This window comes from Anser brachyrhynchus (assembly GCF_964034855.1).
Source record: "Anser brachyrhynchus genome assembly, chromosome: Z".
Classification (NCBI taxonomy): domain Eukaryota; kingdom Metazoa; phylum Chordata; class Aves; order Anseriformes; family Anatidae; genus Anser; species Anser brachyrhynchus.
The window spans coordinates 29064698-29135504 of record NC_137697.1 but is presented as its reverse complement, the minus strand read 5'-3'; the positions used below and the strand labels follow the sequence as shown (position 1 = coordinate 29135504).

The window sequence follows — 70807 nt, the reverse complement described above, 5'->3', positions numbered from 1 at the left end:
CTTGAGTTTTTTTAAATTAAGATCCAGTAGCAAATCAGTTTTAAAAACTGAAACAAGCAGGTTTTCACTTGACTCAAAAAAAAAATAAATCTGGTTCGTCTAATTACTTTGTGGTCTCTTCATTTTTTGGTCCTCAGATAGGTAAAAATATATATATATATATATTTATATTTTTTTTGTGATTATGTCCAGGTAGTATTTGGGTCACCTATGAAAATACCATCTGTGTTCTTAGCTGAAAGTGCTATACTGGATATTTTAAGTGCCTGCTGTTAGATGTTCATATCCATTTTACCCATAGATATACAAATGAAAGGTTTTTAAGATGGAAGGCTTCAAAGTTGTCAGCACTTTTTCATGTCTTCTGGTATTCCAGCCTTTGGCAATTTGACTATACTTCATTAAGTGTAGCTCTCAATTATTTTTCAACAGTCCTGGGAATCTGGAGAGGTCCCAGGCAACTGGAAGCCGGCAAATGTTGTCCCAGTTTTCAAGAAAAGTAAGAAAAAAAGACACTAGTAATTACAGGCCTGTCAGTCTCATTTTAGTGCCTGGTAAAATTATGGAGATTATTCTGGGAGTGAATGAAAAACACTTGACAGACAATTCAGTCATTGGTCATAGCCAACATGGGTTCATGAGGGGAAAGTACTGCTTAATGAACTTAATTTCTTTTTCCAATAAGGTTACCCATCTAGTTGATCAAGGGAAAACAGTACATGCATTATTTTTTGATTTCAGCAATTTGGATTTTGTTACTCTTTCTCACAGTACCCTTCTGGACAAAATGTCCAGTATATAGCTAGACAAATACGTGATACGATGGGTGAACAGATGGCTGATGGGTCAGGCTCAATGGGTTATTGTAAATGTGGTTATATCAGGCTGGCAGCCAGCCACTGGTGGGGGTCCTCAGACTTCCATTTTAGGATGAGCTCTTTTCAATGTTTTTATAAATGTTTGGGATGCAGGACTCAAATGCATACTGAGCAAGTTTGCAGATGATACTGGACTAGGAGGAGCAGTCGACTACCTTAAGTGTGGAGAGGCCTTGCAGAGAGATCTTTACAAATTAGAGGGCTGGGCAATCATAACCATGTGAAATTTAATGAGAGGAAGTGCCATATTCTGAACAACCTGGAATGTGTCAGTCCTGGCTATATGTACAGACTATGGAATGAGAGGCTGGAGAGAAGCCCACAGAAAAGGATCTGGGGGTTTTGGTCAACAGAAGGCAGTGTGCCCTGGCAGCCAGGAGGGCCAACCACACCCTGGGGTGCATCAGACATGGCATTGCTAGTTGGTTGAGGGAAGGGGTTGTCCTGCTGTGCTCTGTGCTGGTGCAGCCTCACCTCAAGTACTGTGTGCAGCTTGGGCACCACAATGTATGAAAGACCCTGTAAGATTTTCCTGTTGTGCACTTTGCATGAGTATTTGGGCTGGGGCTCATTAAAAGTCTTTGCAGACTGTAACTTTGAAATACCTTCTCATTACAGGATTGCTGTAGCCACCACATCCAACACTTAAGAGTATTTACATGATTAAAAAAAGCAATGGGAGCAGCATCTCCAGTAAGGAAGAGATGAGTTATTCTCTAGTTGTTTTGCAAGAATCTTTGACTGAAACTGACATAGACATATATATTTCAGTTTGGCTTGAAAACAAATGTTTTTTTACTCTGTGAATGTGAATATGAAAATATGTCTGATGGAAGTAGAAAAGTGAGTGTTGCAGATCAGTTATATCAATATCAATACAATCCTAATGATTAAAGCAGCAAGCATTAACTGGCAAGTCCTATTTATGATAGGAATTACCAAGGAGAGCTGATAGCAAAGATTGCCTGATGGGATGAGCATTAACCTTTGTTACCATCACCAAGATCAGAAGATGGTTAGTCATGATAGTGTTCATTTTTTTTTGTCAAGCTTTTATATTAACTGCACACCAATGATTTCTCCAGATCTTGTACTTTATCCCAAGTGTAAAGTGCCTAGGAAGACCTAATAAGGTGCTATTCTTCTGATTTTTTCTTAATGAAAAAATGAATTGATCATTGTTTCAGATAAGTCATTTTTACTGACTTTGCAGGATACATACAAAAACAAGTAGCAGAGGAAAGTGTTTCTCTTAATGCTAAAATTCTCCTGGGGAATACAAGCAAATCCAAACAAAGCATCTGGATCAGAGAGTTCATTTTCAGTAGTTTAGGACTGAAATTAGACAAGTGACACATTTAATGTAGTACATTAGTGTTACTTCATGGTGATTTTAAATGCCGGATAAAAACAGCTACTTCTGCAGCTTCTCCTTTTTGCATATAACTGTATAGTTCAGTGCTTGAATTCCTATATCCTGAATAAATTCTTTAATGAGTGTGCATAGGCTCCACAACTTCTCTTGCAAGTCATGCTATAATGGAAAATAAGGTCCAGCAGCATTTCGGAAGAAAACTGCAGATTTCTGTCTGTATGAGAAATTGAGCATTTTAGGACCCAAGCAGACAAAACTCTGGTACTGTTCTGCCAGACCTCTCTGAGCTTTGTGGTGGTTAGAAACCCATCCCAAGGAGAGCATGCTCCACAGCACTGCATGGTGGGACTCCTGCATACTCAGTTATTTTTCGTTGGCATACAGGTGTGTGCCATAGATCTGACAACCTTCAAGTGCAGTCTTAGAAGGTTGGTTGGTTGGTTGGTTGGTTGGTTGGTTAGTTCGCTGGTTGGTTGGTTCGTTGGTTGGTTTTGTTGTTTCTGATGGTTGTTGGTGTTTTTTTTTGTTTTGGTTTGTGTTTTTTTTTTGGTGTTAGTTTTGTTTTAAGATCTAGCCTTGGGCATTTTGGCTGCAACTTAAGGATTATGCAGAGAACCTGCATTTGTTCCACCTTTATCTCTAGTTCTATCACATACTTACACTTTTGTAAGTAGCAATCTTCTCAAATTTCTTGTTAATATAGAGTCAGAACTTGTTCTAATCAAGTATGTAATAGCATCATCTGCATTAATTACTTCAGAAAAAAGTTTGTGGACACAGTCTCCTGTGGAGATTTTACAGAGGTGTTCACAAGGATGAATGACAGCAGTAATTGCCTTTGTGTTAAGTTTTGTACCTGACTAATAAAGCCTTTCCATTAAGTGTAAATCTCTCCTGTCCAGGATAGTGAATTGTTCCAGACAAGGTGGGAACCTCCTGGACTGAGCTGAACTTCCTGTTACAACTAAGTATATTTTTATTTCAATCTGTGCCTTATCTCCAAGTAACAACTTGGCCTTTGTTAGTGCTAAACTATAACTGACTATATCTGCCCTCTGAGAAAAGACTTTCTACTTTTCCTAGGTGCCAGAGCTGGAAATAAAAATAGAACTGGGCCTTTGTCTTTAAATGCAGATTTATTGAATATTTACATTTAGTAGAAATAACTCATTAGAAGTTTACTGGCTGTCATCACCTGCTGTCCTTTTGTTTCCAACAAAAAAATCAGAGTATTCACAGTTTTTGCCAGCAACCACATCGTTTCTGTCTGCACTTCATATCTCTTTTCCTCCGTTTCTTTTTACTTGGGGGGGTGGGGGAGGAGGCTTTGTAATGTGTAAGGGGAAGTTGTCAAAGGCTTTGTGTATGTTTCTGTTTGTGTGTGTGTGTATATGCACGTATGTATATATAATGTGTATATATATATACAAATACATAGGTATACACACATAAAGTTACATATATATATACATATAGCGTTAGGTTTGGGGAATAGTACTGTGCAAGTGTTAATTATTAGCCTGCAGATATATCATTTTTATTTTTTCTTCACATAGAAAAACACAGAACAGGTATTCTAACCATCTATGGTAGTTTTACCCAGCCGGGCAGCTGAGCTCCACCACAACCACTCTCTCACTCCCCCTCCTTAAAGATATAGGATGAGAAAATACGATGAAAAGCACTCAGTTTTCACTTTTAGGGAAGCGCAATCCTATCTGAAATTAAGAAAAGTTTGGGTCTGGGGATACTGATGCAGTATTTGTGGGAATAAGAGCACCCCATGATGTATGAAAACACCTCAGTCTTCCTCATTTATATATTTTTTTAATTTAATTTAATTTTTTATTTATTTATTTTTTTATTTAGGCCCATGTCAAAGATATGTTCATAAGAATGTTCCTTTTACATAAAGGAGCAGGGCTTATTTTTACTCAGCTGGTATTTTGAGCATTTATATATATGTATAGATATATATGTATACACCTATATATATTACTGGCAGCCATATTTGGGCTTAAACCTTAAATTTGTTGGCCAAACTAGCAAAGCTCTTTAAGCAAGCCCCAAAGTTGCAACTATTCTAAATTAGATTGGTTTTCTTCTCAGTGTCAAGTAGAAGATGAACCAAGAAAAATCCCAGGCAGCAAGGAGACAAAGGTATTTGCAGGCACCTGACGACCTGTTTGATTTTCTCTAGAGTGAATGCTGGCTTGAATTACCCTAGTAATTTTTTACTTCCATTTCAAAAGTGAACTGAAATTGGAGGGGAGAAATGCTCACCAATTTAAACATAAGCAGGTTTGGGGATAGCCACCAGCAATCAAGATAACACTGTCTGCCTCAGTGTTTCTACTTGGGCATTTCAAGACAGAAAGATGTTTATGCAGTCAGCTGCTGGTTTCGACTTAAGTACTTAGCTAGGGAACTTGGGTGTGCTGAAACTTTGTGAGACAAACTTCTGTTTGTCTTTTGTACCCAGCCTGCATCTACACCTTGAAATCTCGGTAGACGTGGAAAAGGGAATGATATTTGCTCATAGATGCTGAGATTTATGTAGCTGTATTTGTACACCTTAACCATTTTCTGTATTAGCCACTAGATAGCACTAGAGATTCAAGTCTCAAACTGTGTTGAATGCATAGCTTTAAACAAACTCAAGCAATCCAAAATTAACAGCCACTGGAGTCTGTGGTTTTCGTTCAGCTCTGATCGGCAGCCTAATGGGAGTTGTTCAAACAAGAGAAAGTTACTTTAACTTGTAGTGTATTTAAAGTGCCTACACTAATGCATTCCCAAGCAAAGAAACATACAAGTAATGATAGCAGTTACCCTACTCCAGCTCTCTTTTTAATATTATTAATCTTTGTTGAAGGCCATAAACTTCAAAAAATGTGCATTAAATTCATAAAATTTCATATTGGCCTTCACAAAATGAATGCTGTTATGCTGAAGTAAAAATACTCCTCCAAAAACATGCCCATGAGAATACAGAGCTGCAAAAAATTATACCTCCAAAAACATATCCTCAACAGAACTTATTTTCAGAGAGGGTAAAAAGTCATCTATGCCTGTCACTTTCTAAAAGTTTGCTCTAGCCTTTGCAAAATTATTTGGCATTTTTAGCTTTCCCATAAGAATTTAAGGTAGTGGAGAAATCACTATGGACTATCTCTGTGAGAAGCTAAGATCTGGTGTTCTTAATCTCTGCTGTGAAAACCAATAAAGATACAACTTCTGCTGGCTTATATGGTAGCCTTTCAGTAAGCCACAAATGAAGCTTTTTTCGACAAAAGAAGTCATGAAAAAAAGGCATGAGTTATTGTCTTCTTGTGCTATGCATTTTCCTAGGTTTTGCACTCCTCTTGTAAACTATATTTACATACACATAAGTACTTTTGGTCTGCACATCCATAAAAAGTTTTTCTGGCAGTCCTGAGGAATACCCGCAGGTAAGGAAGGTGCCATGAAAAGTAAGAAAATTCCATAAAGTCCTCTGGATTTCTGGCTTTAGTTTCAAAATGCTATGCTGAAGGTGATCACAGATTCTTCTGTTATTTATTAACAGGATCTGTGCACCCAAATCCACATCCTACTTTGATAACGTTTCAAGGGTTCGTGGATCTCAAGGATCTAAAATATGCAAGTTTGAAAGTGTTGACCTCTTGGACAGAGTAATATCTCCTAAATGCTTATCTTGGAGGACAAATCAGATTTATAATCAGCTCAAGGCATCTGGCTTTTGTGGCTTGGTGCTAAAGTTAAATTAAGCAGTCTGATTTCTAAATACGCAACTTATATTGGGGCTTATTTGCTGTAGGCTTGCTTCATCTTAGGTACACAGCCTTTAAGGACTGCAGTCTTGGCTGTTGCTGATTGAAACTCATAGATAGAACTCCCACCAGATTAAGCTGATGTATATATGAACTCTTTTGACCGGTAAGCTGTTCCTTGCAGAAATGACAGCCTGTTATCAAAAGATGAATGGGCTGTCTTTGAGGCTTGCTTACACACACACCACTTCCAGAATATCACTACGTATCAGCTTTCTATAGAAATTCAGATTTTCCCCATCAGTTTGTGAGAAGAGTGTATGTTTAAACATAATACAATGAACAGTGCTGAAGGCTGATCATATATTTTTCCACAATTTAAATGAAGATTCTGCAGTCCTTTTCCCTCCTATGCCAGTCCCCCGTCTGCAAGGGCAGGGGTAGGCAGGGGTTGTTCAGCTTGGAGGGATGAATTTTCTTGGTGATAAGAGGCAATTATGCCAACATGGAGCTGAGTAGGGTTTGTCAGTCACATGCATCCTGCTTCAGGCATTCATCACTAGTGGACAGCTATTCACAGCTGACAGGTTAGCAAAGCAGTTACCTACAAGACTGGAAGGAGGACTAGTGTTACAATACAACTAAAGCAAGAAGAGTGACTGACATTGTACCACAAATCCTTGAGCCTCTTTTTAGCCTTTTTTATTTATTGCACCTATAAAACCATACTAAGCATGCCCAGACCACTTCTATTCTTCATTTTCAAAAGCAGCTGAATTTACAGAGTTTGTTCAGTGATTCTGTTTTGCTCCAAGTGCCAGTGGCAGGGAAGCTGTTTTTGTAAGTACTTCGAAAACAAGTTTCAGCAAAACTGATCTTTATCAGATCCTGCTGAAAGGGCTGCACATACTGAATAGTGAAGCAGGCCAGTTAAATTTTAATCTGGGTTACATAAAAGATTGTTCTCAAAGTGGCATGTATTGACATTGTTCTCACACCCATTAACTTGCACCAGGAAAGTGGATAGAACAAGAAATATGTAAAACTTATGTGTATGTGTCTATGCATATGTATGCATAAACAACTTTTAGCTACATTCTGACAGAAACACAGAAACCTTTCTGTAACATCTTGGCTGTTCTGGTGGTTTGTTTTCTCGTGTGGTGGGATGGGGAGGGGAATAGTGCCTTGCAGAATGAGAGTAATTCAATAGCTTTTTATGGAGAGAGTTTTTGTTTTGGGGACCTACCATAAATGCTCCAAGGACCTTTTTTGTGTAGGTTTAGAGGAGTGATGGGGTTGTGCCCCAAAGTGTGGGCTTTGCCCATGCTGGGAAGATTCCTAAGTAAACACTAACAGATACCACACAAACACTCACGCAAAAGACAGCATGCATTTAGCTTATTGTTATGGGTGGTAAAATGTAGTTGAATTGCCCATTTATGATTCCAGCCAGATGTTTTTAAAAGCATGTGCTGTTGGATGGTATTCCTCGTAAAGTACCTGTAGTCACAGCAAGAAGAGAAGCAAGTAACAACACATGTGCTTGGACAAACCAGGCTACCTCCTACTAGCTACAGAATCACATCAGGGTAGCCCAGGAAGAATGAGAAGGCAGTGTGGTGCTTTGGTTCTTTCTGTGGCTTTACATGTAGTGACATCTGAAACAAGAATTTTTCCAAGTAAGTAAGCTTTCATCTTTGATATTAATTTAAAAATATTTATGAGTTTTCCCATCTAATTAACTTTGTTTGTTTGTTTTTAAAGAACACAGTATTGAAGGGAATTAAGTTTTTTTTTTTTTTTTTTTTTTTTTGTGTGTGTGTGTGTGTGTGTGTTTTGTAAAATTACACTTTAGGATATTTTAAGATCTAAAACCAAATAATTTCTATAGTGTGCCAAACTTAGAGATCATTTACATACCTGTGATGCCTATTAATCTACATCAGAGACCTTTCAAATTCACACCTGGGTAGCTGCAATGATAAAATGGCCTGAGGCTTGTGGTTCCCTCTTTGGTTTCAGATACTGTTGCATTAGCCTTGGGTCTGACTTTACTTACACACGGGACTGTTTCTTTAATCACCATGAGGAAAGTTTTCTTTGATTCACTTCTTGCCATGAGAATTAACTATCAATCAAAGTCCCAGGAACATTTCTGTAGCTTAAAGGTTAGGTAGGCTGCAATGGCCAGCTGCAGGGTGAATTGATAAGGCCAGGTGATAACGACACACATGCAAGAACCAAGAAGGAACAGAACACAAAATGGCCTTGAACTGCAGGGCCAAACTAATTTTCATTATCTCATTTGCTGTTGAATCTTTGGGAAGTCACACATCCTCATTGTTAATTGAATTCAGTCCCCAAAGACAGACAAGTCTGTCATCAAGACTGTGTCTTCAAAACATTGAATTCTCAAGATTATGGGTGATGTAACCTTCATCTGTTAAGGAAGGATCAGAGCAGGGAAGGAGGGTTGGAAACAAGGATATGGCTCTCCATTTTGATATAAATGTTGTTTCTTTTATTAAAGCTTAAGCTAGGCAGAAGACCTGGCCCAGAAAAGTTGACCACACAGCAAAATTGTAAGGTTTTGTTGGCCAAGAACAATTCTCAAACCCCCACTTCTCACACTTAAGCAGTCATGATTAAACCTGGCTTCCTCACCAGTGTGGATGTGGTCTTAAACATGCTCACACCAAAATTATGTGGGTAATCATTTGCTTGTGTACACTGTCCGGCATTATTTAATTAGAAGAAATATTTTGGCAGGGGAGAGATGGAAGCTGGAAAAGACAGAATCCTTGTCAACAAAATTTGGTGCCTCCCAAAAATACAGGGTGAAAGTGTGTGAAAGTGGTGGTGAAACACCACATAAGTTGTGGTGTGCAGGGTTTCTACTGAACCAAAAAGAAATTTCCTGCCTAGGTATATCTGCCAACAGCAGGTCATCTAGGGAAATCATGCCCTATCACTTAAGAATCAGTGAGGAGATCTGCTAAGTAATCTCCTTTCTGGTTTGCCTAAACAGCAAACTTACTTAGTCTTCCACACACACCAGAGTCAGATTTATGCATTTGGATCCCTAAAGTATGGTTAAAGTCAAGGAAGAACACCACCAAAATAGAACAAAAGGAGGTGTCTTTTGCAAAATGCAGCTACTCCCCAAGAAAAAACTGTCTCCAGGTATGCTTTGGCATTCATATGACGTGGGGCTAGATGAAAACAAGAAGTAGATAATCAGAAAGCTGGGTAATGTTTAAAGCCAAGCTCAGTTCTAGAGAGAAGTAGTGTTTGTAATTTATGCTTTACTGATAGGCTTCTAAACTAAATGATGTGGGAAAAGTAATCTGAATTTCAACTGGAAGAACTTCCTTCTCCATCTGTATAATTATTGTTTCCCTCCCTGTGTGTTTTTTTTTTTTTTCCAAAGAACTATAATTACTACTTTAGCAGATAAAACCTGTAACTAGAAGTAAGGAAGCTATAGTAAGCAGCTATCTTTGCATTAGTGATTAAATCAAGCAGGTTGGATCTGCTTTGTAAAGCACAAATTTAATTTTGTAGCCAAACCAACTAAAAACAACACACCCCTCACCATCTGCTCAATAAAAGCTTCTAGAAATCATGCTGCATGCATCCCCTGGAACTACTGTTGTGGACAAGTTATTGACAAACTGTCCAAATGCTTTAAGGAACTATCAGTCCAGTGGGTGGCATCACAGCTCCTTGGCCTTCAAGGGTCAAGAGCTAGTGCCCCTGTTGCATCCCGATATGCATTTTTAAGCCAAAGTTCTTAAGTCCAGCTACATGCTTCAACCCATTAAAAATATAAATTCATGAACTTTATAAAGAAACTAGTTTAGATATCCTGATAGAATAAAATAAATAAACAAAATTTTACTAAATACTTTTATGTATCTGGAAAAAATACGGTGTAAATTGTTATAAAAATTTTGGCATATGTTAAGGATTGCCTGTTTTTCAAGACACTGTGATGAAATTCAGGATTTTATTTCAGTTTTGACAGAAGTATCATCCTGAGAAAGTCAAACAATAGTGTACAGGTAAAGTTACCAGTTGTGATTATTTATAATGGCTTGACTTGGCTGAGATCTACCTGCCACAATGCTGTCAAGTTATGACTTGATTATTCCAGAAGAGCTGGTGAAGCACTGCAACCAGAGGTAAACTGGAGATTGCATTTACAAGTTGTATGTTTCCAAAGAACGAATTTATATTGTGGAACTGTCATTCCTGAAGACCAGATATTCATTTTATTTTTCCGTGTAGCTATTTCAGAATGATTGTCATCTGTCTCCTTTAGCTGAATGCCCTATAGTTGCTGAATTTCATTAATTATTTTAGTGTGACACAGCTTCAGGCTTATTCTCCTTCAAAAGTTGTTCAGTTTGTGTGATCCACTACATGAGATGAATTGGTATGGTTACCAAGAAGTTCACTTTAGGTTAACTCCTGATCCAAACTGAAGTGTTAATGCAGGGAAATTCAGACAAAAATATATATACTTGAAATGAAATTTTGACAATACCAGATTTTCGTTGTTAGCAATCAAAATTGTTGACTTTTTTTAGAAATTTTTAGTCATCAGATTTGTTAATATTATATCTCTGTCTTGATAAAAGGAAATGGCATTCAGTTGAGGAGCAAGTCTAACATATTTCATAGGAAGGACAATGAATGTGCTTGCATGTGGTGGGCTGCCTGCAAATAGTGAGGACCTGGGCTGTGGCTCAGGTAAAGCTTGTGCATTCTTTCCTATACAAAATCACACTCAATGGGTCAAGTATGTGCTTTAATCCTGTCCTCAGCATAGAGGCTTCCATGTTTTATAGCTGTAACAAAACGAATCCTTTTATCTTTGCACATGTTTTAGGAAGGAAATATTAAATGGCATTTAGGAAATGCCATTGAAACATATATCTCTTTATCATGTACAGTCTGGCTATTCAAGTCACTCCCTGGCTACTGCAGTTTCACAAATCAGTCCTCAGCTTAATGTATTAAGCCGTTATGATGAATCATAAATGGTATCTGGGAAATGGTATTCCTGGTTCTTTGCCAAAGATCAGTCACCCTCTCTTTGAATAGGACATAGGCCCGTGGTTAGTACCAGTTATACAGAGTCCATCAGCAATTCTAGCCTATTCAGGAGCTATACAGAGAATGATGTTCACACGAAAAATTAGACTGTGGAACTTATTCCCAGAAGGGGTATCTCCTTATCTTCCATGTTCAATAAAGCTGCAGTGCTGCAGGGAGGAGCAACTGGAAAGCCAGTAAAGCAAAGGTTTTAAGTTTTAACTAGAGCTCTGTGGTCTGAAATCAATACCTTCTGTTCTATTCCAGCAGATGAAGTGAGCAGCTGTGTGTTTTGCAGAGCATGCGAAGGTAGTGCAGAACTCAGTGCTACTAAAGCACAAAATGCTGCATGTTTCCTGGGGAAGGAAGGGCACTGGTCTGCTCTTGGGCAAGGGGATGCTCCTGGCATGGTGCTTGGATTTAACCCCACCACGTGCTGGGTTTCACTTCCCACCCAGACCATCAGTTCTGCACTCTGATGAGTGTCAGTATTTCATAGATGACAATGGCAGACATGCATGGTGATAGCTGGGGGGAGGGGCGGGGGGGGTAAGCAGTTATTCTCACTTCAGAATCACTTTTCTAATCAGAATGAGCTGGGAGATTTCAGGTAGCCAGTGTGTGCAATCAGGGATGTTTCTCAGGAGGTATTACATATTGCCAGCAGCCAGCCACTGCATTACGCTCTGCTAGCTCAATGCAAATGTTGGCTTTCTTATCCTTCCCTTCTCTCTTCTGCTTTTCAACAGCTTTTCAACAGCTGCTGAGCATGGCAGCAATCATTTTTCAAGGCTTCTTACCACTGTGTGTCACTTTGCCCTGATTAGCTGAGAAGGTATGACTGGGACACTGCTAACAACAGTCTGGGGAAGATCCAGTGAACAGGAAAAACCTTCACTAGGCTGTTGCCTTTGTGATCAGTAGTTTCTGATGTTGTATCTTTAGCTTCACTTATTTGATGGAGACATCACAGGAAGAGGAGATTTTCATTTTTATTCCTGTTGTTTCTCTGTGGTCACAAAACCATGGGTTACTCTTTGTTTTTTTACTTCAGTTACTTACCATGCTAAGAAATGTATCCTGAATTGGGTTTTTGTGTCAAAGGTGTATAACATATTAGTACCATTTTACTTGTATTACCCCTTATTTGATTGCTGTTGGAAGCAATATTTAGAAACGCAGAGCCATATAATGCAAATTACAAAGTCTCATTCATTTGAGCACAAAAAGGGTGAGTTTGTTAGCTCTCAAAATACTTTAAGATAAAATGGCCCTCACAAGTTCAGTTGTTATAAATCTCCAAATAATTTTTCTGGACTCCAAGCACCTTCAAAGTGTTTGCTTTCATGAGCTGTCCAAATAGTTCCCTTTTCACCAGCAAAAGCATATATTTCCATATTGTGAAAGCTATTCTGCATATCATCTTGTCCAAAATTATTTTCTCCACTGCATAAAAGCACTGCATTTTAACACATTGTGACAACATATATATATATATTATACATAATGATAGTTTATCACCTAGAATCTATATTATATGTACTTTTTCTTAAATAGGACAAGAAACAAAGGACAATAGCTTCTGCTTTGCAATTACAATGTCCAGGCCACCTGATTCTATTGCAACACAGACTGCAGCTCATCTTGGAGAAACAAGATTGAGCTGGACAATAAGCTGCATTTTGCTTGCCATCAGCCATCAACAGTGCTGTTTACCAGTGTCAACAGCGATCCTGTTGTGCTCTGCCCCATGTAGCGCAGTGGAACAAAGGTACGTCTAACACCAGCAGGTCTCTGGGCTACGTGGGACCAGAGCACATCCCACTGATTAGTATCAGAAACAGCAGAACCTCACCAAGAAGAAAACAAAACCTCTTCAGCTGAGAAAACTCCAAAGAAATAGGCAGTTGTGTGTGTTTTGTTCCCATATCTGCCCTGAAGGAGTATGTACAGACAGGTAAGCAGCAGTTGTCAGATAGGATGTATTTGCAATTTGCAGTTTTCATGTGATGGTGATTGGTTATGGTTGCTGAGGACAGTAACGATCTATTTAATGTAGTATCTGTGGTGGGTTAATAATTGAAACTCAAAGCTACTGTTCCAAGGACATGGTGTTCAACTCTTTATTCATATTCAGATCTTTGGCTGCTAACTGGATCTCAACCAGTGAGTTTGATTTACTGTGTCCTGGTATCTCTTCTGTTAAAGTGAGGTAATTATACATTCCAGGAAAAAGAGAAAAGACAAGCCAGTGGAACAGATTGGAATAGGCCCATGGTATTTTGTTTCAACTAAAGAACAAAAAGTAGCTCTTTTAAATTGGCTTCTGAAATAAAGATGCAGTTTGTTTTTTTCAGGATAGAGTTATGGTTATGTCTGTTACAGACAAATAGAGTAAACAGTGGGATTGTATAATGAATTTCTCTATTAGACTCTGCATGGAGGAATCTTAATTGGTGCTAAAACAATAGGTAATTTGTTTCCAGCATTGTGAAGATTATGATTTTTTGTTTTGTTTTGCTTTTGTTTTTCTATCCAAGAGGTTACTTTATGCAGAGGGAATCTTACAGACCAGGTATAAAAATATCTTGATCTTTGACCTTGTTTGTTAGAGGTTATATAACTTTTCTCAGATAATTATTTTGCTGCATTGATGAAAACCTATTGAGCTGTTATTTAATGCTTTACTAGTGCACTGTGCTCTTGAAGAAGAGGTCATAAAAGGATTTTCTCTGTCTGTACTGTCTGTATCTCACTCTCATAAAGTGGAGTACAAAATTCTGTCCTGAGTCTATTCTCCTTTTCTCAACTGAAGGTTTTAAGTTTTTCATTTGTTTATTTCTTTGCTTGTTTGGGGGGGGGGGGGGGGGGGGGGTAGGTGGTTAAGGCGGAGGGAGGATTTTAGCCTGAGCCCAAATTAAAGAAGCTACCTTCTTCTGAATAACAGAAAAATGCACTTATCTACAGAAAGTCAGTAAGCAAACAAAGCACAGGTGGAAATGAGCTGCTTAAACACAACTGTGTCATTTAAGGTGCTCTATCTGAGACATATCCAGTGGGATGGAAGAGAAAATTCAGCCTGAAAAAATTCATTTTCTCAGTTTGTTTTGTCCAAAAGAGCTTTGCTGTGCCTTCCACTTCAGAATCAGAAAGCCATGTGACAAGTAACCATTCACGCTTCCTACTCCAGTTGCTTTATAGGCAGAAGCGTTACTGAACGTTTCTTTGTGAATGTATCTGTTTCTAAATCTACTTCAGTGAAGCAGTCCTGTCATGGGAAGCAAATTGTCCTTTGATTCCACATGTTCTCCACTTATGCACTCAGTCTGATGGTTGCTGTGCAGAGGATTTTATTTTTTTATTTTTTATGCAAGTCTTCCTACCTAATACTAAAACAGCAGAGGAATCACTGGCCAAAGGGTAGCAGCTACCACCTAGGATCATACTGAATGCTGGGCCTGTTTTCTACATCACGACACCAGTTTTAGTTCATTGTCAATGCCTAGCCTGCTTTCTTTGCATTGATTTAGAGCTGGAATAATTTTTAGGGACTGATTTCCTGGTTACAGTTGTAATATAATACCTAAATAAACTCCCGAAGTTGTGCAGCTTTGTCTCTAATTTGTGGAAGCACTTAAACTTCACTGAAGTCTCTTTGCACATTCAAGTTTACACCATTATGACTTTTTGAGTTGGTTGCTCCTTAGCAGGTGGTTGTTTTTCTTCTTTCCTCTTATTTCAGTTTCTTGTGAGTTTTGTTACAGAGCAGAATGACAACAACAAAAAAGCCATGGAAAAGAAGATTGTAGCCATAAAGAAAAAAGGGTAAAGGAAAAGGGAAAGGGAAAAGGAGAAAGGGAAAGGGTAAGGGAAAGGGAAAGGAGGAAAAGAAGGAAAATGAGGAAAATGAAAAACAATTGGGAAACAGTAAGTTGAGAGGGCCAGATGAGTCATTAGAAAAAAAATACAGCCAGTCCTACATCTAATCATTTTGAGTGTCTAATCATTTTAAGATTCAAACTCTTTAAAACAGACTCCTCATTTGAATTTTTAATACCGTCTTGGTTGCCAGGTTAGGTAAATAAAAACATTGTACTATGCAAAAAAAAAACTTTTGCTTTTTTTGAGAAGCCTTCATTTTGCATTCCTGGAACCTTGAATTCAAGTTCCAGGATCATCCTTCTGTCTCAGTAAGAACATTGTGCAATGGGCTGTTTTCTACCACTGACTTCCCCTGAGCTGGTGAAGAAGATCCCAGATAGGATTTCTGCAAGCAAACATATGGATATGTGTTCACTAACACTCGCAAGAAAACAGTGTGCTCTGTTCTGGGGGTTGGTGCCTGCTCCTGGTGAAGTGCTCTTGCCCACAGTAACGCTTGCTGCTGAGACAGGACCCCTGATAACCAAAGACCCAGCTCTGACCCCACTCAGCTGCATAACTATGACCCAGAGGGGTGAGAGCACTGCAAAGCTGCAAAGTAGAGCAGAAAGAAAGTCCACAGAGAGGTGAGATGATAAAGTCAACCTCCCTGCAGATCACAAAGGCATAAACCCTGTTGATGGAGCTGACAGCAGAAGACAGCTTGGCAGCAGTGAGACCCCACCGGGGTAGACCCAGGCACTCCTCCCCACGTTCAGTGATGCTTGCCTCACCAGCAAAGCCTGTGAGTGACTTTTCAGAGTGGCAAGAAGACTGAAATCCAACCTCTCTTTTGAGAGTGTCGGCTGAGAAACAGCTGTTTTATATATTTCAGTTGTGTGGCTTGCCTCTACTGTCTTATCATATGGCTAAGGGAGCCCCAATAGACTGACCCCAAAGGGGGTTTTTTTGTTTTTTTCCTTTTTTTTTTTTTTGGAATGGCAAAGATCCAATGATACTGCTGATGTATAGCATATTGTTTTGAATTGAATGCACTGAGTGTCTGAGCTGAGTGACTCTGTTGAAAGCACATCACTTGGAATGAGCTGGCAATACATCACTCCGGGGTGGAAATGACAGCAGACATGTTGGGTCAGTGAAAATATGCTATGAATTATCCTTGTCTGTGCTAATTGGCAGAATTCTGTGGTGATTCAAATGGCAATAAGTGCCATTTTTGCTTAAAAATTTCTCCACGGAAATAGGCTTCCCCCTCCCCACCTCCGCTTCTTGATTATTTTATTCTTCAGATTATTCTCCTGCCTAGAACTTTAACAATTATTAAGCAAGCTTTCCTCAGCTTCAAGTACTTAAAACAGCTTGTGTGGCTTTAGCAGTCTTTCATATTTTTGAAACTTGATGATTTACAGCTCTAATTAATAACTTTTATTTTCTCTTCATTCTGCTTGATTTTTTGTTCCATCACTTAATTTGTAACAGTTGTCTAATGATGCATTTACGTCACCTGTGACAAACACCTCATGATAAAAACTAGCACATATTACATTCATACAGACTCAGGAGTTCAGACCATTACAATAAGAAAGGTTTCATGCTTGGATTTAATAGGTAGGAATTCTGTCACGGTGCTACTCTGACCTGTTCAGAGGCTTGACATGTTCATAATGCAGTATATCTAACCTTTTCTCTTTTGTTCTTACAGGCTGAAGAAGAATACAAGAGCTATTGGTATTGGGTTTAGATTTGGGAACTTAAATAGCAATTAAGTGATACAGCTTTTAATTTGAATCCTATCTGTACAGGTAAATGTTCAGCTTCAGATTTTTCAGTATTGAATGGCCTGACCATTCTTGACTCTGTCTGAAGCTGTTACCCACCACTGCATGAGCAAAACAAAATTGACTGGCATGGTACATTGCTTAGTGCCATTGCAATAACAGCAGTGACTCGGGTTGTATCATGTTCAGTGGCATTCTTAAAACATGGCTTCTGTAACTAATAGATGAAGGGTGGGAGTACTTTTCAGAAAGTTCCTGCCGGTGCACACTAGGCCCTCACTTATACCTAACTTTTATTTCCCAGGGAAGAGGGAATAATTTAGAGTTAATGCTGCAGCAGCTAAAATATCTGAAATTCTCAAAAAGGTTTTCTGATAGGTAATAATTTCAATGATGTAGATTTTCTTCAAGTCTTGCAGCATTGTCCTACGGTGTACTTTATTCAGTATTTGTTCGTGCCACTGTGCTAGGTTAATTGCTGTAATGGTTGTTCATTTCTGTGTGGGCTGCATACATTTTTCAAGCAATCAACATGGTTCTCCCTTTGTATGACTTTACTAGGCTTTCTACATAGCCTATTTTAAAGGTCTATTATATGAACTGCCTTTTTCCTTTCCTATCAGCAACACCGATCATTTCTAGAATCAATTGCAAATTCTTTCAATTCAAGGTTAAACTGCAGCTCAGCTCCACCAGAGATTTTTTGAGCAATGTAAAGCACAAAAAATATAGATTTATACCTGTTTCATGTGAATAAATACATACATGTATCTCTATCTATCTATCTATCTATCTGTATCTATATCTTTATGTATCTATCTGTATCATCTATATCTATATCATCTATACCTATATCTTTCTCTACACTAATTATTAATGTTCCATCTCATTCTTAAAACAACTGGTATCTGAGAGACATGAGATGCATCTTTGCTTATTTGTTTATTTGTTTTCCAGGAATAAAAGTGGTTGTTTTTTGTTTTTTTTTTTTTTTTTTTCCTTCGAATTTGCTGGAAACATATATCTATAAAAAAATTGCATTTTCCTTCTTTGACTCAGTCACATACCATAGGTCAGAGCTAGAAGAGAATTTCCTCTTTTCCCAAAAAAATGGGCCAACAAAACCACTGTTGGGATCTTCCAGTCTGTAGGTATTGAGAAGTTGATTGAAGTACATTTTCTGTGCGTTTCTGTCATATGGTTCAATGACCTGTGTAGCACTGATACCTGCATGTGAACATGCACACTCAATTAGTGTTCTTCTAGGAACTGAATTAATTTCCTGCAGATACTGCACTTGATGGATTTTGAATGGAAGATTTGTAAAGTGCAAAGACCAAGAAAGAAGACAAATCATGGTCTACATGAAACAAACACTATTTGAAGAATAGGGGATGTTACTGGTGGCTGTTGTATTTTAACTTAAGGCCATCACATAAATTATACTTGTTAAACTAGTTATACACACCTAATTACATCAGTTCTGTGAAATATTAATTTTAATATTGCTTCTGTTTAACTAGAGAGATTATTCTCTTTTTAAAGTTATTTTAGAGTCTTCCTTGTGTCAAGGCATACAAATAGAGTCACATTACCTTAGTTGGTAACCACTGAACCAAACATTCTTTATTTTGTTACTCCTCTCTTTAAAATAACAGTAAAGATCCCCATTGAGATCTTCAGCTAAACTTTCAAAAAATTCAGCAGATACTGATTTGTTATTCTACATCAGTTATCTTTCGTGCTGAGGTTACAGACAGAAAAACGTTGATTTACTTATCCAAAATGAAGATGCAGTGCATGATGTATTTCTATTCATTTGTTGTTTTATGTGTGTTTGTGATATTTGAAGCTAAACCCCTCTGCACTGACATGTCAGGTTTTTTATGTTTTGTTTTAATTTGCTAAAATATTAAAATATTAGTGATGTGACCATATTTTGCATTGAAATAGAATAACTAATTAGAAAAAAGAAAAAAGAAAAAAAGTGGTAGAATATATTACGGCATAGGCATAAATAAATCAATCTTCCTGAATATAAATTACAGTACGTGTATTGACGAGACAATCTGCCCCAGCATGTCCTAGGAATATTTCTTTTTTGTATGTACTTACGATCCTACAAAGAATGTTAAAAATCTGGAGTTGTAAATGTACTAATAAATCAGGAACAGCAATGATTTATTGCAAATCCATAACAGAAAGCTGTCACTGCAGATCACAGCCAGGATGGATTTGAGCTGTGTTACTTTCACTCTTTCTGTTTGCTGGACATCTATGCATGCTTCATGTTGCTTGTCAGGTGCAGCACTGTACCCCCATATTGGAGTAAGCCTCCACCTGCCTCACCCACACCGCCCCCACAGAGCAAAAAGATATCACAATGAATGTATAGAAAAAGTCTGAAGGAATATGTGACCCCAGTATGTGCCCTGGGCTGTGCAGTTGAGAAGACAACACTCAAGACTCTGGATTCAGAGTGATGTTTTTTACTTAATAGGTCAAACACAGCAGTGGCTTAGTGCAGTATACACAGTACTCTCTGGACTGAGGTTTTGTACTGTGGCAAAAAAGAATTATGCCAGCCAGAGCTGTTTGGAATATCTACTCTCAAGCTGCATTTGGAAGCAAAGTTTTGGGTCCCTGTGTGTTGCAGACAGCATTTAGGAACCAGACTCTAAGCTGAAAGCACAACAGGAATTTAGCTCAGACTGATTTCTTTACTGACCTTGGCTGCATCCGGTTGATGTGTGTTATTAATGCATGGACATTAAGTGATTTGAAACACAGATGATGACAGCTTGTTTGTTATTCTTATTCTTTTTTCACCGTGATGATTTAAGTAATTGTGATACCAGAATTCAGGAATTGCATGAGATCTTCTCAGGGGAGAAAGTGAGCTTGGTTTCTTCCTGATACTGAAGCAGACCATATCTTTTCTTTGCCCTTCCCTGCTGTTTGGCTTGCTGATAATCTTGAGCTTGAAGGATGTATTTATATTCCCCTCACTAGGCATGACCTTAGAGATGTCTTTTCTGGCCTTTCTTGTTCTTTGGGAAAATCTCCAGATATGATACACTGCAGCGCTGCCTTCCTGTTCCTGCAGCTGGCCTGAAAAACCGGTAGCAGAAAACAGTGCACAAGCTTAATTTTGAATTCTACTGTTAAAAAACAGGTGATGTTAGTTCTGGCAAGCTACAAATATTTGCTTTTGCTACTGTGAGAATCCTTCCTTATGGAAACTGAGAAAGTCCTGAACTTTTTTTTTTTTTTTTGCCTTGAGCTGGAATTGTATTTAACCAAAAATAATTCAAAGCATTGTTCTCCACAGTTTCTAAATCATGGTTTAGCTCATGATTACTGAGTAAAATTGCATAAGAACTACCACATTGCACCATGATACAAATGGTAGAATGGATGACTATTTGATATGGTAGTCCAAATAAATATTCTTGTCCAGTATTGGATGTAGTGATAAGATGACATTGTTATCAATGATGAAACTCATAATTTATGACTACTCCATGGTGACCAAATGGATGCTGGCTGGAGAAGTGCAGGCATCTCCTAGGTTTATGATATGTCTGAAGATGCTCGCTTGGGGTAAGAAACGGATGGAATAAGATAAGAAAGGAAAAGTACCTTGTGTTTGGCCTATACCTAAAAATGTTACCCTGCAAGGCTTTAAATGTTTCTGACAAAACACTGCTTAAATGTGTTTATGTTATAGGTCCATGTTGAATTACTTAAATGGGATAAAATGTGTTTAAAAGTAGAAAAAAAAGAATCCTAACAACTTAATACTGCAGGGAAAAAGAGTTCTACGTTCTTACTCTTCCCACAAATCGAGTATGAAAAGAGGTTTTCATCAGCGTGAGGAGAGAATTAAGCTATTCTAGTGAAGATAGAAGGGAAATTTCAAGAAAATGGAAAAGGGAGTCAACTGTGTCTGTTGTAATGATAAGTCATGAAGATAAGCAATGGTGACTATAATGCTCATTTTTCACTGAGGCTTGTAGAAACTGTACCTACACGTAACCACTGTTGACCAATGTTGACTGTCTTTCATGTCCTAACTGTTTATTTAGTATGGATTCAGTGCATATTTAGTTTGAGAAGGGTGTCAAATATCTGGAAGATGGTGAGGATTATGAACAGCAGGTATGGCTCTTCCTCCTAACTGTAGCTCATACAGTGGGTATTGTGTTGCCCATCCCCCCCCCCCCCCCCCCCCCCCATGTTATTTCTTATTTTTCCTACCAGCTATCTATCTATTGCTTTTTTAGTATGTTTATCTGGGCAACTCTGGACTGGAGTTTCCATGGTACTGTCACGTAAAGACCTAACCCTGTATATCTTGTATGCATGAGTAATGCTTCTCTGTGTTAATGGTCCTGTTGATGACACCGGCATTACTCATGTGAACAAATCTTGAAAAGGCAGATTCAGCTTTATTCTGGTAAAACTGGAGGTGCAGGTGAAAACTCACCAGAGGAGCACATTTCCACCTAATGTAAATTATGATGTGCTGGAAGGAAGTAAAAACAGTGTGAGTGCTATGTCACTTGTTGGCAGTTCTCAAAACTGGTTATGACCACCTTTCCTCTGTCATCCTGTAGACAAACATTCTTTCATCTTAGACCATTTCACTGGACGGGTCTCAATAAATGTCACTAGATGCAAGTGACAACTCTATGATAAAAGCAATAATGTGATACTGAAACATCTCCAGAGGAACTCTCCTTTTTGGCGGTACCAGAAGACTTCCTAAGCTAGGGTTTGGCAGTCTTTGACCCCTCTTTTATTTGCTCATCTAGCAGCAATTCATCTGGTCTGGATGTGAGGTTTCTATCTGAAGCAGATGAATGGCTTTCCCTTTGCTGAAACAGCAAGGGAGAACTCACCAGAGGGTCTGTGGCTCGTGAGGAAACACTCCCCAGAGCCTCCCAGAAGAGCGAGGACCCAGATTTCACACATCGCCAGGATGTCAGTCTCACTGCAGGCATCTGGTTTTCTCTAGCCCAGCCTCCAGAGACAATGACACAGTCCCTTGGGCATCTATTTTAAAGCAGAAAAGCCTTTGTGTACGAGCTTACAAAAGCATGCAGAAACCTTTGAGCCAAGAGCTGAGATCACCATGTGTGTTCGAAAATAACAACAAAGAATGGCTATCTCCAGGGCAATGGTAACTTAAAAATACATTCGAAAAGCATAGTATGAGATTTTTGGCTTGGATCAGCTTTTGGCTGCAAAAGTACAACAGCTTCTAAGTGTCTTAATGTTTGTGCACTGTTCTATTACTATTGATTTTAGGCAGCTACTAATTGGTAACACACAGGGATAACGTATATGCCCTGCAAAAGATGGTCTCACTTTGAGAGAGCATCTGTCAGAACTTTTACTCTGCTCTAGATTTAATGGCCAATGAAAACAAAATTGTTAACCTCTTTTACTTTACTGGAGTTTTCTGAAATGTTAACTGATGCTATAATTGGTTAGTTCTAGTTTATATTTACTAACACTTCTCTGTTACACATTCTTTAATTTAAACTAGCATTGAAGTTTCTGGAAATTTGTTTGGAAGAGAGATGGTAACCTTTGGTGCATGGGTGCATAAGAATACTTTCAGCATATTGGAGTTAGGGGTCCATATATTGAATAAATTTTAAAATATTTAATGATAGATATTTAGTTCTATTTTTCACTGCATTACATTGAGTCCCTGAAAGGTAGAATGGGAACTGACAGAACTAAAATCAGTGGAATGTAAATCTTCACAGTTACCACAAATAGAGCCATAAATAAGTCAGAATATGTATTTTTGAGTGTGTAACGTTTCATATCAATATTGTTATCCATTAACTTCCAAGAAAGACAGAAAGAGAAAGAAAGAGAAAGAAAGAAAGAAAGAAAGAAAGAAAGAAAGAAAGAAAGAAAGAAAGAAAGAAAGAAAGAAAGAAAGAAAGAAAGAAAGAAAGAAAGAAAGAAAGAAAGAGAAAATATTATCTGTCTAAGGCTGCGCAGTGCCATGGAATAGAGACATTAAACTAAAAATAAAAGCAAACAGACAAAAAATATTGTGATGTGGAAAAACTGAAAACATTAGAACAAATATTGGATTATTAGAAAGAAACTTCAGAAGTAGAATAAACTTTAGGATAAGCTTTACTTAAGTTCATTAAAAATGAACTTAACTCTTCAGTTGCTCCTGTTACGGCTCTCTTAAACTCTTCCATGCAATGAGAAATAAGAAGCTACTAACTGTATTTTTAGATTAAAAAAAAAAGAAATCCGAGTGATCAAAAGTCAAGACATCAAGTACCACAATCAAGATAAAGCAAAAAAGGGCAATAGGCAGAGAAAAAAAATGCAAACACTTTAACTAAAATGGTCATATATGTTCCCATTCTTCACAGAATATGCTCCTTCAAATGTGTAATTGAAATAAGAAAACAAATTTCCAAGTTTGTAAGATTGTTTTTCCCTTCCCTTCCCTTCCCTTCCCTTCCCTTCCCTTCCCTTCCCTTCCCTTCCCTTCCCTTCCCTTCCCTTCCCTTCCCTTCCCTTCCCTTCCCTTCCCTTCCCTTCCCTTCCCTTCCCTCCCCTCCCCTCCCCTCCCCTCCCCTCCCCTCCCCTTCCCTCCCCTCCCCTCCCCTCCCCTCCCCTCCCCTCCCCTCCCCTCCCCTCCCCTCCCCTCCCCTCCCCTCCCCTCCCCTCCCCTCCCCTCCCCTTCCCCCCTCCCCCCTTCCCCCTTCCCCCCTTCCCCCCTTCCCCCCTTTTCCCTTTTCCCTTTTTTTCCCTTTTCCCTATTTTCCCTTTTCCCTTTTTTCCCTTTTCCCTTTTCCCTTTTTTTCCCTTTTCCCTTTCCCCTTTTTCTTTTTTCCTTTCCTTTTCTTTTTCCTTTCCTTTCCATTCCTTTTTCCGTCCCTTCCTGTCCCTTCCCATCCCGTCCTCCCCATCCCTCCTCTCCCCTCCCCTCCTTAATACTTAATAATAAGTATTAATACTTATGAGTACTGAGCATACACATTAATATGGGGCACTTCTGTGTTCTCCATCTCCTGAGTTCTGCTTCAGGTATGTATGATGGCTTTGATCTTGCAAAAGAAGTTATAGTTTTTCAAAGTAAGAGCATATCTGAGAACAGTGAGAAAAATGAAAATAACTTTGCAGAAAATCTTTTGCAGAAAATCTTGCATGTATCAAATACTGTGATCTCAGAGATTCTCTGAAATAATTCTTTAAGTTTCTTGTCATCATGTAAGTGGGCATAGCCATGTCTTTCCCAGTCTTATTCCAAAAAGAGTCAAAGAGACATCTGTGCTCCGCATTCCTAAATTGGCAAGCCACCTAAGACCTTTAGTTGCCGAGGTACAATGCTGTATGTTCTTATTAGATAGAAATGGACTATGTTTGAGTAGCTAAACCTCTCCTCTGTATGATTCATTTATAAAGCTTTCAAAAACTTCTTTGTGTTTTTTAGCTCAAAATCTGAGAGAGAAATCTCATTTTCATGCCTACATTCAGGAATGTAGGATGCCACTAGTGTCACACAGTAATGGGGAGTTTATCTCCATCTGGAGTACAGTTGTACAGACTCTTCCACTCCCATTACTGTGCATAGGATACAACATAGGAACACCTACTGCTCTTTTGGTGCTTGCTAAGAGATGCTAGTGTCAGCAAGCAATTTAAGTGGAAGAATGCACTGGGGGATATACACAATATACCTGCAACACTGTGTGCCCAACCCTTTTGAATTACAATGCAATTGCTAGCACAAGCATGAGAAGAGATTCTAATGTGAAGAAGGAAAAGAGGACAAATATGCCCACAGATTTGTATACTAAATGCAGATGTTGTGAAATCTTGGGAATAATCTGTAAATTGAAGGGGAAGATTTTTCTCAAGCAGAAAATAATTCATTGGAGAGCATCTTTGTCTGTAATATGATCACCCTACTTTGGACAATGACTATTATTATTATTATTATTATTATTATTATTATTATTCCTTCAGACTATACAGACCAAGTAAGGACAACGAAAGATTCTGAATGTTGTTGGCATCTTCTTAATTTAGACTATGTGTTGATGGGTCATGCTTATGTGTAAAATATACACATGGGACCTGCAATGCTGCCTGTGTGTTAGGGCAGAAGCAAGTTTTAAGTGGAAAACTCATTATTTTTTTCACTACAGCTATTTCTGAAAATGGGCACAACAGTTTAACAGTGAGACTAGATGGACCTTTTACTCCTCTAAGCTATTTCACACTATCTTGCACTCCTCCCTTCCTTTTCATTCATGCAGGCTATGGGTTCAGGAAAGAACTGGATTTTGGCGACTGCATAGGGTATTTCAGTACCATCATCACTTAAATACAGTCTAAATGCTATTAAGTTGGTGATAGATCCAAAAGTAATTTCATGGAAAACCATGTGGAAAATCTGGATTTCTACTGTGATGAATGCAAATAAACTCAAATGAAAGAGTTTCTCCTTAAGATTTTACAGCAGTAGTTGCTTGTAAATTTCTTAGGTCTTTATGAACCTCCTGACTTGATAACTTTATGCAAAATGTTTAAAAAAGAAAGAGAAGATTTGCAAAAGGTACTGCAGGAAGATTTAACAGCTCTCATTAGTGTGAAAATGGATTGGTAAAAAAAAAAAAAAAGTGCTCAGGAAAAAAAATTGTTGATAGATGGAAGAAAAGAGGATATATGGTTTGGACTGAAAAACTGAAAAATAATATTAATATTATGTGGCAAATGAAGTTGGTGAATAGAATAAATTGAATCAAGATCAAGGTAAATACTGGGTTTGAATTTCTCACATGAGTTTGTATGTTTGGTTTTGGTTTTATTTTCATTTTTGTGCATGAAGTCTACTTCAGCCTTAATCAGATTTACTACAGAAACCTAACAAACATTCCACAAAATGATCTACTCTTACCCAAACTGAAAACTTTGCTTGTAAGCTTTTGAAAAAAAAATATCTTCCATGGGAAATATAGTGCTTAATACTGTGCTCTTATGGCAGGAATTTACTACTTGTGCACCAGATAATTTGTCACTGGAAAAAAGATTTTTGGGGAAAAAAAATGAAACAAATGATGGAGAGCAAAACAAGGGTTAAGCAATACCAATGAAAGTAAAATCAAACTTTTTTTTTTTTTTTCATAATTTTATCCAGTGAAGATGAAGTTACTCCATTAAAACATGATTTTCTACTTAAAGAAAATCAGGTCAAGTCCTAAGCAGTTTGTTGATAGAGTCCATTTAACCTCTGACCTTGCCTATGAAATAAATACAACACAGTTGCATGTGTTAAGGATTGTCAGCAGCTGAATCAAGTCTAAATATTTATTTTTTCTCTCATGCAAGAAAATATTGCAGTGGACTTGACATGGAAAGTTATGTTTTGATCTTTGGGTATTTGCATACTCTAGAACAGATTATTTTCTTTGTCTTGAAAAATTATTTAAAGCCCCAACTCTGACTTCCCTAGCTGTGCACTGAAGTAAATACTTTAAAACCACAATGGTCTGTTGAATTCATAGGGCTTTAGAATTGCTACTATTAAGTATCTACTGAATCACAAAATATTTTAATTAGGTCAGTGTTGGGGTTAGTTTGGATATGTTTTTTCCATCACAAATACAATGAATGCTCTTGGGGCTCCAAGGGACAAAAGCTCTCCAATGGCTTTTAACCATGGAGTATAGTAAGTAATGCTCCAGGGAAGACACATTCACGAGTCCAGTGAGAGTGTGAATGGATGAAATAATGTACTACATCTATCCTCATGTGAAAGAACTGGAAGCTAACTAAATGGAGCAATGTACACATGAAATGTCAAGCAGAAAATCTATTTGCAATTCCTGGCTATTGAAATGTACTCGCGTCAGCTGCACTCGCTGACAAGGAGCAAGTGGATATCTTTTCTCCACCCTGTGTGTGCTGCCACCAGACCAATGGCATGTAACCAAACCAAAGGATTCTTTTTCCCACAGCTGGTGTGTGTGCCAGTGAGTATATACCATTCCATTCATTTTTATGGGTCTGTTTGGCACCCTAACCTGCTTTGAGCTGAGAGAGCATAATGCCAGATTTTTTCTCCTATTCACTTATTTATAGGTGCTCTCTATCACTCTAAATTTTTGAAGATGTCTGATAAAGTGTTCTTTTCAAGCTGCCTGATCTGGATTTTAAAGATACTTGGAAAGTATTATGAAGCATTGACCAATCACCATAACTAGAACATGTCTTGAAATTAATGTTTTAAACATTTTTTTCTAAATGTTATATATTTTTAATAGTGCTTTTCTTTTATCACTGCTTAGAAACAAACAAATTAATGTCATAGTAGGATGATCTTTTGCTTCTCTTTTTCTTAATAACAGTTGGCCACGAAACATTAGAACAGCAATTTTACAGAGATAAAAGAAGAAAGAGCAGCTTTCAGATTTTTATGTAATTTCAGAAAAGTTCACACATATGTTCTTCATCAACACCATTGCATTTCATGTGCATTTTTTACACTTTAGTTGAGTTTACTTGCATTTTGTCTTCTCTAAGTCTGGCAATAGAAGCAGCTTCTCACACTTTTGAAAAATCAAATAACATACAGGAATAGGAAGATCTGTGAAGGACTAACTATCGTAATTAGTGTGTTTATTTGCTAGATGGGAAAACCTTCTTAGCATGAGTCTAAAACTTTTTATGCTCACTAAGTCAGAGACAATGATTTACAGGGAAAATTTTCTAGTCCAGCATACTCTCATTATTATGAGTTTTCTAGCTGCTTGTATGGTTTTGCTGATGTTATTTTGTTTCAGTTTTGGTTTTCTGTTTGTCTGTTTGTCTTTAAGACAGCTTGACTTACATATTTTTTTTTTCTGTTTAAATCAAGTTTTCTGAAAATGAAAGTCAGGTGTAACTGACATCTAGTTAGTCTCAATAATCTTATAATGACAGCCACGTCAGAGTAAGGAAAGGACACCAGAAATAATCTTCTAAAAGTGCAGAAACAAGTGCAAATAAATGCAAACTAAAATAGTTTACTTACAGTAAAATAACATAATTTAATCTCAGTCTGACTTTACTGGGCAAAGTGATAATGGATTACATAACTATGTTTGTTTTAACAACAACAACAAAAAAACCCACTCAGTATTAAATATTTGTTACAAATTCTCTGGTGATCAGTTAGGTAGTAAGGCATACGTGGAAAATTTGGCTTGAACACTGTTTTCACCATAAAGTGAATTCATTTCGAACTAGACAAAATAACATCACTGGTTACACTGGTTAAACTGATCTGTTTACACCAGATCAATCACTGTGTCTGTGAGGCAAACCATTGTGGGACTCCATCTCAGCTCCCCTTTCTTCCTTTCTGCATACCAAAAGCTAAGCTAACTCTTCACCAGCTGTTGATTTTGCACAGACCTCACAGCTCTAGCTGCCCGAAGCTGTTGATTGTGACATTGAGTCTGTTGGTTGTAGTAATTTGTTTGTTCTGTGACTGCTGTGAGCAGTGGCTACTCAGGCTCCCATCTCACCCAGAGTGCCCCACTGTTAAAACAGATGTCAAATAGCCTCCTGTGTACTTTGGACAGAAATCTCTCTCTGAAAGAGTTTCTCAGTGCCTTGTTTCTGTTTGTCTTGTCACTATAGCAACAGTGAATTGTACTTTTACTGTTCTATTATGTATCATGTCTTTTTCCATTGATGACTTTGCAACCCACTGATGACCCTAAGAATATACATTTTTTGGTTGCAGACTAGCATAATGAAATGCAGTGACTGGCTTCACTTAAAATCATTGAATATTTTCCTGATACTATTAGTATTTTTTTTCCTTTCCCCTTAAAAAGTAGAAAAAAAAAAAAAAAAGCTCTGTTTGGGAGAGAAAAGAATGGAGAAGTGTGCTTGGATTTGCATCTCAACTATGCCATCTTTATTTTGACAACACTGTTGGAGACACCTCTTAAACTTGCTAGGAATCACATAATTATCAAATCTTTAAATATTTTTAATGTGAACAAACAGGGAAAAAGCAGTCTTTAAATGATCCTTTTTCTAAAATATTTGTTAGCAGATCTGTTTTGCAGAAGATATATTTTACTGCTAGCAAGTTGACAAGTTACTTGCTAACCAGTGTCCTCTGTGCCAGCTGGGAGTGTTTGTGCTGGTATTACCCGCACTGACTTACAAAATCTCCATTGCTACAAGAAAAACAAAAAAGCTCCAGCTACTGCATATTTGTTTACACATAAAAATGCAAACAAGCTTCTGAAATACATTGTCAGAAGAATGGGCATTTGAGTACTATGTTGGAGACTGTAGAAACAAATCAAAATGAAAATTGAGTGGATGAACTAAACTAAATTAGAAACTCCAAAGCTTTCTGCAGGATGCAGTTAGAGAACTAAATACCAAAAGCAACCATTTAAATTCAAAACCAATTTTATACTGCAAAGATGAAAGTGCTGTCGAGCATCTCAGTTTCTTCTGACCTTCCCCAACAATATTCTGCTGCGTGGGTGAAGAGGTACTGGAGAAAAAGGCATGTTCTCCAGCTGGAAGTGAGGGGGCTGCACAAAGAGCAAAGCTCTTTTATTACTGATATTTCAGTTACATTCTAGCATGAAGTACAATGCTTCTTTGCACAGGGAGACATGGTGACAAACTCAGAAATTATTGTGTAAATCTGAATTAGATTCTCTTCTAATAGGAGCAGACTAGTTTTAGTATTAGATGTTGATAGCCTTTTTTATTATTTTTATTTTGTATATACACATAGAAATTGTATGGTGATGGAGATTACATAGCCAGCATATTTAACATCATTTTAGTGTATCAGCACAGGATCACTGAAACATAACTGCTATTTCATACGAAACCCACACAAATAAATAAACTGCAGTAAGTAGCCTCTGGCCTGTACATTAGGAGCAATTTAATTGTTGTGAGATGTAGAATATATGTCACACATTAGGTAATTTACTTTATTATTTAATTACCATATCAGAGCCAAGCCACAAAAAACATATTGCTGGTCTTGCATATTAAAAAGAAAGCAATACAAGTGACTGGTATGTGTTATTGGAGCAGTGATGTTGTTAGAAGACCTGATCACTATGTTGTAAATTTACTACATCTGTAATTTAGGTTTTGTTAATGGAATAATGATGTTGTTACTGTCTATATGTTGTGGTTAAATTCACAGTTACTGGTAGCTTTGTATCTCACACTTAACTGTAGCAGCTTTTCCACAAGCTGATAATTAGAGCAAGACAGTGCTCTAATGGTCTTGTGATGTTATGGTCATTTTTTACATGCTTTCGTGAAACTGCTAGGCAGAAACTTTTCCTGTCATTTTGGCTGCATGAACTATATTAAAAAAAAAAAAAAGGCCAGGGTATTGAGGTAGTTAATAACAGTCCTACCAAGTAGGCTGTAGATAGCAAACCTCACAGTACAGCCAGGACAGCGGTACAGACTGTGCTGAGCTTACCTTTGGGGTCAGAGCATTGTCGGCACAGTGCTACGCGCTGGGTGCTCTGCAAGGGGACAACGTCGGGAATGCTGGGGCAAAACAGGCAGACTGGTGGCTGCTGTCTCTCAAATTACAGACGTTTCTACAGGGAGAGTTTGCCAGCTTTTAACTCCCACTGGCAAATTTGAGCATTCTGCATGAAAAAGGGTGAAAATATTCCTGTGTGTGACTAACATTTCCACATGAATGCAGAATTATCAGCATGCCATTAATAGCTCTTCTTTTATAAATGTTAATGTTACTTTACTGGGAGAATTACAATAGCAGAAGAATATCTTTTCCCTTATTCTTTTTTATTTTTTCCCCATAGATTTTCCCTAAGTAAAGCCAGATATTTAATAAAGGAGCAACGTAACTTCCAAACAGATTAGACTGTGTGGTGAGGTAAGAGCTTTTCATTTATTTTTTTTCAAATTGTTTTTATTTTTTCAAATGTTATGTCTTTATAACCTATATCTCCCTTTGTGAGGACATCAAGGTTCTCTTTTAAACAATAATAAAAATAAAATTGGAAAATAATGACCCTTCACCACCCTGCAGTGTAATCTTTGAATGAAAAAACATTTGAGCACAGTTGGGACTGGTATTCAGCATATGCTACAGAAGGAGCAGGAAATTTCAACAGGCCCAAAGATATGGTTTAAAGTCCCCCTAAATAGTAAAAAAATAAGATAATATAGAATTGTATGTATTTGCTGCCACTGTCAGCTGGACTCAGGGGCTAGACTCAAGATGGATGGATGGAGCCTCAGTCACAGGTGTGAGAAGATTCCGTTGCCTGTATTCCATATGGTGAAATATGGGACTGGGGCTTGTGAAGTAAAGTAAGCTTTTTGGCATAATGGAGCTCAAAGACTTCCTTCTTAGTGTCTTAAATTTCCTTCTTACTGCTTTGGGTTAACAGCCAATGTACTGACAGCATTTAGGCATTGTTTAGCTTGTTCTGTGAAGCACTACATTGCACTACCTCTCTCCTTTTAATATCTGACAATATCTGAGCAAGGCACATACTGTTTCATAACATCTCTTAAACAATGTAAAGAGGAAAAATACACAGCATTTCTCTCCAATGGCTAGCAGAACATTCAGTCAACGTGTATAAGTAATTCTCCACTGAGTATAAGGTAAGATAAACAGCTGTACATCACACATACCCAAAACACCTTGACAGAAATTCTGTTTAAGTGTACCTGGAACAGGACAGTTACCAGGAGGACAACAGCCAGCAAACGACTCTGATGAAATGTCCTTCAACAAGCTTTACCCTACCCATGCTTCCTTCTACACCTAAGTGATGACAAAATATGGCTAACACAGGGGGCTTTTTTTTTTTTTTTTTTTTTTTTTTTTTTTTTTTTTTTTTGGCGACAGGCTCTATTAAAGAAACAACCGTATTTTCCCAGGAGATTTGGTAGGCTGCTTACTTGACCTGCCAGGTTGCTGTAGAGATTTCTAGTGGTAGACGTCTCCCTGCTAATGGCATGGGAACCTATTGGATGAAGAAAGCTTTTGGTAAAGACAGGGAAATTGTGTTAAGATACTGTACTATTGCTGAACATCTGTGCAATTGGTGGACCTACAAGTGACAGGGTGTATTGGGTTTATGTGGCAGGTTTTCATAGCAGGGACTGCAGGGGTGGCCTCTGTGAGAAAAGCCCAGCAGATGTCTGATCAAAGCCAGCTCCAGATGGCTCCAAAGGGACCCACCACTGGCCAGGGCTGAGCCAGTGTGTGATGTTGTTTGGGCCTCTGGGAGAGCAGATTTAAGAAAGTAAAAAACACTGCACAACAGCAGCTGTGAGGGTGGAGTGAGAAACTGTGAGAGAGAGATAGTCTCGCAGACAAGATCAGTGAAGAAGGGTCGAAGGCAGAAGAAGGAGAGCAGGAGGTGCTCCAGGCAGGCAGCAGCAGTTCCCCTGCAGCCTGTGGAGAGGCCCCCGGTGGAGCAGGCTGTCCCCCTGCAGCCCACGGGTCCCACACGGAGCAGATCTCCACGCTGCAGCCCGTGGAGGAGCCCCCGGTGGAGCAGGGGGATGTGGCCTGGAGGAGGCTGCGGCCCATGGAGAGCCCCCGCAGGAGCAGGCCCCGGGCCGGAGCTGCAGCCCGTGGAGAGGAGCCCACGCAGGAGCAGGGGTCTGGGGGGAGCTGCCGCCCGTGGGGGACCCGTGCTGGAGCAGTTTGCTCCTGGGGGATGGATGGACCCCGTGGTACGGAGCCGTGTGGGAGCAGGTCTTGAAGAGCTGCTGCCTGTGGGCAGCCCCCGCAGGCTCAGTTCGGGCAGGACGGCATCCCGTGGGAGGGACCCCGCGTGGAGCAGGGGCACAGAGGGACCGTGAGGGAGCGGCGGAGACAAAGCGGCAGGGACTGACCGCAGCCCCGGTTTCCCTGTGCTGCTTGGGGAGGACACAGGAGAAGGTAAAGGAAGTTGGTTTTTTTTTTTTCCTCTCTCTCTCACTGCTCTAGTTTGTTAGTAATAAGTAATAAATTACATTAATCTCTCATTAATTATGCTGAATCTGTTTTGCCCATGACAATAACCGTTGAGTGATCTTCCTGTCCTTATCTCAACCCTTGAGCCCTTTCCATTGTATTTTCTCCCCCACTGGGGGAGTGAGGGGAAGTGAGAGAGCAGTTGTGCTGGAGCTCAGCTGCCCAGCTGGGTAGAACCACCACAAAGTGTTCATTGCTGGCAGCAACAGCACCAGCAGGAGGCTGAGGCACACCAAGAAGCCCTGAATTCAGCCCAAGGTATAAAACACAGGATCTGGTCTGCATGAGATGTTTCTGCCAACAGCACTTTCTGCTTTTCCTCATCCTCTTTGTCTGCTAATGCCTTCCACAGAGAGCAATTTGTCCAGACAGCTGCCATCACCCAACTCCCTTGCTCTTCCGAACTTGTCAAAGCTGTTATTTCTTCCTCTTTGGTTCCTGTATGTAGAGGGAGACACAGAAAGAACACAGACAATTAGAACTAGTGACTTAATGCAGAGAAACTGTGTAGAGGAACCACCTTCAGCTGTCAAAGTCTGACCAAGTGTTTACTGAAGTTTTAAACACTGTCCTATAACTTAGACAGTAATGATGTTCTTCATAGCCCAAGGATCACCAACGAAGTCTATATTTTGCTAATATAGGCAGTGTCCATCATGGGCAAGATTTTTTCATTTTCAGTTCCTCCAGACTTAGGAACAAGGATGACTTCAGTAAAGTAGGTATTTTGTTCGCAGTAAGGGTATTTCTTGTGCTGTCATCAACATAGTGTTACTATCCTATTGTTCTGAAATGATACCTCCGTTGGGGTAGGAACAGGCTAGACATCAGTAGCAGTATAAAAAGGAAAGGAAAGTTGCAAATGCTGTCTGGGAAATTGCACAGAGGTTATACTTTGGCTGCAGTATAGTCTGCAAAGCAGAACTAGCCTTACCCAAGAAAAGCTTTACTCTACTGGTAGTCAAAAAAACCCACAGTATTATTACCTAAAAATCCAAGCCAGTTCATTTAAAGCTGGCTTATGTATTTATAAATTACACTGCAACGTATATAATCTACCAATATTTGAAATTTTGTTTTGCCTATAACACACTGGTACATCTCCTCCAAAGATGGTGAGACAATATGTTCTTCAAGGGAGAAAAGCTGGGGAAAAAATATGGGGCACATGTGGCCACTTGAAGGTCCAGAGGGATTTGTGTGGGCTGTAGGGGTGGGAAATGTATAGAAGTTCTCTTGGGATAGGAAAAGACATAACTGTTCCCTCTTTCTTCCACTGCCCCAGTAGGTCCTACTCAGCTATCTGTTACATAAGGAAGGGAAGAGGCAGGCTGCTCTTGCTACCAGCTTTGCTCTGAAAACCACAGTCCTGTCTGAGCAGCCTTTGAGTTTTTTGTATAAATGACTACTACTGAACAGCTGGGGATGTAGGGGAATGTTTGACTTGAGCCATGGTCCTGGGCTGAATCTGCTGACCAAAGGAGGTCACTGTGTGACTTGTGTTCAGGAGCACCTGTTCTGCTGACAGTGACTCCCTAGGAAGCTACTTAGGTTTTTGTTTGACCTGAAATGCTGGCTCCATATTTGATGTACATTAGCAAAGCAAACAGCCTCTGCAAGGAACCAGGAGCATTTGCAGGGCTCAGGTATGAGGAAATTGATGGGATTGCAAGCTGCAGGTTGGAGGGTGGCTGAATTCAAATGCAGCCGCAACCAAAATGAGCTGCTTGAGTATCTTCAGAAAATTCTGGTATTGGTTAATTTGGAAGAGTCTCTCTGAAAGAACAACAGTATTGACTTCACAAGATCTCTGAGCATAATAAAGATTTGTGTTTGACCTCATCTCACCCCTCCATCATCTGGCAGTAAGTTAGGTTCTATTCATGACATCAGATATGCAGTTCAGAAGTCTGAGCTGCCTTCAATTCATTGTCTTCCAATGATCCCTGAGCAAACAGCTCAGTTGGCAATAGTCCTTATGTGTCCCTTAGTTGGGAAGTGGGGCTCCACTTTGCAGATGATACCTTCCCAGGGAATTATGGCTTTAGTCACACTCCTTTAAACCATATGCAGCAAACCAAGCTTGTACATGACTCCATATGATGGTTGCACAGCAAAACTGGAACAGTGCTAGTGCTCAGATAACCCCCCTCAATGCTGGGAAAGACTGGGGCAGTGACATGCTTTTCAGAAGTCGATGGTGCTTGTTTTCCACTACTCTGACCCTCTAACAGCTACGTTCTACGATGCATGACTCCAAGTGGGTTCTCTGTGCGCATTCCCTCCAAGGATATAAAAAATAGCACTGGCTTTCACTTCACTTCACTGTTGCCTAAACAGCACAGTGATCATGGCTTTTACCTTATATGACCTGACTTTAGTAATTTTGACTGTATGACTGCTCTTCATTAGTAAATAGCTACCTGGTGTTTTTGAGATCAAATTCCAGGGAGCACGTTTACTTAATAATAGACAATCTATGCAGCAACATATGGGAGGGTCATTAAAGAGGGTTCCCATTTTATTATTAGGATTAGATCTCTACTTGCCCTTCTTCACAATTAAGGCTTGGCCTACAGCTCTGCTTCTCTGAGATTTCCTGCTCAAAATCATGCTAAAACTTTAACTGACCCAAGATGACTCATTTCCAGCCAGTTCTTTCTCTTGTCCCTCAAATGACTGCACCTTTCTGAGTAGCCTTGAGCCTCGTCTTGCTGCTAAATAGTGCGTGGGGTCTGTTTCCCCTCTGCTGGTCCTCCAGAGCATCCTGCTGGACATCTGTGTGACAACAGACCAGCTCCGCAGAGTCAGGGGGGGAAGGAGGGAAGTGAGGACATGGTAAAGAGCTGCGTCTGGGAGCATGGAAGTGTACCCCATGGTGTTGATGCACATTTTACCCAGTGAGGTTTACTTTCGGCAAAAGCTTCGGGAAGACTTTTCCTCCTGGTGAACTTGGAGGATCATCATCTCATATAGATATGCCTCAGCAACTTCAGACAGTTCTCATAGTGCCACTGCCAAACAGATTTTTGGTTTTGTTTTGCCCAAATTGTCAGTCTTTCAAAAGCGGAGAAAGCAGTTAGAACAGGGTGAAAATTCAGACACTGTGCAAATTTAAAGGTGAACCTAACACTCATTAAACCTAGAATTATACTGGTAAGGGATTCAGACTTGCAATACCTCTAATATTCATTCTCTTTCCTGCTTTCTAAAGAACTTGTCTTATGCTCCTCATTTTTCATAACCTTTCATTTATTTTGGTTTGTTTGGGTACCTGTTATACAGGATCATGGTTTTATAATTTCCAAAAATTGGAAATACTTGTTTTATGTCTATAACCTACAGAAGAGAACAGGACCAAAGCCACGGTAACTAAAGTTTAATGGTTCCAGCAAATTAGGTTTATACTACAGGACTACTGCAAGTAAGCTTCCTTTCATGTCTTATTCATGGAAAATTGGAGTCAAGTTTTCCTTATAGTTACACTGCAAATCTCATATAGAAAAATGAGGATCTCAGACCTGTAAAGCTTTAAAATATTTTTTACTAGAATATCCTACTAATGTTGCTTAAAGAATGAAAAATAAAAGAAAAAAGGAAAAAGCATATTTCCCATGTTTTCTTTCTTTTTCTTTTTCTTTTTCTTTTTCTTTTTCTTTTTCTTTTTCTTTTTTCTTTTTCTTTTTCTTTTTCTTTTTCTTTTTCTTTTTCTTTTTCTTTTTCTTTTTCTTTTTCTTTTTCTTTTTCTTTTTCTTTTTCTTTTTCTTTTTCTTTTTCTTTTTCTTTTTCTTTTTCTTTTTCTTTTTCTTTTTCTTTTTCTTTTTCTTTTTCTTTTTCTTTTTCTTTTTCTTTTTCTTTTTCTTTTTCTTTTTCTTTTTCTTTTTCTTTTCTTTTTCTTTTTCTTTTTCTTTTTCTTTTCCTTTTCCTTTTCCTTTTCCTTTTCCTTTTCCTTTTCCTTTTCCTTTTCCTTTTCCTTTTCCTTTTCCTTTTCCTTTTCCTTTTCCTTTTCCTTTTCCTTTTCCTTTTCCTTTTCCTTTTCCTTTTCCTTTTCCTTTTCATTTTCCTTTTCCTTTTCCTTTTCCTTTTCCTTTTCCTTTTCCTTTTCCTTTTCCTTTTCCTTTTCCTTTTCCTTTTCCTTTTTCTTTTTCTTTTCTTTTTCTTTTTCTTTTTCTTTTTCTTTTTTTTCTTTCTTTCTTTCTTTCTCTCTCTGTTTTCTTTCTCTCTTTCTTTTTCTTTTTCTCTTTTTCTTTTTCTTTCTCTTTCTCTTTCTTTCTCTTTCTCTCTCTTTCTTTCTTTCTTTCCTTCTTTCTTTCTTTCCTTCTTTCCTTCTTTCCTTCTTTCCTTCTTTCCTTCTTTCCTTCTTTCCTTCTTTCCTTCTTTTTCTTTCTTTCTTTCTTTCTTTCTTTCTTTCTTTCTTTCTTTCTTTCTTTCTTTCTTTCTTTCTTTCTTTCTTTCTTTCTTTCTTCTTTCTTTTTTTTCTTTTTCTTTGAACACCAAATTAAAATAGTGACATCTGTTTTTATAAATGATAAATTGATATTCCTCCTGGCTTTTGAAGCAAATATAACAGCCCATATAAAATTCTTGGCAGTTTCTCACAGTTAAGAATCCATTTGTTCTCCATTTTTCGACATAGTTGTGCTTCTTTTTTTTTTTTTTTCCATTGCCAGACATATTGCTTGTAATTTATAACATTAAATGAGCGTTTTATACTTTTTGAACAATTAACAAAAATAATTACAAGCTCCTCAGACTTATTTAGACTGCCATGAGTGATCAGTTGTTATGATCCGTAAGCATATAATTGACTCAGGCATCTCTTGGTGATGGGAATGGCAGCTTGTGGTGTAGAGAACAGGAACACATGGGCTGCTGTGAACACACTTTGTGCATTAGTTGTCAGGTAGTCATGTTTGACACTGTTCTCTCTGCATTTAAGCAACCACAGGGAAGCAAGTTTTTTGGGCTGGGTACTAATACCCAGGGATGGTACCATGTCTGCCACTCAGGAGAAGGTCTGCTATGTAGAATAATGAGGAAAGCATTCTCTGAAGTAGCTGGCATATGGGGTTTGGAAGTTCTCAGTTTGGAGAGGAACTTGATTCTGAGTGCCTTGGTCACCTGTTAGCTCCTGAACCCTCAAAGCTTGGTTTAAATTTCCCAGAGATATTTGATAAGTGGTCTGTGTAGTTACTTTTTTTTTTTTTTTCCAGCTCATCTATTGCTATCCTCTCTCATCTCACCTGTAAGAGAGATATGTGGCTTTTGTTGTTGTTGTTTTATTTCTGTTGTAGACAGTACTGCCCTTCTTTGTGCTAACTGCTTCAGGCATGCTGTAGTGGTTGTATGGCATTGACTTTCTTCATAGCAGATTGCACGATGCTTTGCTTTTGATCTATGACCAAAACAGTGTTGACAACACACTGTTGTTCTATCTGTTGCTGAGCAGTGCTTGCATAGCATTGAGGTCTTCTCTGCTTCTTACACTGTCCCACCAAGAAGGAGGTTCGTGGTGCACAAGAAGCTGGGAGGGGGCACAGCCAGGACAGCTGGCCCAAACTGCCCAAAGGGATGTCCTGTACCATATGATATGTACCATATGATATGTTCAGTAGTAAAAGCTGAAGGACAGAAGGTGGGGAGGGGAGTATCTGAAGTGATGGTGTTTGTCTTCCTAATTAACTGTTAAGTGTGAAGGTGCCCTGCCTTGATGTCACTTGCAGCTTTTTAATTTACCTGTTAAACTCTCTTTATCTTGATTTACAAGTCTTCAACCTTTCTTCTACAAACGGGTGTGTGAGCTGTTGACCAGGGTCAAACCACAACAAAATAGTTCACCCTTTATTTTTCACAGATTAGTGGAAGATGCAAAGATTTTTATGCATGACTCTGCTTTGTGGCTTACTTCTCCAAAGCAAAAGCATGCTGTTCTTAATCCTAGTTATTAATGATTGCCTGTGAATACACTTATCACTAGACAAGGCATAAGGAAAAAACTAGCAACATTACTCTTCTCAGGTAAAATAAAAGTTCAGTAACTTATTTTCCTACCCCCCCAAAAAAAAACCCAAGAATTACAAAAGAACAGCCTATGCAGTTTCTATGTGTGATATTTTCTGAATAGCATGATATTAAGAACTTGCTTCCCAGATTGTTTTTTTTGGTGCAGATGAAGGGGGACAGTTCCCTTCTCTTATAGAGAACCATATTTCCATGTGTGGTTCTAAGGCTATGATTCATATACTATCAATAAATATGACGTACAGTCAGATGAATCAGGGGTGGAAGAGCTCAGAATATGGGATACAGAAGGCAAGATGGTTAGTCTGTGGGATCCCCCAGCCATGGGGCTGTCGGAGGTCCATGTTCTTTGGTGTTTTTATTTAGGATGATGGACTCCAATATTCATATATTCATATATGAATATATTGCTCATGTTCATATATGAATGTATTGTTCATATATTGCTGGCGCTTATTTCAGTTCTGAAGTCATGCTGAGATAATGCCGTAAAAATGCTGTCTCCAGAATAGCTCTTCTAGGTTCCTGTTGCAATTGCTAAAGTAAACATCCGTTTCAGAGTTGTTGCTTCTAGACAGAGATTTGTTTGTTTGTTTGTTTCTTTCTTTATTTATTTATTACACAGGACACAGGCTTTGGAGTGGATAAGCAAGAGACTGCCTCATTCACAGACCTTGTTTCCGATGTGTTTTGTAATAACATTACAGAGTTCTATGGTATGTAAATACATTGTAAAAATGCATCACGTATTCATGTATAAACTGGTTCAGTAGGCATGTGAATCCTGAAAAGTTGTTCTCGTACAGTCTGTGAACGTGCTGGTTCAGCTTCACTCAGAACACACTGCAACTTCCTCATTATCCTGTCTCAGTTCCTCAAAGCAGTAGCTTTTGGAAGGTTAAACAGAACTCATAATGAAGACCAACCCATAGAGCATTCATGGACTACCCAGTCTGTTCCAGGTTATTTGTGTTTACATGGATTCTCTTAGGTTTGGGCATTCTCCCTTTGCCAATTAATCCAGCTGATCTTCTGTTGCCTATCCAAAGAATCTGTGAAATCTGCACTTCCTCCAGGACAGAAGAAACTCTAGGCATCTTTCTAGGAGAGAAAATAGATGAGACAACTCCACAGAGTCTGTAACAAAATTTGGAAGGGCAGAGGTACAAGAGTTTTGCTCTGAAAAGCCCACTTTGGAAGCTCACTTGCTCTGAATTAGATAAGGGAAGTTCTGTGCATGTATCCTGGAGCTATATGAAACAAATACAAGTCATTGGGACATTAATATTTAGCTTGAACTGGCTTGAAATAACTTGTACGTGTTTTTTTAATGTAATTTTTCCATGTCTAGACTGTTAATGTGTCAGGAGACTTATTAAATTATAGAGCATGATGTTTCTTCTAGGTTTTGTGGTGGGTGGAATAATTAAACTCAGAGATCAAACAAAGAGACAGATATTTAGGTAAAAACATTTCATATATTACCTCGTATCAATGGGTGTCTCCACTAATGATCCTATGTCTTTCATTATGTACACAAGAATTAAGGGTGTTTTTTTCTTTTTTTTCTTCTTCTTCTTCTTTTTTTTTTTTTTCTTGGTAAATCAAGCTAACATTATAATTTAGATAGAGTTAAGGTTATATGCATGTATTTGTTTAGCTAATATATGATGAAAGATGACTACAGTACAGGGGAGATAATTCAAGAAGGCATTAAATATGCAAGTAGTTCTACTTCTTTTGGTGGTGTTAGTCATGTGCCTAGAGAGAGAAACTGATGTGAATGTATTACTGGCCTAGGATTACTGTTATCGCAGACCTGAAACTTCAGGAAATGCAGAACATGTAATTTCAGGTTGATAATTTTAATTTTCCAGTGTTTATACTGAAGTGGAATGTGTTTGATGTAACCGTGATGGAATGAAGGGTTTGAGTAAAGAGAAGGCTAAGTTTGACAAAGATTTATACATATTTTTCTGTACCTCCATTTCTTCTATTCATTCCAAAATGTGAACATTGTATGGTTCACTTACTCTCATGAGATGGGCAAAGTTCATACTGAAACACAAACAGTGACTAATACAAAAAATTGAAACTGTATGGTTTATTCAGATTTCTTCCAAATCCACTCATCATCTTACTTTATGGAATAGAGACTTTAATTTTTCCTCTCTTTAGGCATAGTAAATAAATGAAATTGTACTCATCAGCATATAGTTCAATGAAGGAAGCAGTGTTTTTAAAGTTTACAAAGGAATGGAAAAGGAATATTGCATGGACCACTTCAGAATGAGGAACAAAACTGAAAAACCTTTCCCATTTTGGCATTTCAGATTTTGCTGCTCTGTTACTGAAGGATTCCTGCAATGTACTGTAATAAACATACTAATGCTAATTTTAAACTTCTTCCAACATTAACATTATATATACCAATAAGAGAAACCTTCTGAAAAAAAGTTTTTGCTTAAACATAAGCCAGAATATTATTTAAGCTTACTTTTGGTTTGAAGATTTTAGAAAACTGTACTTCCGTCCCTGAGAATAATCTTTTTAAGTGAATTTTTACAGCATATTTTGCTGGGAAAATCACCAGAGCGTGAATGAAAGTAATCAGATGCCTTGAGCATCATATTTTTCCTATGAAAGGTAAAAGTTCTCAGTCATGAAAAATGTGAAATAAGTTGAATTCTGTAACTGGAACTTAATAACTAGAGACTGTTTGAGTTTCTTTTCTTCTTTGTGTATTTAAGAGTGAAACAACAAAGTTTGAAACTGATCTCTGCCTCTGGATTCTTCAAGAATTAATTGGGCAAAATAGGTTAAAGAACCTATCTGCAGGAGAGACAGTAAATTACGTTCATAATCTCTCTCCCGTAAAGATAGCTGTACAAGAAATAATTTTATCTTTATTTTCCAGGCTACCAGAGAATTATTCTTTTAGATTTTTTTTTTAGAGGTAAACAGCTGCACAACGGCCACCCTATGGTATACTATAATGAGAAAAATCACCCTGAATTTCAAATAGCTTAAGGCTGGGAAACATGGTAAGTCTTGAAACTATCCAAGGTACTTCAGGTGGTTCAACTGTAATTGACGTTTAAATACATACCATCTTTTACAAAAATTACAGTAATGACTTCAGTATATAATTTATTATTTATTTATTTTTTAACCTCAAATGGCAATGGCATTCCTACTTAATAGCTTGGTATTTCTCATGTTGAAAAGTACATTCCTAGTTAGAGAAGTATCTTGCTGCTCTTGGATACTGCCCTGAAGTAAAACAAAACAGAAGAAAACAAAAGTCATAAGTGCTTTATAAGATATTTCAACACTATGCTTGCTGTCTTCTGGCAGGACTTGCAGCACAAGAATAAAGGAAGGTTGAGTTCAGCACTGTGGTATGTTTGGTGGGGGGAGAAGTACTGGTGCAAAGGAAGATGGCACAACCATGAAGCAGGCAGCTTTTATGGATGCTTCCTTTGTTCAAGGTACATATACCTATTAATCTCATTAACAGTATCTGGTGATGTGAATTGACAGATTTGGTGATACAGTGTGGAAAATCAAGAGAGATGGAACTGCTCTAACCTGTTTTCCAGGAGCCAGGAAACCTAGTTGCGGCCAAGGTCAGAGTCTATATAATTTAAGGCTTCTGGGAAAATAATAGATTCATATTCTATATATAAATCCCTTATGTGTTCCTTTTTAGCTAGGGTAGAGGAAGAGCAGGAGGTGAACTCACCCATGAACTTAATGAACTTACTGTCCTTTTTATTTTTTTATTGTTGAAATATTCTCCAGTAAGTTGAATTGCTTTCCTTATCCCTTTCTCTGAGCTGAAATCAGATTTCTAGTTTGTAAAGGCTATTACTCCTGGAGCTGAGCTGATCTTATAATAGCACAGAAAAAAAAAAAAAAAGTAAAATGTACTTTGTCATGGAACTCACTATGATGAATTGAAGTATCTGGGGAAGAACATATTTTGCCATTGGAAGCCAAACTGGAAGATATTAGGCTTTGCTCCAAGTTGGATGCAAACCCGAAGTATTGGCATATATAACCAGTAGAGAATCATCTCTTTCACAGGATTTATTTATAATCTTGACAGTCTTTATATGGGATTTTGCCAGTCAGATCACACCTCATGAAGGATCTGGGGAGGCAGCCAGACTTCAGAGGCCAAACAAACCTGCTTGGCCAGGTAAACTTCACCTTCAATTACATTTGTGTGAATTTATATTAACTGCACTCATATGGGATTTAGTTTAAATGAACATCAGTATAACCCATAGGAGAACTTGGGTCCAAAATGACCAAAAAATAAACAAAGTGATTGCATTTTAATGGAGAAGGTTTTGTCTTATGTTTGTAATAGTAATCAGTGAAGAGTATATTGTCAATGTTGCTTGTCTTTTTTTTTTTTTTCCACTGCTTATTCCCAGCATAGAAGTTATAATTATTTAAATAATTATATATGTATACTATACTATAATTATAGGAGTTATGATTATTTAAATACCTTGAACTTTGATGGAACCTTCCAGTTACTGCACATCCTGTTGCAGAAAGGAATTTGAAATCTATTTCTTACTATGAGAATAGGGAAAATCGTAATGGAAATATTCATGGGATGTATCTGAAGTCTAAAACATAATAAAAAAAACCCACCACCACCACCAACAAACTTTTGAAGTTCTAGTTGTATTCCAGTTTAGGGGCTTCTCTTTAATGATGACATCAGTAATGGTGTAGAGCAGTCCAGTTTACACCTGTGGGGATACAGGCAGAATCAGATGTATGAAAGCTTTGGACACCTCTGACGCTTAGGTTTTTGAGCAGGTAGTTTACTTGTCTATAAAACAAGCATGATACTTATTTCTCACAAGGAAAATCCAAATATGTGCAAAACCTAAAGGGCTGAAATACACTTCTTGTTAGGCTTACTGGTGGGCAGTGGCTTTTGACCCTGCTCTTAGTTTCTGTAAGCTTAACTGAGGACTGGCTGTTTCAGACCAAATGTTCTTTTGGGCTCATCAGGTGATATGTCTGTCTTCTTTTTAGAGAACTGCAGTCCCAGAAGTCTTCCGTCTCTAGATGGAAAGTTGAATACTGTATAAAAATAAGTTTGTTCTTCCATTCTTTTACCTTTTTTCTCTAGTCTTGTCTATGATTTACATTACATTAAATATTAATTAGCTTTACAAACAATAAATTACATTTATCCATTCACTCTCTGAGGTCCACTAGCTTAAGTCATGTGTGTCTAACCACCCCTTATCACCTAAGTTCAGATTTACAAAGCCCATTTTGCATGAGAACAAAGCAATAGCAAACTTAGATCTTATCTATATATAAGATATACTTATCTGTATACTTGAACTTATCTGTATATAAAGCCAAGGAAGACTCATTGTTATTTTTTGAAAACAGAATTTCTTTATCATATTAGCTGTCCATGAACAGTTTTTGAAGATACTATAAATGAAGCAAAAGAAAAAAAAATATGTCTGGAAAAAAAAAAAAGTTGCTGTTAGACAGTTTTCTAAGCTGTTCAATAAAGAAAATCAGTTGTCTTCCCACATTTACTCTTGGACATCCTGAGTCTGCTATCTAACCTATGAAAAATCACCTTTTCGCTCCATCTTTATGCTGGAGATTTTGTGGCACCAAAAGTGATGGGCACAGTTCTGCTTTTACTGCTTGAGAGACTGTGCTATGTATGATGCACACCGTGAAAACCTGGCTTCTCTATACACAGTGCACCAGGGAAAGTGCATTTGGAGGCTATATGTCTATCTATTTATGTTGTTCTGTTGTCAGCAGACTTTTGGGTTTTAGAAAAGCATCATGGGGTAAATTTATAAAATGATGACTTATTTGTAGTATTTGATATTTTATTTTGTTTCTCCCTGAAACCACTGTGTATTTGGTATTTCCCCTTCTTATCTAGTCCAAACTAAGGTGTTTTTTTTCTTTTTTCTTTTTTTTTTTTTTTTTAGGGGGATTTTAAGGAAAAGGCAGTCATCTGCTTAAGAATGAAACAAAGAAATTTGTGATGATGTAATCAATAACTGGTTAAGCTAGACTCAAAATGAAAAGAATGAGTTTTAATCACTTCTTTGGACCACCAATTTATTCTATATCTGTTCTTCAGAAGTATCTTTCATAATAAAGTTAATTTTTTTTCCTACTATTACAATGAACTTGAGCAAAAATTGTGATCATTCTCAGTCTTAGAAAGTAAGCCTTCAATTTCTCCCTGCCTTTCCCATCATTCTTACCCTCCTTGCCATAGCACATCTTACAGAAATAAACGAAAGGTGATTAATTGCCACTCATGACTGCAACATTGGAAGTAGAATAACATTACAACCCTTTTTTGAAGTCCAGAAAGCACATGTCTCCCCTCAGAACATGGCTTCTGGAAGGCATGTTTTTAATCTGCTTTCTACAGGTTGAACACTCTTTCCTCTTCACCACTACATTTAAAATTTTAAGAGTGAGGGAGGAGAAATTTTCTCAGTCCTCTACCACTATATGGTTTCAAATGATGTCTTGTGGCACCCTGGTGACGATGAGAGAGTGAAAGGCTCAGATTCATTTAGTCTTAAGACTCCTGAGGGTGATGTTCAGAGAAAGAACCTGACCCTTACCAAACTTCCTGTCTGTGCTTCAGAACCAAGGTCCTGGTATGTTTTCTACAATGCTTTCTATATTGATAGATAGACAGACAGATTGAGAGATCTTTCTGATGCCATGAAAGCCATACATATGGGAGAATCTGTGTGTATATCTGTGTACATATCTATCTGTCTACTTACCTATCTCTAGCTATCTATGTATCTATAGATAAAAGCATAAAAAAAATAGGTAGATAAATAGATAAACGTACAGACAATGACATAAGTTCACATGGCCAAAACACAAAGCTGATCATCTAGCTCATTTTTCCTCACAAACTCAGAACTAGAAGAGATATTTCTACTAACACAGACTTTCGCACATTCATGCAAACAGCCAAAAAGAACATGAAAAATTTTAACTTTCTTATTGCCAAAATGAACCTATGATGGCAAGGGTGATGCTGCTTGAAAGTCCAGCATACGCTTTGTCTTTAGGATGGTCATTCAACTTGCAGGTAATAACCTAAAAATCAGGTACAAATGATCTCACTCTATCCATATATTGGCCTTGAAGTGAGACAATTAACCATATGGCCTGACAAATATAGATGGTGACTTATTTTATGTTACATATGTTACATGACTTTGCAATAAATAGGCGCTTTACATAGTGTCAGAGCAGAGCATCAATAAGCACTGCAAAGCATTCTGTCTTCTAAAAAAGCTAACATTTTAAGTAGATATGCCTTGCTGGCTTTCAAGGTCTCCAGACCAATAACCCTGAAAGAAAAGGAGAGCTGTAATTAAGATTTAGTAAGAATTTACTGCAGAGGCATTCGGTGACTTTGCAGGCTTAAGAAAAAGCTGTATATTTTGAAGGTCAGGAGCACTACCAAGAACCACTCTCCAGTGACTTTTTAAGCTTTTATACAGTGCAATTTGAGAAACAAGATAAGCTGTCTTGTTCTCTGTTCTTTCTTGTGAGCTGCAGTTCAACATCTTGGGGCATTGAGCTTCTGAAGGAAAGGAACGCAAACAGGAGGTGAGTCTAGAGGGAAGAGATTGATGTCACCCTGATGATGACATAGATGATTTAGAGATCTGAAGTAACCTGAGGGCTGATGCTACAGAAGTACGTGGGGAAAACCCACAAGTAAAGCTTATATTTCATGACTTTCCCACCTGCTGATAACATAAACTGAATATCTCACGCAGACAGGTAGAGGGGCTATAAAGAATCTACAGCCTAGAGTTTCTTGCATCTCCAAAGAATAGCACAGGACAGTTAATTTTGGGGACCAAGAAAAACAAATCTCAATCAAGCAGCTGTTGGTGATCTCTTTCAATGAAATGACCAGGGAAGTGACCTGGCTTTCAAGGGAAGTACTTCAGTAAAATGCAGAGATGAAAATCAAAATAGAGCTTGACAACTTCTGTGGGGTTTGATAATTCTGTTAATTTTTTTCTTCCAGCTTAGTCAATGGGTTATAATAAGAGTTACGAGGAAGATGTTTGTTGGAGAGGCCCATTAAACTATTTCTCACAATATTTGAGTGCTAAAAAACATATTTTTTTTTTTGGGGGGGGGGGAGGAGGGAAGAGGAGGTGGTGTTACAACAGTGGAGATTACGGAATTACTGGAACACCTGTCTGTCTGCTAGGAGTGTCAAGATGGGTCTTAATACCTGCCCTATGCTCCAGTTCGGCATCTTCATACTTCAAGCACAAAAAATAGGAAGATGAAAGAAACATTACCAGATTGTTCTGAAAGATAACTGAGGTTATGCCAGGTAGTATTCTAGATAAAAATAAATGGGTCATTCAGATTATTTCCTTCATTGGTAAATAACAACTGTATTTAATATAGAAAAGTGACTAAGGGGGGGAATATGTTTTAGGTAAATAATTTTATATTTGTCCCCCAACCTTATTATGCAGGCTTAAATTTTGAAGGAAATCCTAGTAAAATCTAAAGAAAAGCATATTTGAGTGACAACAGATGATGGATCAGTTGTAGTAGAGGATCATTTGCAAGAGAGCTGGTAGGAAAGAGAAGTTGTGGATACCCCAAAAAGAAGCTGTGGATGTTCCATCCCTGGAAGTGTTCAAGGTCAGGCTTGATGGGGACTTCGCCAACCTGATCTAGTAGTGGGTGGCATCTCTGTCTGTGGCAGGGTGGGTGGAGTTAGGTGATTTTAAGGTCCCTTCCAAACCAAGCCATTCTATTATTCTATGAAAGGAGACATTCCATCAAAATTACAAATTGTCTGATTATCAAAAAAAAAAAAAATTTTGTCTGAAATGTCAGTTGCTACAGTTGCATGTGGTATATCATAGAGGTTGTTTTCTATTAGTTTGGTCTGTACCATGTTAGCTGTCAGCATCAAGGGAAAAGTCAGTTAAGAGGGTCATTTACATTACAAGTTTTTGCAAGAGGCAATGACCTTCTGTCTGCTGATTTCATAGTAAGTATACGATTTCTAAACCAGTTCCAACAGAAAAATAGCTCAACAGTAAATAGAAAAAAGCAACTTAGTGGAAGTATGTGTTCCTAAATAAATCATAATATTGAGAAATGTTGTTGTGTGGTGTCCTACTCCTGTTAGCATGTTTGTTGTGCTGTCAAGACTGATGCTCTTGATGTGGTGTCTCATTGCACAAGAAACTTCATCTGAACATACGGTGTCATCTCTTCCACCAGTTATGACTTTCCAGTATTTCTAGGGTATAGATTTTTGAAACAGTCACAAAAAGATGCTCATGGCAAGCTGTATGTTGGGAGAATTCCAGTTACATTGGACCAGGGAGCTCTGTCCATGTTAATCCACTGTGCTTCCCACCAGAGTTAGTTTGCAGACATGAGGCAGTGAGCTCATGAAGTCAGGCTGCTTTGATACATCTGCATAGATTCATGCCATGGTGGATAGATGCTCTGTAGCGTCTTACATTTTTTATTTATTTTTTCATGAATATAAAAGTTGCACAATGCATAATAATCCACTGTCCTAGTGCAGACCCACCCTCCACACACTTTGTGCAGATCACAGGTAGGCTAACCCACTCCAGGGTTATACACATACTTCTCTGCAAGTCCCTTCTCAGCACCACAGTGCTTCAGATGTGCCAAACAGTGCAAATCACTTCCTTGATTCTATTTCCAGAACTGTCTTTTCCAGACACAGAAAAACCACAATTTAGCAAAACTTTTTTCATTTATTTTCAAATAAATGACCAAAATTATATTGGAAGAATCTAATTTCTGCATTTATTAATTTTCAATACCATTTGTCAGGCATTTGTGTGTAAGCTAACATTACATCTATACGTGACTGCTCTCCTTTTTTTTTTTTTTTTTTTTTTTAAACCGTGTTTTGGTGTAACATATGTTGACTTAAAATATCTATCCAGAGCAAATGGAGTTTAAGCAGAAAGTTTTCTTGGAAGGACATATGTCCGTACCCAACATGTTGAGAGAGTAAGCCCAAATAAATCATTGTTCTTTCTATTGAACCAACTGAAAGGTCTCCTCTCTACATATGTTATGACTAGAAACTACTCCTAACTTGTCTTTATTGCTCTGCTTTTATTCCAAGGTGCATATGTAAGACTTCACTGGTTGATATTTTTTCCTTGTCTGTAGCTGAAATCTCCTCTGGGTATTCATTTACTTTTTCCTTTTAATCTTCTGGAAAACATATTTGCTAATCTAAAAATATTTTACTTGTCAGTTGTCACTAGTGTTTTAAAATAAAATCTTGTAAAAATGGAAACATTTTCATAAAATTTTCCACTACATCTTGCTGAATGTGTTTTTCTTTCTTTTTATATTAATACAGCTCTTTTTTATACTGACAGAAATAAAGGATCTCCCACTCAGTCTTTTCTCTGTCTGTAAGTACAATTTTATAAATCAACTGAAGCAGTACTGTATTATTGTGGACACCGTATAGCAAACCTTTCTTTTTCACTGTCTCTTTGCCACTTTTTATTGTTTCTTGACACCAAGCAATCACTGATGTTACAGAAATGAGACCGTAACTGGGCAAATCTGATTTTGCCCTTATTCTGTGCTCTGAGAGAAGATTTATCAGACTCTTTTTTTTAAAAAAAAAATTGCTTTTATTTTATAATTGCCAAAAACCTGAAGTTGAATGTTGCTTAAACTGTCATATGCTACTTTAAGATAGGTGCATCAGGAGGAGAAATTGTCAGACAAACTTTCTGATGGAGTATAATTTCTGAAAAGAGGTTGAAGGATGTACATCTTAATGTTGATTTGCAGAGGCACTGCAGACCTGTAGCTGTGGCTGTTCTGGACCATGTCCAGGGTCACAAGATACTCTCAGCCATACCAAAGCTTGAGATTTTGTGTTGGTGTCTGGAGATAATCACTAAGATTAGCACCTCCAATAACAGTTTTATCTCAGGCTGGGATGACTAGGATCTTGAATATAATGTTTACCAGTGATGCAACCGGGAATATATCCACCTAGTTAACTTCCTTTCACATAGCTGAAATTGGGTGAGATCAACACCACCCACAGGGGCAAACTGCTGTACCTAAGAAATCCAACCTGCTATTATTGAAGCCCTATAAAATCAAACCACAAGTAATTGAGATGCCACTGAGCAGAACTCATTACTAAACCCTGGCATATCAATTGTAAATTATTAGTACACTTAAGCCCTCAGACAATATACAGTGTTGCTATATAGCCAGTGCTGAGCTAAGGGGGAAATGATATGGTGTTAATACAGAGGAAAAATGGACCAGACAGTAAAAAAGTAAGTGCAAAAACACAAGACAGCTGGTGTCTTCTCAGAATACCTCAGTGCATGCTCCTTCATCTATTTTTGCTGTTTTGTACAAACTAGATTTGGAAGTGAGTGTGGCAAAAGCAAAGGCAGTGTTGCATTCAGCTTTGTGAAAAACAAGCTCTCTGGAATAATTTAAAAGAAAAATGGGTTTAACAGTCCTCAAAGATTGATCAACATCTCCAAGGCTCTTATGTGCTTCTAAGGCTTCATCTGTTACCAGTTTAACGTAAAGAAAGATAGGATTTGGTGTGAAAAGGATGCAGCTCCTAGTGTTTGTGTCAATGCTAGCATTGGTTGCACTGTAGGTTTGCATAATTTTAAGCAAAAAATGATGGTCTGATGATAAGTGCATTGTAGGTATATTATACAATGAAAATCTTTTTGTTCTTTCTGCTATTTAAGCATGGAGTTAAAGAAATGGTGAGATGATTTTGAACAGTTGTGTCTTAGCTGGGACTGCTTCTCATATACTGTCCACTGACTGTGGCCTTTCCTGTCTGACACAAAATTCAAGAGACTTTTTTTTTGTTGTTGTTGCTGCTAGAAGAATAATTTTTGTTCATACAAGTCAAAGGTAGGTTGTAGCATTGACATCAGTTGACCTCAGTTTGACCTCACATTTTTTCCTTGCAAAGGTCATCTGACTAATGTTGTGTTTACAGCTGTCAACATCATTCAGCCTTTGATTTGCTCAGAAAGGTCAGCCTTAACTAGACCACAGCAAGACTCATCACTGTAGTTGTGCTTGCTGACAGGCACAGGTATGGTGTCAAAAATGCTAGCAGGGACTTCACTGAAAATCTACGATAGCAGCTTTCCTTCTCTGCACTGAGCTGAACACTGCTCCCACACTGCAAAGTCAGACTTAAAGGACAGCAGAGCTGCTTATTTTCACTGACTAGTCATAATGAAGTTAGTCATAAAAAGGCATTTAACCTTTGCCACTGGCTAAGTGGATGGCTGCAAATACGTAGCAGAGATATTTACCATAAAGGAAAGCTAGCGAGTTACTTCCTTGTAACTTGTAAGCTACAAGCAACTCCCAGGGAACCAATTAAGTAAAAATTTCCAAGGGAGTTTGAGGACATATCCAGGAGAGGGTGTCTCAGTGTGTATCGATGTCATGATGACAATGCTACTCTGCCTCAACAAGGCTGGTATCTGTTAAAGTTAACATAGGAGTTCCTACATTGAACAGCACAGTTCTCAGAACTATACCAGGTAGAATCTACGTGTTGCTCTGTTTCACCTTGCACATTTTGTGTTCTAGCTAGAAAAACTGGTATGTTTGTTTGTGCAGAAAGACCATTCCAGCATAACACTAAGAGAGAGGGGCAAGAGAATGTAGGTAACATTTGTGTTCAGACTTCACTGTTAATTAGGGTTTGTCCTCACAGCTTTGACTGGTTATATGTGATATAGCAAAAATTAATTATTTAAATTAACATAAATAAATAATTAGATATTTCATATTTAGAGAGTATATATGTATGCACACTACAGGTAATAGGAAAGAGACTTCAAGTGAGCCTGATCCCTCCACCATTCTGGAGAAAATACGTTTGCAATCATGTCAAGGACTTCTTTGTAGAATCAGTGGGACTCCTTAGAAACATGTTAATGAAGCAGACGTATAAATTCATTTGAAAAAGTAGCATCTTGACACATTATATACATTCTACATTCTTCTAAGGAAGTCCATTTTCACACAGTATCACAGTATCACAGATTTCTAGGTTGGAAGAGACCTCAAGATCATCGAGTCCAACCTCCGACCTAACACTAAGTACTCCACTAAACCATATCGCTAAGCTCTACATCTAAACGTCTTTTAAAGACCTCCAGGGATGGTGACTCCACCACCTCCCTGGGCAGCCCGCTCCAATGCTTAATAACCCTTTCAGTAAAGAAGTACTTCCTAACATCCCAAACTCCCAACTAACTTCCTAACACCCAAACTCCCCTGTCGCAACTTTCGCCCATTCCCCCTCGTCCTGTCACCAGGCACATGGGAGAATAGACCAACCCCCACCTCTCTACAGCCTCCTTTAAGGTAACTGTAGAGAGCGATGAGGTCGCCCCTGAGCCTCCTCTTCTCCAGGCTGAACAACCCCAGCTCCCTCAGCTGCTCCTCGTAAGACTTGTTCTCCAGACCCCTCACGATTTCATAGCATCGTAAGTCATTGGCACTAGGAAAAACTGATCACAGGTAATATACCTCAGTCATCTTACCTGGGGTAAGGGATGGACACACAAAACAGCCAAACTGTAGATATTTCTCCCAAAATTGCAGAATTGCAGAATTTAGCAAACACAATAAAGGGGGAGCAAAAGACATGTCATCTTTGGTCAGTCATCTGGAAGTGAGACTTCAGGCTATGCTAGAACAACATTATCACTGACTACAATTATCACAGATCCAGGTAAATTACTAGATCACACAGCCCCTCCCTCCTGACAAGTCTATAAGATTTCTTGATTTACATTTACAGATGCTTTACTCTTTCCAGTATTCAAATGCCATGTTCAGCAAGTCAAACCAACTTAGGCTTCAGGATGTGCATGAACAGAGTAAACAAATACTTCCTCCACTAGTATAAGCAAATTAGTTTGCATATCAGTTGTTACTTCAGCCAGTAAGTTGAAAGTCTTAGAGATAAGATAACTAGAATGAAGAACAAAAGAAATGTAATGGAAAACACAAGATTCATGCTTGGGGTATGGACCACTGATCCATCAGTCACTGCAAACATACTTAAAAAGACACTTATTTCTCTGGGGGTCAGAGCTCAATTTTCAAATGAACAATTGACTGCATCAGCTTCTCTGTTAAATCCCTTCAACTTCTTGAGCATTGGCTTTGGAGCAAATTTAGCATAAATCTTCACCTCCCTACCCTTTCCTACTGCCAGCCTTCCTGAGAACTGGAGTAAGTAGCTGAGAGGTAAGAGGCACGAAGCATGAGTCCCACTACTAAGGATGTATATATAAATGTATGTAATATATATGTAATATATTATCTACATCTCTCTCTCTCTCTTTCTCTCTCTCTCTCTCTTTCTCTCTTTCAATCTATAATGTTCTTTAAGAACATGGCACACATTAGCTTCTCCAAATAAAATCAACTCCAGAGTTTCATAGTGTATTATCTTTTTCTTTGTTTATCTTTTCCTTCCTTCCTTCCTTCCTTCCTTCCTTCCTTCCTTCCTTCCTTCCTTCCTTCCTTCCTTCCTTCCTTCCTTCCTTCCTTCCTTCCTTTCTGCCTGCCTTCCTGCCTTCCTGCCTTTTTTTCTTAAGCAGTTCATTCTATGCTGGACCGTGCTCCACTTTTCTAGCAGAACAGAGATACCATTAATCAAGATTTTCCCCAGCAGATCACCTTCAGTTGTTAAATGAACTGTTATGGAAAATAAAAAGAGACAATATAAACTACCACTGTTCGTATTATTGATCATGCGCAAACTTTCCACTCAGCCTAGAAGAGATCTAATTAACAGATCTCCAAGGCAGCTGAAAAATTCTGATAAATGCTAACATTAGCTTTGCTGTTTCACCAGACTGAATGTATATAAATGAGACCAAATCCAGAAAGCAAGGTTGTGTCTCTGTTGCCGTTCTAGCATAAATAAGAGGAGACAGAAATATGGAAACACGGGGAACATAATATCCGTTTGCACAAACTTTAATATGCACTTCCACAAAAATTACATACTTTAGTGCTGAATGTGAGAACTATAAGTTAGAGAACATCTGTGAAGGAGCATCCTGAAAACAGAATTCTTTAAAAAACTGCAAAACTGCAGCACAACATGGACATCCACTGTATATTCTTACTATACCTAGAAAACAAATACAATTAGCATACACTTGTGTTATGCACATCTACAGCAGATTAAATATAAGGAATGGATTTTTAAAATTTTTTATTTTTCCCCCAACATCATCATCATGGTCATTATGCACAGTGAAATGTAGCCAAAAAATAATTGTAACAGTACCATATAAATCCTAATTCCTAAATCATCAGGAATCTTATCTTTGTTTCTGGATGCTTCAGTGTCAGAGAGATTCAGGTACCAGGCTGAATGGCAACAGAGAGAAGAGAAAACCTGGTAAAGGTCTTCTGAAAGAAAAGGTGGACAAAGATTTGTTTAGAAGTATCAGATGGAAGAGTAAAATAATAAGAGCATTAAAGAGCATCACAGAACAAAATCTTCAGCTTAGATGACTCTTTAATTACCAGAAAATGCAGGTGTTTTTGTTTATTTGTTTGTTTCCCAAGGAGTCTTTTCTCCTTTCTCTGTACACTTTGCTGGCAAAATCTGGTCTTTTATAGAGAATTTAATTCCATGCAGTTATGACTGGGAGCAGGAAGGAAAGAAAAAAATGTTTTTACTTTATAGTATCTTCTGTCTCAGACTAGATAAAAGCTCAGTAAAATACCTTCAGGAGATTTTCTGTGATCACATTGCACTTTACATGAATTTCCTATTCTTCCTTTATATTCTGCTTGGTTTTGGTTATCAAGAATAGCTATGAACGATAATTTTACAGTCAGCTTGCTAATGTTAGGTTCTGGTTGTGTATGGGTGTTTGTGACACTGATAATCTGACATCGGAGTGAAGTGTGTCTCCAAATCACAATAGCTGTGACCTTGCGTGTCATGAGAAAAAAAACAAAACAACAACAAAAAACTAATGTTAATTTTTTACACTTCAATAAACCAATAATATTACTAGGAAATACATCAGACTTTCAAATAAAATAATACATAAATAGATTAAATACTAACAATGCTAATATGGCCAGAAGATATTTCTTTATTCTGTCTGAAGTACTTAGTAGTTTCAAGTGTGTATACTAATGGGAAAAGCTGGGATTCTAATATTATTTGAAACAGAAATGTGTCTTGAGTCTTCCACTCCTTTGCATTCAAGAAGACAGAAAATACAAAGTTTCGTGTGCCAAAAGAATAAAGCTGCTTAAATAAGAACATAATCAGACTCAGCCTCCTTCTGGCTTGTTTCGGGATGAAGGTCAGAAGTCGTACTTTTTGAAAACGAAATGCCCTCATGTTGAAAGTAATAAGATTTTTCTTGTTTTCATGTATTTTATTACTTCCTCCTACCCCCCCCCCCCCCTTACATGTCAGAAACCTTTTCTCTGTCATTATTAATTTGTGTGGAAACTATTAGTAGAACTTATAAAATGTAATTAAAACTATTATTTATCTTTTTCCAATTAATGCAAGGCCTTGTAAACTAACAAATAAACAATGAAGCTAGTGATTCTGATGAATGTCTGATTACAGAAAGTCTATTTCTTCCCCAAGATAAGGAAGGGAGATTTTTTTCTTTAAACATTCTTGTTAAATATAAATGACAGAGAAAACAAAACAAAATGAAACAATTTTTAATGAGTTCCCTGGGAAAAAGTAAATTTTGGTACTTCTAATAATGACAGATGTAAACATCATTATAAAAAGTTAGTTAGAGCAATTATTGAAGTCTATTTAAAGCCCTAAATCTTTTAATTCTAATATGGAACAGCTGGTGCTTATGTAGCAAATGTCCTCCAAGATGCCTATCTAGCTTCATCTTCCATCATATTTTTCAAGGAACTGGTAATTGTCCAAAAGTCTGAATGTTTTCCGTCCCATCAGGCTCTCAGCATCCACTTCTAATTCAAAATATAAGGGACCTATCCACAAATAAAAAGGATAGCTTGATCTTTCCTTGCTATGATCTTCTGGTGTGCCAGGGACTAAAATGATTTATGTGTCACTAGCTTGTGGGCAAGCCAGCAAGGTAGTGCCTAGCTCTCAACAGTTACTGAAGTTCCTTTAAGCAGAACAAATATTTTTCCCAGACTGGATACTGCCTGCTATTTTCCCTAGTGTAACACAGATATCTTGGGGATGGTGGCCAGCAGAGGAAAACTGCAGGCACAGCTGTACTGCAGTAAGGTATGTTGCTTCTGTGCAATATGGTGTAGTCATTGACTAAAGAAGAGAATTTCTGAGGAAAAAGGGGTTGCATTTTGTTGGACTGAAAGGCCCCCCTGCGCTGCTGCAGTTTGCTAGCTGAAAGGATAGCTGCATAATAAAACACAATTCTGAAGTCTTCACAGTTTGTAAGTGTGTGTTTCCCGTGAAGTGCAGATACACACGTGCATTGTTGAGGTTTGACTCCGGTGGGCAGCTCAGACCCACACAGCCGGTTGCTCACTCTCCTCAGGTGGCATGGGGGAGAGAATCGGAGAGGTGAAAGTGCGAGAACTTGTAGGTTGAGATAAGGACAGTTCACCAGGCAAAGTAAAAGCTGTGTACACAAGCAAAGCCAAACCAGGAACCCATTCACCACTTCCCACAGCAGGCAGGTGTTCAGCCACTTCCAGGAAAGCAGGGCTCAGCACGTGGAATGGCTTCTTGGGAAGACAAACACCATCACTCTGAATGCCACCCCCAACCCCTAACCCTGCCCCCCACCCTCTTTTTCTTACCTCAGCTGTTGTTGCTGAACATGACGCCACATGGTGTGGGACATCCCTTTGGTCCATCTGGGCCAGCTGTCCTGGCTGTCCAACCCCCCCAGCTCCCGTTGCACTCCCAGGCTCCTCACCGGCAGGGCAGCAAGAGGAGCAGAAAAGTCCTTGACTTAGTGTAAGCACTGCACTGCAACAACTAAAATCAACTAAAAGTGTTATCACTACTGTTTTCATGAAAAATGCCAAACTCAGCATCATATTAACCTCTATGAAGAACATTATCTCTGTTCTAGCCAAAGCCATGATATGCATGCACAGTGCAATTTCAGCTCCACTATTTATGAATCTGAAGCAAAATATTAAGCCTGACCAATTGGTACCTCCCCAGTGCTTAATACATGATACCTTCAAAGAAAATCTTTGTTTTGATTATATATTCCACTTAGGTATTTGCACTGCTGTACATCCTTACTGCTCTGTGTATACTTACAGTGACATACACTGAACTGGAAAGTAACTACAGTTATAATACAGAACACTTAAAAAGTCAATATACTGTAGCAGGCTATCAGCATTTTCAGATTCATTGTCATGGAAAACTCTACAATGAGACTAAATGTTTAGAAGATATTATATGCAGTAAACTTGATGACAAATAGAACTCCAAATTATTCCATAGGAAAAGAACAAGCCGTTGGAAGTTTAGGTAAATACTCAGCAAAGTATGCCTCTGTGCAGTAGTCACAGCAGTTGAGAGAACTGAATGTAATCCTTTGTTGTAGCCTAAAATAAATGAATTATGCCAGTATCAATTATAATTTGCTATATGAGTGGGGTTTGATTTCACAGGTAGCAGTTTTAGCTTGTAAACATTCTGTAAATGTCTCTACATCATAATCTCTTTGTATGCATTCTTAACAATAAAATCAGAGGAATCTTAATAGAAGTGAATACAGACCATATATTAAAACTGATTTTTTTTTTCTTTTCATGCTAAAAATCCTTGTATTAGACCAAGATAGCCAATAGTGCTAATATTGAGCAAGTGTGCTTTGACTTAGTAGATCTGTGGATGAGAAAGCACTCCAGATGATTGGAAAAATTTTCACAGACAATAGATATATATTTTAATCACAAAAATATCTCTGCTTCACCAGGATCTACAGCTTTATATCCACATTTATTTTAATTTCTACAAAGAGAATGTATAAAAAATGTAGAACATCTGTAGTAAGCAGCATTAAAATTAATTGTTTTTGTGAACAAAGATCAAGTTTTCTTCAAAGATATTTATAGAACTGAGAAACTTTGGAGCTTATTCAGACCTTGCCTCTACCCAGACATTTGTTTCTGTTTGTCCTTTCACTACTTGCTTACATGGAGGCAAAGCATTTCATCCACCTCAGTGCTCTTTCAGCACAGTAATTACTGTGTCCTAGATTCTAGTCCTGTTATTTTCAATGAATGGTCCACTTTTCTTTCAAGAGTGTTAAAGAAAAAAAAAAAAAGGAAGAAAAAAACACCTCGTTCATAATGGATGACAAACGTTGTGTTTTGCCTTTAGTTTTCTAGCTGTGACTCTTGAATATTCTAATCAACATAAAGTAGAAAAAGGACTCAATCACACCATCGTTTTTATCCCTTTTGAAAGTCACTTTCGTCCTGACCTCACTGATTAGTCTTATGCCACTAGATAGTAAACATTATTCAGATGAATTATATGTGTAGCTATAATTTTAACTACAATACTTAAAAGATTATTTAATGGTGAGTGCATTTCTTAGGCCCAAAATAGAAAAATACATGGGAAAATATTTACAGAAAATATTTTTGCATATGAACATTAATCTATGAATATTTATTAAAGTATGTTACTTGTGGAAATTAGAAAGAATCACAGAAGAAGGTTGTATTTTCAAACTACTGTTCACAATATGATGTCATAATGCATGAGACTAATCAATATATTTGTTAGGGATTTAGATGATTCCCATGTGTCTTCACCTGAGTTCCTTCACCTGAAATCCTTCACTCATCAGCTGTTAGGGAGTGGAGCATGATTGTTGTGCCTTTTTATTCTGAATAGAGGGACAGGCCATCAGCCAGGCAACTTCCCGACTTTTATGTTGTTTGTGCCTCTCCTGGTTCACACGCTCTGAGTCTAAATAAACCAACTTACATGTTCTCACAAGAGAACAATCACTCATCACCTCTCTGAAGCCATGGAGTTTCAAGTCCTTCTCCTTACTTTTTAAGTCAAAGCCACTTATTTTTTCATGAGCTCCAGACACCTCTTTTGGCTCTGGTTTCAGCTCAATACAATTACAAAACACCCCACTGTGTACAACCACAGTGCAGGCTAATATTTTTTAAGCAGACAATCCTGAATGACAAAAATGAGTGTTTCCTCAGTGAACTTCTTTATCTCCTCCTAATACTTTCCCCTTTCTCAGACACAGTTGACATTCCCTTCACAGATTTAGACTGTTCTGGGCTATCCTGAAAGTTTTCCTCTCTGCTAATTAGGGAAAATAGAGACCTCTGGCAAGAGCTGCATTGTACAACAAACAAACAAAGAAGCAAAAAACTGAAAATATCAGGCTTCTCTCAAAGTCACAGTGATGGAGAAGCCAACTGTATCACATACATACAATTTGCAGGCTGAAGAAACTCTCTTCTCTGTGGAAAATTTCAGATTTTCCTCTCATGTACACTGAGGAATCTGACACTTGATCTGCTCAGGAGACAGAGATTTGCCGAAGAACTAGGAAAGACAAGGAAGAAAAGTAAAAATGGAAAAGTTAGGAACCTTTTATATTCTGATTCATTTCACAAATATCTTTACTGTTTTGACTGCTGTTTTGAGAAACCTGGCATCAAAATAGTTCTGTTTTCCTTCTATCTGCAAATCTCTTTGACAAACCAGGCAGACAGACACTGTAAAACTCAGGATGGATAAGCTCCTTCAGCAGAGGCATTTCTGGTATTTCAGTGTTTATATAGAGGGTCCTGTTCATGTGATCCATTGGAAAAGAGGATTGAGGCTGTGTACTTTTCAGACCTTCAGTTTCCCGCAGTGAGTTGTGAGTACGAGGTACCTAAAAGCAGCATATTAAGAAAGAAACTACATATTTATCCTGATCACCGGAGTTTTTTCTTGTTGTATAGGAAAATCATGAGGTTGATACACTTCCAAACAGACAAACACAACAATGCTTCAAAGAAGTCCATAAAGAAACATTTGGGTGAAGATTTTCCTTCCTAGCACTTGCTGAGGACAGGGTGTAAGTGTGTATTTAAACAAAACTCCTGGTCAAAAAAACAAACAAAACCAAACAAACAAATGAAAAACACGCACCTCAAAAAATCCACCAAACCTAGCCAAACCACAACAAAACAAACAAACAAACAAAACAATAACAACAACAACATATCTGTAATAAAAAGAAAAAAAAAAGAAAAATAAATAACCTCTTCTGGATAAAAACTGTTTCGTTATATGATATCAAGTATTTTGTGAAGTAGGACTCTGATATTGGGTCTAGTTATTAGGACCTACTGCACCACAACTAGTCAAACATTAATCAATAGAAAAAGGCATCAGCCTGTTGGTGTGTGATCTCCACACAGGGTTCTGAGGGTTCTCCGAAGTGGCTGATGATATTAGAAGGCTATCTGCTATGAACACTCATCAAGCGAGTGAACACAATATTTACCACTAAAAATTAAGAGAGTCCTTTTGAATATAATTTTCAATACCAAAGGTTTCTATTGTGGGCTTTGGGGCTTCTGACAAGGGAGAAAAAGAAAGAAGTAAATTGGCAAGAGGCACAAGTGAGAGCTCTTCAAAGACACTGTTTTTGTACAATTTCATGGGTCAGTGGTAGGCAGATGAGGTTCATAGGGCTGCAAAGGGAAGAAACTTAGGTGTGTAAAGTTGTGTTTTAGAGGATGGCTTTTTAACATACAGATTAAAAAGTAATCTCCAAATGAAAGGAAACCTTGGATAGTTCTTCCTTTGAATTATGACTCAGTAACTAAAGGCCAAGCCTACAAGGTGTTTAAACACTTAAAGATGTATGTAAGTGGATAGTGATATTTTTTAAAGTGCATAGCTACCTTGGCCTAGCTTCATGAAGGTGATTGAGATTACATACTTGATTTAATCTGGTCCTTAATTCCACTGAAATCTCTTAGAACCACATGCCAAGGTACTTCTTAAACTCTGGTTGCCTGTAGGAGTCTTCAGATACCTAAACCCATTTTAACCATGTAACTAAATCTGCTTATCTAAAAATTACCACCCTTATTTCATATTAAAGTACCAGCCCATTGCCAATGTACTAATGAGCCAGCAGTAATCTATCTAGATCCCTTGTGTAATGACACCAGCATCTTGTAACGGAGCTTTCAAACATGAAAAACCTGTAATAATTTACCAATGGCTATTGAAACAGTGTCTCCAACCTTGAAGAAATCCAAAGAAATAGAAATGTTTGAAAAATATTCCTATTAATGCCAAACAGTTTTCATGAAGCTTAAAGGCTTGTAACATGGAAATTAAAAATCTCACTGTTTTTATTTACAAATCTACTTCTATATGTATGCTAATGAATTCTGAAAGATTTAAATCACTTTTCTAAATAATAAGTTATATGATCTTTTCCTGATGATACATATGATTCTAAAGGTAATATTTTAGCCATTTTTTGTAGAAGCTCTCTGGGTGGGTTTATATGGGACATTAGCAGTGACAATAAAAACAGCCACCTGAAAATGGATGGATTGCTAAGGAAACAATTTTAATTTTAGAGTATATGAAAGATAGCTGTGTTGCTGGAGTTTACAGATAAACGGTAGCTTGCGTTTCACAAGTATTGTATTTATTAAGCAAATCACAATATGCATCTAAGGTTATTCTTGGCAGGATACAAAGCAATAAACTGTGTCTGAAACACAGCTAGTGATAATTATACTGTTAGTAGTATAACAGTACTACTGTTAGTAGTTAAGGTAGTCATCATTTTTCAGCTGCTTTGGACAGTTGTTTTCTTCTTGCTGTCCTCCTACCCATTACTTTCAGAATCAAGATTATATTCTTCATTACCACCCCTCCTTCTTTAGAGTAAATTTTGAAATATCTAAACCAACAGGTGAAGACTGCTTCACAAGAGAGCTTAAGGTATGCCACAGTTTTAGATGAGTTCGTTGTTGATTAACAATTTCAAAATCTACTGAATCTCTTGCTTAGTAATCACTAGAGATTGTTCAGATGAAAGAAAACCAGAAAAGCACTGTGCCAGATTCTGCTGCTTCAAAATTACGATTTCTATTACTTGACATCCTGCAGAAAATACTGCTAATTGGGAACAGCATCTCCAGTACTAGAGGCAGAGAGATTATAAATCTGAAAAGCAGCAAAGTTGTCCATACACATGCTGTTAGCAAGTTTAGAGGGATAAAAAATGCAAGTGACATTGAAAAACACCAAACTTCCGTAGTTACAAAAGTGATAGCAATATGACTTCTTGCATAATGATCTGAATTCACAAAAACTATATTTCCCTGAAATATAGGTTTTTCAGGAAAAAGCAACCTGGCAATGTTTCCTGGTGCTTGAAATTATACCTACAGGAAGGATCCTTCTCCTAAATTGGGATTTTATTTTATTTTTATTTTTTCTATTTATGTATTTATTTATTTAATCACGGCCCAAAGGCAGTCCATGATTTATTTGTTTTAAGCACAGCTTGACTTTTAAAGATTTTAATGTACTACTTTTAAAGTTTTTCTGTTTGTTATTACAGGATCATGTTATGAAAAGTAGTGCTTACAAATGTGCTTGGAAAGGAAGGAAACAGAAGAGACCTGTGGCTGTTATCACCTAGAAAATCTTGTTAGTCTTGTAATTTTTTGTGTTTCAAGATTTTAACTCAAGGATCTACCATGATGGGAATTTCTACCAAGGTAAAATTCTTTGAATAAGCAGCACTATGTTATGCTTCAGTTGTTATAGTTATACAATGGACCTACCCTTGTTCAGTATTAGAAACTCATATCTTGCTTGCCATTTCATGGAGTTAGACAAATAAGTACAATTTTACAGGTCAAAGCTAGCTGACATATGGGAATTCAAATATTCAGCCTTCGTGAGGACGATTAAAACATTCAGAGTTTTAGGAATGCATTATAAAATGTAAAATACAATAAGGACCCATTCCATGTGCTCTAAAAGTAAATATCATTCTTAAGACCACACCCATTTATATTTAAAAGTTTTATAGGAAACAATATTATTTAGGTTTTGTATCACTCTAAGTTCACAAGGACTATGTGTTATAATTGATCGGTCTACTCCATCTGTTTTTAATTATTTGCTACGCTGGGTTTAGGCTAATCCCCCAGAATTACAGACACAACCAGATATATAAACTAGAAGACAGAAAATAGTTATTGAGAGCTACTCATAAAGTACAAATTTGTTTGTTTGTTTGTTTTGTTTCAACCTGCAACACAATAGTGCTGGAGCACTGGAGCTCTGTAATTTCTCTCTTGGCTTGATTTCAACAGCTACAGCAAACCAATACTAGGGAGTAAGTGAGGTAGGAAGGAAGCAGGAAGGAAGAAAGAAGGAAAAGGAAAGGAGGGAGAAAGGAAGGGCATTCACGTAGAAGGATGTTCTACGTTAGGTATTCTCTCAAACATTTCTAAGAACTCGTCCTCAGTGTATAAATAGTCCTGTTTTAGTTCAGGGCTGCTGTAGTTTGCAGTGAAGCAGATAAATATACACTAAGCATTCTGTTGGTATGTTTCATGGTTTTTTGAATAATAATGATTTTAGATGTGTTCTGCTTCCAGCAAATACAATTGAAAAAAGTCAAGTCAAATATCCATTGAGTCTAAATTGCCTTTGCTACATTGACATTGTAAATTAAAATGTGTTCAGATATCTTTTGACTCTGACATGGACCAATAATGATCCTTTTATCCAGAATTTTTCCAATTTACAGCATATTATCCACATTAAAAAGCTTTAGTGACTCACAAACTCACAGTGAGGATGACAGAACAAGAGGATGCAAGTAAAACAGTAAAACAAGGAACAAGTAGTAAGATTGGATACCATTTACTATACATTTTAGTATAGCCTGATCCTATACCAATGAGTGAGATTTATATGACTACTTCCTATAAAAAATAAAAATAAATAAAAAAATAATAATAATCTTATAGCCTTGAATTCTTTTATAAGTGTCTAGTAATTCTTTAACTGAAGTTAAGTAAACTGACATTGTAAGTTTCGCGCCACTATGTCATATTGTGTATGTTCTGAAAAGTCCAAACATTGTTTCAAAGAGGAATTCAGAACAAATTTATTTATAATATTATATTATTCAAATTCCATTAAGAAGGATTCAATTTCCTCAGCAAAAGAAGAGTTTTTCTTCTTAAATTACTCTTATTTATGTTTTTCTCTCTGTTGAAAAGCACACAGCATTCATGATACTAGCAACATCTTTTTTTTTTTTTCTTATTTTTTGAGTGCGAGGGATAAGATAGGTAGCATTATCCCAATCTAAGATTGTCTTTAAAATCCTCGTGTCACCTAGGTGTCTACCATGACAAAAAGTAGCAAATTGAACCACAGAGGTGAGAGTAAATGTTGACCTTTCTTCCCAAGAATTCCCATGGCGACAGAGTTAACATGCATGGATTACGTAAATATAGAAAGATCTAAATTAATCTTACTAAATGATATCAGGATAATTCATTAAAATGAATCTTTGTTCTTAGTTCTAACCTAACATAAATGAAAGTACAACACATATTTGTAAAAATAATCTAAACTAATATAACTGTTGCTGCTAGTAGAACAAAGAAGAACTGAGAGATTTGGGCCACTTCCTTTTTTCTCTTCTAAAGCTATTTTTGAAAAAGACAACATAGATAGATAACTGATAAATGGTAGAGGAAAAAAAGGTGTCTTTGCTCCTTGATGGCTATCAAGGGAAAGCTTATATATCAGCAAATAATGTGATTCTCCACTGAGTTAAGATAAACAGCTTCCATAAGATGTCCTCTGTAAAACTCACTTTAAGTATTTTGATTAGACTTGGAACAAATTGGCAGCAAAATTTTTGTCATTCCTTGCCAATGTGCTGGCAGGAAACAGAAACATTTGTCACTATGGAAGCCAAAGAATCTGCTAAAATGAAGAATTGTTTATCATCTTGCTCTGTATAAAACTTTTTTTTTCTTTTTTCTTTTTTTTTTTTTTTTAAATGAAGAGAAAGACAAAGTAAATGTGACATCAAACCAACTGGGGGGAGAGATGGAGAGGGAGAGAAAAAGAGAGAGGGGGGATGAACCTTGAAATGTATTAGTACTGCATTAAGTACCTTTATTTACACGCTATGGTCTAAAGAAACCTTGTTTAAAATCATGAACTTCATAAGGCTTAAGGACTCCTGCAAGGCTTAAGGATCTTGGAATGCAATACGCCTCATTTGTTTAGCTCCTTCACCAGCCAGTAGGACTTCAGTTTCCAACAATTATCCTTTATTAATTGGAGGAAAGGTCTTCCTAATGCTCCCTGACTTACAGCTGTGATAGTACACTCATGAGACCACTGTTATCTGGCAGTCCTTCCTTTCTACTCTCTATCTTCTTGTTTATAGGTAAAGATCTAGTCTACTGACTTGACTAATTGGGCCTTCGACTGCGTATTTCAAATCAATTTACAAACAAACTTTCATTAACAAGGTACAAATGAACAGGGAATTAAGTAGTATAGTTAATATTTTTTACATCTTTATTACTGATTTGGAATGCTAAAGAAACACTAAGCACATCTGAGGACACAGACAGATAGAAATCCAGTATTAATTTATTATTTATTATATTAATTCCTTTACATTCCAACATATAATTAAAATTATCTATGGAGTTAAAAACAACACACTTTAATGGTGATTCAGCAATTCTTACTTGTTTGGAACATTTTACAGTCTTCTTGTCTAAATAATTACAAAAATAAAAAACTACTACAAGCACATAAAAAGGATTAGGAATACTAAATTTTAGAAAATAATTACTTTATATAGGAAGAGATATGCTGACTTTTTTATATGCTTTATCTTTGAAATAGCCTTACAGAAAATTTTATTTCTCTTTTATATTAATAAGTACTTGAATAATTAGATAAGGCATCCAGAAACAGAATTAAAAAAAAATCTATTTTAACTTGAGATTAATTGTCTAAATGATCTGTATTTATGTAAAATGCCCATAACAGAAGTAAGTGAAGAAAGCTGTTACAGAACAGCATTTTAGTCTTCTTAAATACACTCAAGACATATGCTTTGTGCTCTTTACTCTCTCTACTGATAAACAGAAGGCCTCTGACAGGTGATAAGGCGGCTATTGCTGTAACAGTGATGGAAGAAAAAATCAGAAACAACAGCTTCTGATTTAACGTCCAAAAAGTCTTAACTGTGGATGAAGGACTGATGATAAACCCTCTTGGAGGCCATTCATGGGTCTAAGGCTGTTCAAAAGGCTAAGACATAACAATAAGCTGTTCATTAGTGGTGAATAGAGACACAGCTTGGGAGGGACACAAGTTGTGGGATACAAAGCTGCCACTATGTAAATCAGAGTTATCAAGTTCAGAGCACATTTTCCATAATCTTACCTCCAAGCTTGTATGATCTGTGAGTTAATTCTTAACGTTCTCTCCGTTTCAAGAGAGTAAAACCCATGGAATATTTTAGTATCTATAATAATTTCATATATCTTGACTAGTTTCCTCATCTAAAATGGGGACATGCCTACTAGGTAACATGCAAAAAGCAAAGTACCTTGTGTCTGTGTCATACCTATGGTGTTAGCTTATGGACTTCAGAAACAGCACTGTGCATGGTAAAAATGTGTGGGATTTTTGCCCTGTGGCATACTGTCTCCTCAGTTATCTCGCACACACACACACAAAAATAAAAATAAAAAAAAATCTCAGTTGCAGGCAGTGGAACAGACTGAGATAGAATCTGAAGCTTTTTGATTCTACACAGGAGAAATTAGTTCCTATGCAATGCATAACACTGGCGGTTTTGCAGTAAAACTATAATTTCTATTTGAATTATTGTGTATCACTTGAAAATACAGCTTTCATTGATTTAATAGTTTCAAGTGGCACAGAAACCACTTCACTGTTAATAATACGGTTCTTTACTTTCAGTTTGCATTCACCCCCACCAGCTTCCTTCTCTCCATCTCTTTATACTTTTTTTTTTTGTCCCCCACTAAAATCCATAAATATTTCCTATATAGATACTTTGAAAATGAGATCGAGTTATGGGCTAACCTCCTGTTGGATTAAATGATGGATTGATACTTAAATCCTCCATGGTAGAAGGGTCTTAAATCTTCTCCTATGTAGTCCATTATTCAGACTTCAGACCATCTTCATAGACCTTTTCCAATTTTATATATTACTTTTTAAATGTCTGTCAGACACAATAACAGCTTTACTGATTCCATAAAGGTTTCCTCCTCCTCCTAGTATTTTCCAGTTTCTCTGTTCTCACTGTATTAGAGATATGTTTCTCAAGGTTCTTTCTAAATTAAAGGATATATATATATATATATATATTTAATTTTTTTGTTTGTTTTTAAATAACACAAACCATCCTTGGATGGTAATTTCTTTTTTATCTTTTAAATGGAGCTCATCCATTGAATAGAAACTTGATTGACTGTATGTTCTTTAAAATCAGAATATATGATCTAAGACAAAAACCATCTTGGTTTGATTCCTTATACAGTGCAGATATCATATTATTCCTCAGCACTGTTTAAGCATAAAAAGTAAAGTCTTAAGTCTACACTTACTACAACGTTATTCTGTAGCACTTTTCTCTCAAGTAGCCTATAAATATTTCTGCAACACCAAATCCATGTGAGCCACAGAAAGGAAGACATGATAATGTTTGTATCAGAGCTTTACTGATTATATAGAGGTCACTCCCTCAAGGTGGAGATGAATATTGCCCAACCAGAACTTAAATTAAAATTGATATAAATGGGAAAACCAAAACATTTTACATCAGTAAGCATAACAGTACAATTTTTCACTCAAACATCTTTTTTTTCTCTGCATCCCGAGAAAAACACAGGAGTTGAAAGAACAAAGCACTGGGACTGAAATTTTGCACACTGTGCTATTATAACTGAAACAACACAGAAATCAGTTTGCACTTCTCTTTCCTTTGAAAGTGAAAGCAAAACCAAACAAATCCAATCTTTCCTCATGGGTGGAAAGAGAGTGTAAAAATATGACAGCAGTTGTGTCTGCACTGTGCTGCTGTGTGGGATTGAGTAAGAGCTTCTTACTTCTGCCTATCAAACAAAAGCCTCCCATTTAATGCAACAGTATATTGCATTCTCCAAGAGGCAGCACCTAGAACAGTGCTGTAACAAGCATGACAGGTTTGCTGAGACCCAGAGAAGAAAAAGCAGTAAGGAGATCAGTATGAAAAGTGCCTTTTGAGTTTTGTTACATAGTGCCTTCACAAAATTTCACAAATAGGCTGAGGTTGGAAGAAAACTCTGAAGATTATCAAGTCCAACCCCCCTGCCAAGCAGGATCACCTAGACCACAGTGTATAGGGTTCCATTCAGGTGGGTTTTGAATATCTCCAGAGAAGGAGACTTCATAACCTCTCTGGGCAACCTGTTCCAGTGCTCCGTCACCCTCACAGTAAAGAAGTGCCCTCTCATATCGAGACAGAACCTCCTGTGCTTCAGTTTGTGCCCATTACCTCTCGTCCTGTCATTGGGCACAACTGAAAAGAGTCTGGTTCCATCCTCTTGACACTCTCCCTTCAGGTATTTATACGCATTGATGAGATTCCCCCCCCAGTCTTCTCTTTCCCAAGCTAAACAGGCTCAGCTCTTTCAGCTTGTCCTCGTATGACAGGTGCTCCAGTCCCCTAACCATCTTAATAGCCCTGCTCTGAATTTGCTCCAGTAGTTCCATGTCCCTCTTGTTCTGAGGAGCCCAGAACTGGACACAATACTCCATGCTTCTTTTGATGCAGCCCAGAATGCAGTTGGTTTTCTGGGCTGTAAGAGCACATTGCCAGCTTTTGCTGAGTTTTTCATCAACCAACACCCCAAGTCCTTCTCTGCAGGGCTGCACTCACCCTCTATTTGTGCTTAGGACTACCCCAGCCCAGATGCAAGACCTTGTACTTGGACTTGCTGAAATTCATGAGGTTCACATGGGCCCACCTCTCAAGCTTGTCTAGGTCTCTCTGGATGGTATTGCTTTCCTTCATTGTGTTGACTGCACCACACAGCTTGGTGTCATTGGCAAATTTGCTGATGGCGCACTCAATCCCACTGTCCATGTCACCAACAAAGATGTCAAATAGTGCCGGGCCCCATATTGACCCCTGAGGAACATCACTGGTCTCCACCTGGACGTTGTGCCTCTGACAGCAACAATTTGAGTGCAGCCATCTAGCCAATTCCTTATCCACCGAGTGGTCCATCCATCAAATCGATGTCTCTTCGTTTTGGAGAGAAAGATGTCAGACAGGACAGTGTCAAACTCTTTGCACAAGACCGGGTAGATAAACCGAGCTAGTCCACATTTAACTGCCTTTATAAATGTCTATAATGGAAAGAAGTATTCAGTTTCATGAAGTTCTTTTTGACACGTAACAGGTCTTTGGCAATTGTTTTTGTCTGTTCCACGGTACTTTCAATCAAATTCCATGGTAGCAGATAATCAAAGGTTTCATGTCTACAGTATTAAGAGGCACAACTTTAACTTTCCAAGGCTTCATTGTTTTTTTGTTGTTTGTTTTTAAACTTATCCAATAAGTATACACTTTCAAAAAATTATCTTTAAAGCATTACCCTGTCTTTTTATTTCTTGATGAAAACAGTTGATATGTTCTTTGCTGGTTAGTTGAGCCTCTGAAACATCTAGGGACACATTTTTCCATACTACTTGTAATAGAGTCTCAAATAAAATATCATGTCCTCTTCAGATCATAGATACTTATCTGCTCAGTGGTCCTCCACTAACAAGAAAGTGTAATCCAGACCTGTACTTAATAAAACCGATGCCTTTCCACATTCCAAGTAAAGATGTATCAATCGTCATTCCTTAAGAAATAACAAGTCTTTCCACTGCTATTATTCATCTACAAAGTCTTTACAAGTACTGTTATTAAACTCCTTTTGATGCTTTCTCAGAATAGCTCAAAGAGTGGTGATTTGCATTGCCCCAGCCTCCTTTTTCAACAACACAGTGATTACAGAGTAAGTACTTTGAAGCAAGCCTTGGAATTAACGTTCCTATGGGCAAATTAAACCTTTTTGTAGCCCTACTGTTCTCACTACATAAGAATACCTCATTAAGTAAAATTCCCTATTTATATATTTATAACAGGAATCATTCTTCATCCTTCTATTTTTTTTACCTTTTTTTTTTTTTTTTTTTAAGCAAAATCATAATATTTGTTCTCTACAATGATTTAGCTTTCTTATGAGAGTTACTTATGACAAGGACTTTCAGTTCATTAGTATGATGCAGTGGTTAGGGTCCAAGCATGGGAAACTCAGATTTTCTGTTAGTCATAGCTTCAGTCTCTGTGTGCCTCAGTCCTGCATTTACATTAGGACAGTAATAATGACAAGTTAATTAAATTTGAAATTCTGAGGTTCTCATGCAAAAATAAATTCTCAAGGCACCTTACCTTTACACAGCTATGCCTCTTTATTCCAAAGTCATGTTACTAATTTGAATTCTCATGTTACCAGTTGCCACAGCAAAGAAGTTGAGCAAGAAAACAAAATACATGCTAGCACAGATTCAGATTGCTAGGGTTATAGTAAAAATATTAATTTAAAAAAATAATGCTTTAAGTGGCAGAATAGCCAGTAACAGAGTGAGAGTTGTGGACACAAAAGAGATCCACCTTAAACTTCATCTCATTTAA

General features: G+C 37.6%; 1 protein-coding gene across 4 annotated transcripts; it reads left to right on the top strand.

The window, feature by feature from the left end:
* The first annotated feature begins 11664 nt into the window (after positions 1-11664).
* Positions 11665-44997, top strand: LOC308185488 (uncharacterized protein). 4 transcript variants are annotated; one of them, XM_080573675.1, is made up of 7 exons: positions 11665-13086; positions 30664-30737; positions 39490-39580; positions 42222-42355; positions 42998-43068; positions 43929-43978; positions 44867-44989. In XM_080573675.1, exons 3-7 carry the CDS (start codon positions 39548-39550, stop codon positions 44921-44923), a joined length of 345 nt encoding a protein of 114 aa, XP_080429801.1. In that variant the 5' UTR covers positions 11665-13086; positions 30664-30737; positions 39490-39547; the 3' UTR covers positions 44924-44989. The 4 variants fall into 4 exon arrangements, 1 of the variants encoding a protein (XP_080429801.1); XR_013943405.1 differs by lacking the exons at positions 11665-13086; positions 30664-30737; positions 43929-43978 and adding an exon at positions 32639-32768 and having other exon boundaries at positions 41782-43068; positions 44867-44997; XR_013943406.1 differs by lacking the exons at positions 11665-13086; positions 30664-30737; positions 43929-43978 and adding an exon at positions 32639-32768 and having other exon boundaries at positions 39490-40027; positions 42222-43068; positions 44867-44997.
* Positions 44998-70807: the final 25810 nt, after the last annotated feature.

Bases quoted from the DNA above. Each gene is read 5' to 3' on its own strand.
- LOC308185488 (XM_080573675.1), top strand. From the start codon at position 39,548: ATGTGTTTTGTAATAACATTACAGAGTTCTATG. The intron at 43,069-43,928 runs GTAAACTTCACC...TCTTCTTTTTAG, and splicing joins AAACAAACCTGCTTGGCCAG to AGAACTGCAGTCCCAGAAGT. The intron at 43,979-44,866 runs GTATAAAAATAA...TTTTTTTTTTAG, and splicing joins TAGATGGAAAGTTGAATACT to GGGGATTTTAAGGAAAAGGC.